This window comes from Myodes glareolus, chromosome 11 (genome assembly GCF_982192425.1).
Source record: "Myodes glareolus chromosome 11, mMyoGla1.1, whole genome shotgun sequence".
Classification (NCBI taxonomy): Eukaryota; Metazoa; Chordata; class Mammalia; order Rodentia; family Cricetidae; genus Myodes; species Myodes glareolus.
Window position 1 is genome coordinate 57,047,512 of NC_142036.1, and position 72,089 is coordinate 57,119,600.

Consider the following 72,089-nt stretch of genomic DNA (forward strand, 5'->3'; position numbering starts at 1 on the left):
CGCTTTCACCAATAGCCCCTCAGAGGCTCTCTTCATGGTGCCAAACCTCAACTCATTTGCATGACCCCTTCACCTTCAATTGCCACTGAGGCTGCACCTTAATCAGTGACCTTTCCTGTCTCCCATAGTGCCACGCCTCAACTGCTCTCCATGACCCCTTTATGCCTTCATAACCAGTACCACCTGGGTGACTCTTAGACATTACCAAATCTGCCTGCCAGCATGAGCTACAACCTTGGAAAGATGCTGTTTTCTTCTTAATCACCACTAATTTCTTAGCTCTAGTCGACCAGTCTCCAGCATCCCAGCAAAGTCTTGCCTTTGTAGTTCTGGTACCTTGTTAATCACAGCTGATTCTTCAGCCCCAGCTAACCAGAACCACAGGATCTTAATTCAAAATAACAAATGGTCCTGCCAGAGTCTTCAAACTCCCCTCTGAAAACTTGCAAGTCAGGCTTCCATCCTCTGATCTTCTCTCAATATCCTGTCTTCCATCTCCCACAAAACATCCCACTGAGGTCTCAACACTCAATGACATTTCTAGCCCAGAGTTTCAAAGTCCTTCCATAATCCTCCAGAAAACAAGATCAGGTCTATCACAGTAATGCCCCAGTGTGTTGGTACCACATACCACGTGGTTCAGAAATCTGCTAGCTTTGTTTGGGGCCTGAAACAGGAGACGGCTCTTCAACAGGCCCAGACTGCCATACAGGCTGCTCTATCACTTGGACCATATGATTCAGCAGACTCTATGGTACTTGAAGTGCCAATGACAGATAAGGATGCTGCCTTTGGCAGGCCCTCATAAGTGAACCACAGAAGAGACCTCTGGATTTCAGAGCAAGGCTCTACCGTCAACTGCAGACAACTATTCCCTCTTTGAAAGACAGCTCTTGGCCTGCTATCGGGCCTTAGTGGAAACTGAATGTTTGACAATGGCCACCAAGTTCCCATGTCACCTGAGTTACACCCATCATGAGCTCCATGTTATCAGATCCACCCTGTCATAAAGTAAGATATGCATAGCAACTGGTTATAATCATATGGAAGTGGTATATATGAGATCAGGCCTGAGTGGGTTCTGAAGGCACTAGCTAGCGACATGAAGAAGTTGCCCAAATGTCTCTGGTTTCCACTCCTGTTACAATGCTGTCTGTTCCCAAGCATGCACCTATAGTCTCATGGGGTGTTCCCTCTGATCTATTGACTGAGAAGAGCAGACTAGGGCTGACTTTACTGATAGTTCTACACGTTATGCAGGTACCACCCAGCAGTGGACAGCTGCAGCATTACAACCCCTTTTGGGGACAACCCTGAAAGATACCAGCGAAGGGAAATCTTCACAGTGGGCAGAACTTCAGGCTGTACACATGGTATTACAATTTGTTCAGAAGGAGAGATGTCCAGATGTGCAATTGTTCACTGATGCATGGGCTGTAGCCAATGGACTGGCTGAATGGTCGGGGGATTCATAAAGGACATAATTGGACAATTTATGAGAAAAACATCTGGAGGAAGAAGTATGTGGATAGATCTTACCAAATGGGCAAAGGATGTGAAGACACTTGTTTCCCATGTAAATGCTCATCATAAGGTGACTTCAGCTGAGGAGGAGTTCAATAATTAAGTAATAAGATGACCTGTCCTGTGGACAGTCCTCATCTTTCCTCATTCATTCTTGTCATTGCCCTATGGGCCCTTGAACAAATGGCCATGGTGGCTGAGATGGGAGTTATGTATGGACTCAGCAGTTTGACTTCCGCTCACCAAGGCTGACCTGGCTACTGCTGTTGCTGAGTCTGCCAATGGCAAAACCAACACTGAGCCCCAGATATGGCACCATTTCCTTGGTTGACCAACTAGTAACTTGGTAACAGGTTGATTACCTTGGATCACTTCTTCCATGGAAAGGACAATGCTTTGTTCTTACTAGAGAAGATACTTATTTTGATTATAGTTTCACCTTTCCTGCATGTGATGCTTCTGCTAAAACCACCAAATGTGGACTTACAGAATGTCTTATCTACTGGCATGGTATTTTACACTGTATTGCTTCTGACCACGGAACTCACTTCACAGCCAGAGAAGTGAGACAGTGGGCCCACGATCATGGAATCCTCTGGTCTTACCATGTTCCCCACCATCCCAAAGCAGCTGACCTGATAGAAAGATGGAATGGGCATTTAAAGACACAGTCATAGTGGCAGTTAGGTGACAACAGCATGGAGGGCTGTGGCAGGGTTCTCCAGAAGCCAGTACAAGCTTTGAATCAGTGTCCAGCATATGGTACTATTTCTCCCATAGCCAGGATCCATGAGTTCTGGAATTAAGGAGTAGAAAGGGAAATAGTTCCACTCACTGTCACCCTAGTGACCCACTAGGAAACTTTTACTTCCTGTTTCCACAGCCGTAAGTTCTGCTGGCCTAGAAAATTTGGTTCCAGAAAGGGGAGTTCTCTTGCCAGGACCCACAACAAACCTTCCACTGAACTGGAAGCTCAGACTTCCCTTGATCACTTTGGACTTTTAATGACCTTAAACCAACAGGTTAAGAAGGGAATAACTCTGTAGACTTAGCTGGCCTTGAACTCAACTGCCACTGCCTCCCAAATTCTGGGATTAAAGGCATGTGCCACCACCACCCAGTTACCCTGATACCCAATCCATACAAAGACATAACTAATAAAGAGAACTACAGACCAATCTACTTTGTGAACATTGATGCAAAAATACTCAATAAAATACTGGCAAACCGAATCCAAGAACACATCAGAAAAAAATCATCCACCATGATCAAGTAGGCTTCATCCTAGAGATGCAGGATGGTTCAACATATGAAAATCAGTCAATGTAACCTACCATATAAATAAACAGAAAGAAAAAAAAACTAGATGCTGAAAAAGCCTTCAACAAAATTCAACACCCCTTTATGATAAAGGTCTTGGAGAGAGAGCAGGGATGCAAGTAATACACTTAAACATAATTAAGGCAATATACAGCAAGCCAACAGCCAACATCAAAGTAAATGGGGAGAAACTCAAAACGAGCCCACTGAAATCAGGAACAAGAAAAGACTGTTCACTCTCTCCATATCTATTCAGTATAGTACTTGAAGTTCTAGCTAGAGCAACAAGACAACAAAAGGAGATCAAGAGGTTACAAATTGGAAAAGAAGTCAAACTTTTGCTATTTGTTGATGATATGATAGTTTGTGTAAGTGACCCCAAAAATTCTACCAGGGAACTCCTACAGTTGTTAACACCTTCAGTAATATGGCAGAATATAAGATTAACTAAAAAAAAAAAAGAAATTAGTAACCCTCCTATATACAAATGAAAAAGGGGCCAAGAAAGAAACCCAGAGAAACATCACCCTTTACAATAGCCAAAAATAACATAAAGTATCTCTGGGTAATTATAACCAAACAAGCGAAGGACCTGTATGACAAGAATTTTAAATCTTTGAAGAAAGAAGCAAAGAAGACACCAGAAAATGGAAAGATCGCCCATGCTCTTGGATAGGTAGGATTAACATGGTAAAAATGGCAATCTTATTAAAAGCAATCTATAGATTCAATGCAATTTTCATCAAATTTCCAGAAAAATTCTTCACAGACCTCAAAAGAATAATATTAAACTTTATATGGAAAAACAAACAAACAAACAAAAACCTAGGCTAGCAAAAACAATTCTGTACAACAAAGGAACGTCTAGAGGCATCACCATACCTTCCTTGAAATTCTACTATAGCTATAGTACTGAAAACAAGTTGGTATTGGCATAAAAACAGAAGGTGGACCAATGGAATCAAATCAAAGACCCAGATATCAATTCACACACTATGAACACCTGATTTTTGACAAAGGAGCAAAAGTTTATAAAATGGAACAAAGAAAGCATCTTCAACAAATGGTGCTGGCATAACTGGATGTTGACATGTAGAAGAATGCAAAAAGATCCATATCTATCACCCACAAAACTCAAGTCCAAATGGATCAAAGACCTCGACATAAAGCCAACCACACTGAACCTTGTAGGAGAGAAAGTGGAAAGTAGCCTTGAATGCATTGGCAGAAGACCACTTCCTAAATAAAACCTCAATAACACAGACACTGAAAGAAACAATTGATAAATGGGACCTCCTGAAACTGAGAAGTTTCTGTGTAGCAAAGGACACAGTCAACAAGACAAAACAACAAACTACAGAATGGAAAAAGATCTTCACTAACTCCACATTGTCAGAGGACTGATCTCTAAAATATACAAAGAACTCAAGAAACTAGACATCAAAAAAACAAATAATCCAATAAAAAAATCAGTTACAGATCTAAATAGAGAATTCTCAACAGAAGAATCTCAAATGACTGAAAGATATTTAAGGAAAAGAACCCCAACATGTGTCTGGGATTTCTTACCTTTCCCCCACCTTAATTTATGGAGGATCTTCTTCTTTTTAATTTTTTCACTTTTATTTTATGTGTATGGTGTTTTTCCTGCATGTATGTGTGTGTACTGCATTTTGGATCCCATGGAACTGGAGTTATAGACCATGTAGCCACCTTCTGAGTGTTGGGACTAGAACCTGGGTCCTCTGGAAGAACATAAAGTGCTTTTAACGGCTGAGCCATCATCTTCCCAGCAACAGTCTTCTCCTACTTTAATGTTTGCTTGTAAGATGAGCAAAATCCCAAATCCCGTGCCACCAGCTCCCTTGAAAAGCCCATGTGAGTGTGTACTTCCAGTCTAAAACAAACTTCTCCAAATTCCTTACTTTGTTTCCTCTCTGATAGGGACAAGAACCTAGAAAAAAATGACACCGTGTCTCAGCTTTCCTATCTCTGGGACTTTCTTCCAAGGTCAGATAAGATGGCGTCTATTGAAATTAGTTTGTAAACTGGTATGTAATAATAAGCTGCTTCTAGAGATCCGTGTCTTCTTCCTCCCATTTGTGTAAGTTTTCCTCTAATTGAGGTAACAACTGCCATTTTTTCCATTGCTAGAAACTGCGTTAGATTATATATATATTCTAACATGTTATATATTCTAGTATAGTATATATTTTAATCCTTAGTGTGATCTTTGAGATAGGCATCATACAGATGAAACTGAGGATCAGCAATTTTGGGTTTTGAGAGGAGGGAGAAGATGAAGGGGAGTCTGGGAGAAAGGCCCTTAGTTGATGCATCCACTAAGAGATTTATTTATGCTGTAGCAGACAATGCAGTGTGTGGGGGGTTCTGAAGGAAGAGGGTTCAGTCCTGCCAGGAAAACTCACGGTTTCTGAAGGTGGGAGAAACAGGAAGTAGACTCAGTTAATATGTGGACTGTGCTACTTGCCTGGCAGTCAGCCAGCCTCAGATTTCCAGGCAGCATGGAGGTGGGGTGTGGAGGAGGATTTGGCTCTTTGTGTGGGAGCTCCTTATAGAGAAAGGCTGCCTGCAGAGCAGTTAGGTATGAACTGCCAGTTCTCAGTAGCAGCACCCAGAGGGTCTGGGCTCTAACATGCAAAGGGTTCTTTTTTTCTTTCTTCTTTTTTTAAAAGCATTAACAATTTACTTATTTTAAAATTTTATTTATTTATTTGTTTATTCCTTTTTACATACCAATCCCAGTTACCCCTCCCCCTTCTCCTCTTGCTTCTTCCCCTTCCCCACCCCATCTCCCATCCACTCCTCAGAGAGGGTAAGGCCTTCCTCGGGAAGTCAACTAAGCCCACTCCTCTCCACTGTGTCTAGTCTGAGCAAGGTATCTTTCCATAGAAAATGTGCTCCACAAAGACAGTTCATGAATTACAGTTAGATGCTGGTCCTCCTGCCATATACTGCCCAAGCCACTCCACTGTCACCTGTATTCAGGAGCCTAGTTTTGTCCTATGCAGGTTCCCCAGTTGTCAGTCCAGAGTCTGTGATCTTCCACTATTTGGGTCAGCTGATTCCGTGGGTTTCCCCATCATGGTCTTGACCCCTTTGTTCATATTATTGCTCCTCTCTCTCTTCTCCTGGAGCTCTGCCTAATGGTTAGTAGTGGATCTTTGCATCTGTTTCCATCTGTTTCTGGAAGAGGGTTCTAGCTTCTCTGGGGTTGTGGGCTGTAGGCTGGTTATCCTTTGTTTTATGCTTGGTATCTATTTATGAGTGAGTACATTCTATTTTTTGTCTTTCTGGGTCTGGGATACCTCATTCAGGATGGCTTCTTTTTTCTGGTTCTGTCCATTTGCCTGCAAACTTAAAGATGTCATTGTTTTTTTACCTCCAAATAGTATTCCATTGTGTAAATGTACTGCATTTATTAATTGTTGCTTTCAGTGTCGGTGCTACTGGGTTATATTTAGGAAGTGGTCTTTTGTGCCAATGCATTTGAGGGTACTTCTCACTGTCTCTTCTACGAGGTTCAGTGTGATTGGCTTTATGTTGAGGTCTTTGATTCATTTGGACTTGAGTTTTGTGCATGGCAATAGATATGGGTCTATTTGCATTCTTTTACATGTCAACATCTAGTTATGCCGGCACCATTTGTTGAAGATGCTTTTTATCCTATTTTATATTTTTAGCTTCTTTGCCAAAAATCAGGTGTTCCTAATAGCTGTGTGTGTTAATGCAAGGTACTTTTTAAAGTCACAACTAGAAAAGGAGCGCTAGTCAGAGAAGATGGCAGCAAATCCATGCAGGTGAGTGAATGAATTGCTGGGAGATCCATGCCTGATAGAAACCATATGGCTTCAAGGTTGATAATTATCTGCCCCAGCTTTTATAAGGATGTCTGCTTTCAGTTAAGTTATTCTTTGCAAAACAGACTGCAAGCCTGCTTTGATGGTGACCTTTTTCCAACAAGACCACACCTCCTAATCCTTCTCAAACAGTTCCACTAACTGGGAACCAAGCATTCAGACACATGAGCCTATGGGAGCCCTTCTCATTCAAACTACCACATCCAGTGATCATCTGAGACTCCATATTGAAGTGTGTCTTTCTCACCAAAACTATAAAAAAATCCCCCAATCAAATGTTTCCTTTTATAAAAGTTGCCTTGGCCATGGTGTCTCTTCACAGCAATAAAACAGTGACTAGGACACCAGAAGAGTATGTGAAATGGCCAGACACGAGGGCCCAGTAGTTGCAACCCTAAATTAGGAGGTCTGAGGAGGATCTCAGAATCTATCTTTTAAAAAAGCTGTCCCAGGAATTCTCAGAGGGAAGACCCATGCTCTGGGATCCTGGGTACAAAATCTCCCCATTTTCAGTTTGAACTTGTCTAGAGTGTGCACGAGGAGTCAGGCAGGACTAAGACTGTGAAGCATCACACGAATCAAACTGATGCTTGCATCCCTCTTACAGGAAACTGATAACTGTTCAATCATACAAGGTTAGGATGTGCTAGAATCTGTGAACTTCAGAGATATGTTTAAAAGCTTGCAGCTGTTTTTAAAAATCTTTAACCTAATGAATCAAAAAGGATATTACAGGAGATATTTGGGGGTTCTCTATTTATGAGCAAAGGACATCAATAGAGACTTCAGAGAAGAAGAAATGCTCATGGATGTAATCAGCCAATAATAAACAGATATACAAATTGAAGCAGCAATATGTTAATTTTTATACAACAAATCAATATTTTTGTCATTTTTTTTGACACAGGATATCTCTATGTAGCCCTGGGTATCTTTGAGCTTGCCACATACACCAGGTTTGTCTTGATCTCACAGATATCTGTCTGTCTCTCCTGAGTGCTGGGATTAAAGATGTGTACCTCCAGGCTCAACTCACAAATCAACATTCTTTTAATGCAGTGAATCAGCAAACATTTGAAAATTGATCATTAATGCTATAGGTACCAAGGACATAGACACATTCAAAACATTTGAATCTATTGATTTTCACAATGTCCTTATTAGATACACACCATTATCCCATCTTTCACAAAAGGAAACTGAGGCACATAGATGGCAGAGTGCCTCTTTAGGTATTTGTGATGGGACAGAGTACTGATGTTATCCTTTCACTGAAATTTGATGACATGTTTAAGAGCTTTGAAAAAACATTTTCCCAGGGCTGGAGTGATGGCTCTGTGGTTAAGAGAACTCCCTGTTCTTCCAGAGGACCCAGGTTCAATTCCCAGCACCCACATGGCAGCCACAACTGTCTGTCACTCCTGTTCCAGGGAACCCGAAACCATCATGTAGATGAAACACTAATGCACATAAATTAAAAATGAAGAAAACACTTTCCCAGCATGGTTCTATATTTCTGCTTCTATGAGTTTATTTATGAAAAATTAGAACGCCACACAGAAATGATTTATAAGATGGCCTGATGGCTAGTAGCATTCTATATAATGTGAAAATGGGAAGCATTTTAACTCTTCGTCAAGAAAGAAATTACTAAATAATGATAGCTCGCCCTTATGAGAGGGCATAAGCATCCATTAAAATCATAGTTTTAAAATTAATTTAAAACAAAGGGAATATATTCACAATAGAATAAATTTACAAAGTGTAAAACCCATGAATGAATTTCTCCACTGTTATAAAAGGCTCACATAAAACATGACTGGCTGTCCCTCTAAGACATTTGCTAGCCATAAGCACTGTTTTGCCTCACATCAAACATGCATACAATCATCACTGCCATTTTCTAAGGACATTAGTTTTTGCTCAATGTTTCCAAGTTAGGAAACATACTATTACGTTAGGAACTGACTAGATCTTTCTTGCTCATCCCTGCTCCTGGTGGAGGCTGGCACTGGGGCATATTGTTCCTCTTTAGATGGTCTGGCTTGTCCTCATCGTAAGATGAAGGCACAGAGACAGGGCTATCTTTTTGTAGCAGTGGAACAAGGTGTGTGCTTGCTCATCTTCAGTTTATGTTGTTAGTGAGGAAGGGTGGGGAAGGTGCAGACTTACATGGTCCTGGGATTATGCCTGCAGAGACTGCCTCCTCTAAAGACAGCTTGGCTCTGAGAATAAACGAAACCAAAGACCAGGGTTGAGGGTGAAGGCCTATCACAGTCTGACACACTTGGGTCTGGTATCAGGTTTAGATCCACACTTTGAAACAAGAGGAAAAAACTCAGTGATCTTTTCTAGGCAGAACACTACTACTTGTCTAGGGAGACACTGGCTCGTGGCATTTGAAGGATGAGGTTCACATTCTTTGGGTGTAAAGGCACGAGAACCTTTTGTCCATGGCTGGCATTCCATGTAAAGCTGCTTTGGACAGAGGTGTCATCTGCGATGATCAAGATATAATGAAGGTGTTGTGGATAGAAAATTCTTATTTGGATATCTTGAAGCCCTGGCCTTCAGCCCCTATTTCTACTTTTACCAGTGGGGTGGACTTGGACCAGCCATTTCCTCTCTCTCCAAAGGTATGTTTCCACTTTGTTAAGATGTGCTTTGTAATGCTTAGCTTAATGTTTATTTTTCTGGAGTTGCTAATAAAACAGCAACCCATCATATAGTGATTCCTATACACAAAGAACTATTTTAAACACTTTATATTAGCTGATTAAATTGCCATTGTGATCTTTGTAGGATCATTACTATTATTGTCCCCATTTATAGATGAGGAAACTGAGGCACAATCGCGTTACTTGTCCATGATCAAGCCTGTAGGAAATAGTAGTGCCTGGAATTGAATTCAACCCAGGCTGTCTGATTCAGAATGACATTCAAATCATGACCTTGTTGCTTGACTCAGGTTAAATACATAGTGTGGATGATCTAGTACTTTCAGCGAGGGTGATATTGCCCTGAAGGATGGGCAAATTGGATACCAGGAGGCGAAAGAGATTTTAGATTTATGGACAAAGTGCAGATGCTCACATGGTGCAAAAGCAGACATATAGGCAATCTCTTGTTCTTACACTTGATGAGGGAGTGGAGTAACTGGAAAAGACATGTCTAAAACGGCTCCTTGTAGAGCAATAATGCAAAAGAACAGACTGAGTCATATTAGCATAGAGCAGAGTGAGCACACTGCGGGGTCTTATGAATACTTTCCTCTGCCTGTGCTAATTGGTGTGAGAGGTGAAAAGCCTGACCGAGGGGCTCAGGCATTCCCTGGCCCTCTGAGAGTTTTGTTCTGAGTTTGCCACGTCTGGGCTGAGAGACAGAGGCTGGATCCAGCGTTGGCCTGGACTGAAACAGGAGGCAAGGCTGGAAGCAAGGAGTTCCTGTCGCCCGGGTTCTACTTCGAGTTGGCGAAGTTACTTGAAAAAAATTATGCAAGATTTCAATGTCACAATCAGTCTGCTATTCAAGAACAGATGAATATTCAAACCTACGAAATACACTGGATAAATAATTCCTGCTCTAAGTGTTGCACATCTCTTGGGTCCCAGGAATAAATGGGAAACAAGTACGGATGGCCTTACTGGGTATGGAAAAATATAACCTAGATAATGCTATGGCTGCTTGGAGAAGAAACTACTCTCTTTATACACAGTGCTTGGCTCTGTTTACCTACATATAAAACCTTATCTGTAAAAGGAAAAACCCCATATTATTGAAGTAGCACAACAATGTAAGTCCAACTTTCCTCTGTTCTAATACGGTTCATTTTCTTTTTAAAGGGTGTTCGTGTGGGTGTGCGCACATGTGTGTGGGGCTGTATGCACACGTGCATGCATGTGAAAGTGGATGTCAGCCGTCTCAGGGATCGTGTTTCACCATGTGATCTCTCCCTGAACCCGGAGCTCATCGGTTTTGGCCAGGCTGGTTGGCCAATGAGTTCCAGGGATCCTTTTGTTTCCGTCCTCACCTCCAGCACTGGGGTTATAGAAGAACACCTCCACACTTGGATTCTACCTACGAGATGAGGACTGATTTCAAGTCATCATGCATGCATGGAAGACATTTTATTGGCTGATCCATTGATGACCCCAGCCCTCTACAAGCACTGATTCATTTTATTCCATAGGTAGAATACTTACTCCAGTTTTGAACGTCCAAACATTGACTCTAAGAATGTTCTATATGATCCTGCTGTAATTTGGGAACGATATAACCCACAGCGACAAACTTCTCCAGGGTGTTTTAAGTGAAATAAAACAGCAGAGATGTTCTTTGTGGGCAGTAGGTCACATATTTTATCCCCCCTTTTCTGATTCTGTTAAGGAACCTCTTGAGCCATACGTAGTTCTTCCCAGGAGCCTGCGAAATCTCATGATGGACCTCAGTGAGGGGGCTGAAAATAATTATTCTCCAGTAAATAGCTTTCTTACAATGTGGTCAGAGGAATCTTGAGCCCCTCCACATTTTTTTTTTCTTTTTCGGTAGAAAACAAGACTTCATTTAGAGTCAAGGGGACACAGAGCCTCTTTCCTTGTCCCTTGAAGGGCTGAGGAGTAGAAGAAACTCAAGAGAGTCAGCTCTTTTCAGAACGTACAATCTCAGCGAAGGTCACTATGATGGATACAATCATTGTCTCCCGCAGTTCTAGACAGATATCTGGAAACATTGCAAGCAGAAAAAAAAAAATAAGAAAAAAAAAGAGAAAAAGAAAAAAAAGGAAAAAAGAAGAAAAAAAGGTTTTCAACTTTCCCAGTTCATCTCTCTAACCCATTTCCGGTACCCTCCAGTCTTCACGACTCTGGCCCCACACCCTCCGAATTGTGCTCTCCTTCTTCGTTTGTTGTTTCTAAAGGAAAGGGGAGGAAAGAGAGACGGGGGGGGGGGGGATTCTTCTCATGACACCTTTGCTGTTTGAGATCACACACTACCCTCTGTGGGAAGCCAAGCCAAGAGCCAGAGACCATCACTAAGGACTGAGGAAGGCTTCTTGGTCTAGTGTGTCCTTCTGGGTTTTGTGGGTATCACAGGCAAGGTCTGATGGCTGTCTGTTGGTCGGTTAATTGATCGTGGGGGGCGGAGCTAAAAAGTTCCATACTGATGCTTTAAGATTGGTTCTAGTGCAATGGGAGACAAAACTTTTTTTTTCTTATGAAAAAAACCCAACCAACTCTTGGCCTCCAGGATTTACTTATAAAGCTATAGGATACATACTTTCCAGCTGCTGAGCCTTGTAACCCAACACATCAATCTGCCAATGCTGAGGATCCTGGAGGCTGCTCCCAAATATAACAAAATGAGGTGGGACACCAAGGCAGGATGTTTTTGGGGAGACACAGGACTTCGCTGATGCCCAGAGACTCCCTGGAGGGCTGTCGAGTGCACAGCTGCCCTACAGTTGAAGTGCCTCCGGCCAGGCTTCTGCCCCTCTTTCACTAGGAGTCAGATCTTCATCAAGAGTGGTACTAGCTGTACCCACAGCTCTCCTCTGTTTGTGGTCTGCCTGATTTGACCATCTAGGGTTCCAGAAAAGAAACACGTTCTCTAAAGGGCTAAGTAAGATGCTGCGAGCAGGAAAGCATGGAGAATAGGATAATATGTCCTTTGCTTCCCAGGCTCTGAGAAGTGGCTCTTTGCTGATGTCTCTCAAGCACAGGCAGTAGGCCAGACTCTGCTTAGTGCTTCACACAGACTGCCTCATCTAACATCCCTGTATCCTGGGGAGTTGGGGATCCGGGAACCTGAAGTTTAAAGAGATTAAGTAGCTTCAGGTTCCCAGGAATATATTATTCTATTCTCTAAGCATCACAGACCTGAGAAATGGCTAAATCAGGATTCAAAACCAGGCTGCCCAATGGCCCAAACTCCCTGCTTCTGCTTCTTGCCAAGAGTGCCGAGCGCCGATGCGCACCACTTCCGGAAACACAACAGATGCAGGCTTCAAAGTTCCTCGAGGATTCTCTCATCTTATCCAGTTGTCTCTTCCTTCCTCTCTACCTATCTCCCTTCTTTCCTCCCCACCTTTTTCTGGTTTGTTTTCTTTTTTATCTTTAGTGTCAAACTTTCCAGACGAAGAGATCCGCGGTCGCCTCCACCCACCATTCGCTTTTCAGGCGTGGTACTCAAGTTGGAACCGTAGCTCCCCTACTTTTGCCAACTGGGCTGCAGGGACTGGTGACCTGGAGAGTGGTTCTGGTTGGGTCCCTCATGCATTGGCAGAGGAAAGAAGGGCACCGGCTTATGGAGTCCTTAGAGAAAAGTGCGGGAGAGCAGGGAGGAAGGCTGACGCTCTCAGGTTGGCTTCAAAGGGGAACAATCAAGCAAACTAAAGAGCTGTCAGCTCAGTGTCTGAGAGTTAAGAGCCAGGGTGAGATTTGCTAACTAGTTGTAGGATGGTCTCTGCCATCCCCAGGCTCAGGCATGTCATTGGACTTTTTAGTCCCTTCCTACACGGTCTCGGATGTTGATCTGTGCTGTTAACGATGAGCCAGGGAGACACAGCATTTGGAATAAGCAAGTGCTAGGAACATTTCCGTGTGTTCCGTCAGTGAAAAACTTAGTCTTGTGCTGCCAGTAAAATTAGGTGACAGCTTTCTTCCAAGAATTTGTTCTTTGCCTGTTTGAAAACGTTGTTGTGTTTCCGGTCTAGTCTCACTTAGCAGGCAACAAGCGGGACAAAAGCCTGAATGTGGCGCAGCGTCAGATTCCAAAGACACCGTGGAAACGGCTCCCTTTGTTATGGGGTGGCAAAGATTTCACAGAATGATGAAAAGAGTGAGGCAGGGAAAACCTGCTTTCCTAAACAAGCTTAGTTATAAGTCTGAATGAAAGTTCTGTTTTCTAAATGGGCCCGTGCGCCCATTAAAGAAAAACACATTAGCAGACGCTATGTGTATATGTGGGGCATGCGCACATATCTTACACAGGACAGCTGTCAAAAAACACATGCTTTTTTTTTTTCCCTAATGGTGAATTTGTGAACTATCTATCACTGTATAACAAACCACCCCCAAGCCCTGTGGCTTAAAAACAGCCTTTATTATCTTTCAGAGTTTCTGCAGGCCGGGAATCGAGGTGAGCTTGTAGTGCTTGGTATTACCTCAGGGACTGCCCTGAGGTCCCACTGGTCAGGACGGCTGCCTTCTGGAGCCATGTTTTTTTTTTTTTGTCTTTTTTTATATTTATTTTATTTATTATGAATACAATATTCTGTCTGTGTGTACGTCTGCAGGCCAGAAGAGGGCACCAGACCTCATTACAGATGGTTGTGAGCCACCATGTGGTTGCTGGGATTTGAACTCAGGACCTTTGGAAGAGCAGGCAGTGCTCTTAACCACTGAGCCATCTCTCCAGCCAGGACGGCTGCCTTCTGAAGGCCCAAATGGAGAAGGAAGATCTACCCACAAGGCATCCCACCCATGTCCAGAAAATTCACACAGCTGGAGGAAGACCATGTCTCTCTCCATCATGAAGACACTGTCTTTAAACAGGTTGCTATCCTTAGAAATGGGCGGCTCCTTCCCCCAGAGAGAGATGGTAGCCGCGGTGGGTGTTCCGACTGCATTTGTAGGTTAAGTCCTGTCCTCTCTGCCACAGGACATCTGTTTACAAGACAGCGCTGTGATGGCTAATCTTCACTGTCACCTTCACGGGGTTTGGAATGACCTAAGGGCACTACTGCTGGGCACACCGTGAGAGAGGTTTAACTGGGAAGAGAAGACCCACCCTAAGAGTGGGCTGCGGGCTCCCACAAACAAGTTGCAGACTAAACGAAGAAGGAATCCAGCTGCATGCTAGCATGCGTCTGTCTCTGCTTCCTGATTGCGAACACAGTGTGACCGGCTGTCTGACGCTCCTGTTGTCACAGCAGGACTTGTACTCTTCAACTTCTGTCACAGCTGAGAGAAAACTAGCTGCCTCAACCTGTCTGACTGTGAGATTGCCTGGACCGGGGTGACAATGGAATGAGGAAAGGACAGCCACACAAACACATGGATAGAAAAGCTGGGATGGTGTGGGCCTCGTGCTCTGAAGGAGACCACCAGCAGCAGCTCCAACATCAGAATCAAGGAAGTGGATTTGCTATTTAGAGCTGAACAAGGGGGCAGGTTTAGCTAGTCTCAGTGTAGGGTTCTCTGTACAGGGGAACAGTCTCAGGCTGTGAATAGGAGGGAGAAGGGAGCTCTGGGGGATACCGTCTGCACATACTGTCAACATCTGTGTGCTGGCCAAGGGAAGGGAAGAAGTTTCTGAGGCATTGGGACCCTTGTCATGTCAATGGCATACGCATTCACTTGGTACGTCAATGGCTACGCACAAGTCACTAAATATAGTTACATACTCAAGGGGGAAAAATCGAGCTGTAATAGAGATAAGCCTATCAGATAATTTGTGAACATATTTGAAAACAAACAACCACGGTGAACCTTAATTGTCTGAAAGAAATAATTTGAAGTGGGTTTTTTACAAAAGCAACTGCTCTCACTTGAGGATGAAGGTAGCTCTGAGACTGACCTAGAAAGAATGCCAGGGTCATAAATCAAATCAATAGGCTGAGAGAATTATCTTTTCATGGAAACAGATTGGAAGAGCAATTTCCTCCCAAAGAATTTGTAAACTTAGCTGACACAGCAATTATCTCTCTTTATAGGCTACAATATAGAGCTTAAATGCATGCATATAAACACAGTTTTCATATCAGGATGATCCGCCTATCACCTACACATTATTTAGATTAGCTGTTTTGAAATAGCCAATTAAAATATTGTCAACCATATAAGACATTTCTAGTTGTGCTTTTCCGTGAAGGAAGGGATGTTAGTCGTAAGGAATATCTTTGGTATGGGCCTTGATGCCAATATGAAGGGTGCTGCTCTTTTGGGATGATTGCCCCAAAGACCTCATGCTGTATTACCACCACATTAGGGGTTATGACTTAAACATATAAAGTTTGGGGATACACAAATGTTCAGACACTGGAATACCATTCTTGGATTCCAGCCCCTACTCATAAATATGTTTCTCTCATGTAAAATATACTCTTCTGTATCCATGGCCTCCATATCCATAGATTTAATCAACTACAGTTTGAAAATTCAATTAGGCCTATCATTGCTTCAGAGGTACAGAACACACTACAGACTTTGTCTCTCATCATTATTTTCTAAAAAACACAATATAACATCAATTTACATACTATATAAATTACATTAGGTATTATAAGTAACCTAGATATGTCTTAAAGTATATAGGAGAATGTGATTATATGCAAATATTATGATGTCATTTTATATAAAAGGCTTGGGTAGTTGCAGACTTTTCTTATCCCTGGAGGTCCCGGAACTGGTGTCTCATGTATACTGACAGCCTGAGCTAATGGGGCAATCAGTTTATAATCTTATGGAGACTTCTGTGTGATTTTCTTTGGGCATTACCAGCTGTGGGAATTGGGCAGGACAAAAATCCCCAACAAGCAGCCCCTCATGCTACAGAATGGTGCCCAATGTGGACAACTGCATCCACATAAAGCCTAAAAGTGCTTGGGAAGTAATTCTAGACAGAAAAGAGTAGAGTAAAGCTTGTCTTCTTGGCAGCAGCAATTTCTCAGGTCTGCTCTGCTTGCTAGAGGCAAGCAAGCACTCTCATCTAAGAGAGGCTTCCTGACTCAGCTTTAGCTATAAAGCCTTGCAGCTCTTTTAAGAGGTCCTGCCAAGAAACACTTAAACAGTGTTAATAAAAAGGTGACCACATGCTTTTCGATTTTTAGCCATAGCAAGAAAAAAAAACTGTGCTGTTTTAAAATGTCAGCTTTCTGGACTGTCCTGCCAAGGCAAATTCTGATTCTTTCAGGCAGGCAGTCCAACTATGAAGCATTTGAGTGTGGTTTGTGAGCACACTGTTGCAGCTTGTTTACTGGCAGGGACCTTGAAATGCCATAGAGTTGTGGCAATAAACATGGCTCTGGCCGGCACCTCTGCCACGAAGCTGGAAAGCTAAGGAATGGGCTGCATTCAGCTGTCAAAGCCATGGCTTTAATCCTCTCCATATTGCTTAGCAAATTAAAGACTCATGTGGTCAGAAAAAGAGAGAGATATACAGTAAAGAGAGATTCAAAGGTGAAGGAAACCTCTAAATGGTTTACATAGTGTTAAAAAATATATACGGGCTAAAGGTTAAAGTCCTTAAAAAAAGAAAGAGAGTAGTTGGGTGTGGTGGTACACACCTTTAATCCCAACAGTTGGGAGGCAGAGGCAGGTGGATCTCTGATAGTTCAAGGACAGCATGGTCTAGAGAGGGAGTTCCAGGACAGTCAAACATATACAGAAGAACCTGTCTAAAAAAGTAAAAGTAAAAATAAAAGAAATAGAGCTTAAAGTAAAGTCATATAAAGATGGAAAATACACAGAGAATTTGGATACTGTTTGTTATTATGCTCTCTTTGAATTGTTTGAATGCTGAGGAAGGAGCAACAGCAGCTAAAAGATATTTGTTTATAAATGCTGCTGAATTAATCCAAGATAGGTATTTTGAAAATACCTTGACTTCAAAATTGAAGTCAAAAGGTATGTTACTTTGGAGAAGAGATTTTGCTTTTGTTTCCACAGGAAATGAGAGGCCATGGATTCATTCTGAGTTAAGAAAAATAATGTTTGATCAAGGAAGACCTCCTGAGAAATCTCCCGTAGAAACAGATGGCCCGGATGTCTGAGTTCTACATCCAGAACAGATTCAAGATTGCTGCCTGAGATGATCAAACCTCACAGGATACTCCAATCAGGACTTGATCATAATTCAAAAATTTCTTTAGGTCTCCATAAGATTATCAGTGCCTCCAAGCAGCTGGAATTAGCCTGGAATACTATGCCCACATTCCCAAAATGTACTATGGATATTTTCCTTTTTTTTTAAAAAAAAGGGGGGGGAGTGGTGCAGTAGAACAATCCCAAGTCCTGACCAGATCATGGAAGAAGCAAGATGTGACTTGCCCCATTGAAAAAGGTACTGAGCCATGTGGCTAACATAGATAAGAATAATGGGTTAATATAAGTTATAAGAGCTAATATGAAGTCTGAGCTAATGGGCCAATCAGTTTTATAATTAATATAGACCTCTGTGTAATTTCTTTGTGGGTTACTGGCTGTAGGAACTGGGCAGGACAGAAACCCCAACAAGCAGGCCCTCATGTTACAAACATGATTGAAGATGAGATGTGGTAGATGGGTGACAGATGGCTGGTAGACTCTACCCTATTTCCTGAAATGCCAAACTTGGTTTAGATCCAGGACTAATTCTGAACTTTGGGACTGGGAGAGCTTTCTTTCAGTTTCATAGGACACTGTTTTCAGCTCGAAAACAGAGCTCTGCAGTGCTTAGGTTTAGGACATTTGGCAGCCTGGGCAACAATTGCTAGCATATTTCATGGCTGAGCAGCAGGCAGCAATGGTTATGTTTATTTATTCGTGCATGTAAGTGTGCGGACACCAGTGCTACCGTGCAGGTGAGAGGACAATCTCTAAGAGTCAGGTCTTGCCGGGCGGTGAGGGCACACGCCTTTAATCCCAGCGCGTGGAAGGCATTGGCAGGTGGATCTCTGTAAGTCTGAGGCCAGCCTGGTCTACAGAGTGACCAGGACAGCCAGGACTACATAGAGAAATCCTGTCTGGAAAAATAAAAAAGAAGCAAACCAAAACCATAACCAAAACCAAACCAAAACAAAAAAAAAATCAGTTCTCTCCTTCTACATCTTGAGAACCCCAGAGGTTTATTTGATTTTCTTTTTTTATTCATCATGGCAGTGGGCTCCTGCCGGAAGGTTGAGAGTAAATGAATCAGCTTATATGAAAGCATGTGCAACTGAAGGGCGGTTACCACTGCAAAACCCTTCTTAGCTGGCAGACTTTTCAGCAAGCAGACTCCACTGATAGAATTGGAAAGAAGAGAATTCCCCTCAAATAGGAAGATGGTGGTCATCCTGCATCTGTCTTAGGTTTCTTTTCTCATTTTAGGCGAAAACAGGCTCAGCTGTATGGGAGTCTCTTGCATCTTCTGACTGGCTGATGTGTCTCTGATTGAGCTCTACGTCAGAGAATTAGTAACCGGCCCTATAGTCACCTGACTGGCCATGCTTTTCCTATGGGCATTTCCACTGGCTCCTGGAGCATTCATGTCTTGCCCTACCATGGATTTTCCCTGTGAGGAGAATTTTATTGACGTTGGTTATGGAGCTCCACATTGTCTCTATGAGCTGATGAATCATTTGCAGCGGTCCTGAATATGTACAAATCTATCGAAAAGTTAGTTTTCACATCTCCAAAAAGCAGAGAGAAAGAGCAAGCACGGACACCATGGTGGAAAACCCCATGCCAGCAGGAATCTCCTCACGGGGTTTCTTCTGCTGTGTGTCACCAGGAAACGGAGTAACTATCCCATGTATCATTATACTCTTAGATTTGCCCGCTCTCGGACGAATGCCTCGCAGGCTTGCCTGCGATGTGACCCATAGAACAGCCTAATGATGTGTGTGGGGACAGAGCGCAGAGCTAAATGCAAGGTTGGTCTTAGATTTTAAGTAGATTCCCCCATTGCATAATTAGTCTAATCAAGAGAGAGATTTAGGAGGCTTACCCAGAACTTGAAAGAACAGCTGTTCAACGATAAAACAGAGTCTAGGCAGTTTTAATGCGCGGGAACCTGAGGTTTCCTTTATAATTTTTTTTCTAAAGCGAAGCACCTGTGAACTTGAATGGATGGGGGATTTGAGAGTTTTTATGTTTATGGTAATGCTTGCCTCTCTGATCTGTAGGCAGAGCTGGAGTCTTTTTCTTCCAGCCACCTTTCTTGCTCTAATCTCTGTTCTGTGCTCGGTTCTTGTTGATTTGCATGTATGAATAGTAACACCTACTGACGGGCAGGACTCAGGAGACGCAATTTGGTTGACGGCTTCTCCTACCGCCGCGCCCTGTCAGCAGCTTGCATTGATTTGGAGTGTAATCAATGCTCCTCGTTACTGCTGGGCCTGCTCCTCCTGGGCTCTGACTGGCCTCCTCCAGCTCTGTTCTCTGGTATTGGCATTGCTGTAGACTGCTTGGAAAAGCTCGATTTCCCCCTGCCTGGATACCAGAGGGATCGGTTGGGGGGCTATTAATATGTTCCAGAGGGAAATAACTCACACTGTCTTTTTTAATCGAATAATTTCTTGCCTGCTTTATAATTTATCATATCCTTTGTTTGAAATATTATAGTTCTCCAGCTAGGAATTACAGTACCCTTTGAAAACCCCAGCTTGATATTAGGAGAGCCATGATATGAGTTTCTAATCAAAATTCACCACATGGGCTCTGTCTTTTCAATAGGGGATATTTAAAAACCTGGGAGAGCGGGGCCAGTGGTACGTATCCTCGGAACTGGCAAATCTCAGATAATATGCAGAGTCCATGGGAGGAATACTTTTTCCCTTGAGAAAGCAGTCCCTTTTCCAATGCAAGACACCCCTCACCCCAGACCCTGTCGCTTTTAATGGCAGGAGATCCTTACTTTCTGGTTTAACTTTCATTTAAGCAATGACTGACTATCTCTCTGTGAAGACTTGGGCATCTGCCTCCGAGATGTTTTCTTCCTCTTTGTCCCTTCCAACTGCCTAGAGGAATGCTTTGCCAGGAGGTTCTCCACAGTCCCAGGCAAACTTCCTGGGAACTTTAAGTAGTTTTCCACCTTTGGTCACAGGGGGGACTATTGTTGGGTCACGACAACTCGGTGAGAGACTGGGGAAATGGCGGAGAGACACTTTTTACCCATTATGACAGCTTTTCATCTTTTACTCACTCCGTATTTTGCTTCTCACATAATGTTTTCAAAATAGTAATAGCTGGAGGAACATTGTTTGAAGTTGCAACAGCCACAGGATAATTCACACAGAGTCCCTCTCCCCGGCTCAGATGTTCAAGGTTGTGTTTATGTATTTTTAAACCTGTCCACAGTTATTTCGCATGAATGGCTGTGCCTATTAGCTCCCCCTCCCACACCTTTGGTTGGTTCTGTGTATATGAGAACCCTTTTAAAGACATAAAAGGCCTCTGTGAGGGCTTTCGGCTGTGAAGTCTTTTGTGCAGGCTTGGGGTCCCTTTGTTGAAGGAACACCGAAAGCTTAATATTCCCCTAAAATAGGCCTTGGACTTAAAAAAGGCTAGTTTGTCAATCTATTGATTGCCCCAGGCTAAGAACGCTAATTCCTCGGCACTACCACTGCATGTATTGAACAGGTTGATCCTTCTAGGTCAAACAACTGACACCGCTAAAATAATATTAAGGCTTGTGGCTGCTCGAACCAAATGGCCATGAAAATCCATCATTGCTATCTGATGTCTCTACCTTTTCATTTCTATTATTATAGAAAAACGGAGGAAGGAGCAATGCAAAGTACAGGGAAATGTATTCGAAATGATCTACCATGTTCTTAATCAAAATGCCCTTCTTTTACGAGCACCCGGATAGGCTTATAAATAGAACCAGCAACGGGCGTTTCAATCAGACCTTTATAACTTTTCCTTTTCCAAGACTGACTTCCTGACCAAGTTCAATTCTGGTCTAGAGTTTTGAAACCATCTGCTCATGTGATGCTGCCGGGTGCTGGTGAGGCAGGGCTTCCAGCATTAGCGCATTTTCCCAGTTTGCTTACTGGACTGGGCTGTCTTCAGACATATCGTAGTCTTTCTGCTTAGAATGTAGAATGCAGCACACAACCAGGCAGAGTCTTGGAGACACCTGGAACTTGGGTCAATAAGAGACGGAAGGTAGGAATCTGAAAACGAGGCACAATATTGATGTGTAAAATGTGCTGTTTTCCCCTCAAAGCACTGTGTGCTTATGAGGAGATGGAGGAGGATGGGTAGAAAATGCCCCTGGGGAGATTTGAAGATGTCATTAACGTCCGTGCCTGGCACTAGTGACTTAGTCAGGTGTCTAGGAAGGGGCCGTGACAAGAGCAGGAGAGACATGGAGAAAGGGAGGAAAATAACAAAGAAGAGTAAGAATTCGACATGACTGTGAGTGTCGGGGGCGAGCAGTTCAGGCTGGTTTCTGATGAGTCGCTTTCTTCTCTTTCTTTCCTAATGTAACAGAGACCTCAGTTTGAGAAACCGAGCTGTGTTTATCCCTGGATTTATTGGCTCTGTCTGGGCCGGGTAATTGGGTGACATTGCCACTCCTTAAGGACTGAAGCTAATCTTTGACTTCAGAGTCTACCCTGGAGTAAGATGTCACAACAACAAAGACACAGTTTTTAATATGTTGCAAAGGTGTCTATCATACACCAGAAAATATCGTGCACCAGACAAAAATGGCACAAATCCTGACAGCCACCCGAAACATTTTCCTAGGCAGAGTGAGATGTGCCAATACCTGCATCTACATAGACTTTCCAATACATCATTTATTTTGTTAAGATTTATTGATTATTTGTGTGTGTATGTGTGTGTGTGTGTGTGTGTGTGTGTGTGTGTGTGTGTGTGTGTGCATGTTTAGAGGCCAGAAGATAATCAGGTGTCATTCCCCAGAAGATGCCTTTCTTGTTTTGCAAGACAATAGCTCTCACTGGCCTGAAGTCTGTCTACCAAGTAGTCTAGGTTAAGTGAACAGCAAACTCCAGGAATCTGCTTCCTCAGTGCCGGGATTACAATTGTGCAGCACCAAGCCTGACTCTGGGGACTGAATGCAGGCTCTCATGCCTGCAAGGCAAGAACTTTGCCCCGAGTTATCTCTACAGCCCAGTTTTTCTTACTTGGTTTTCCTCTTTGAGCTGATGGGAATGTAACATGATGGGGGCTGCCTTGTTGGGGTATCTGTCCTGCCCAGCCCCTCAGCTGTTTAGTCCCAGAGAAAATCACACACAGGACTCCTTAAGTTATAAAGCTGATTGGCCCATTAGGTCTAGCCTCTTACTGGCTAACTCTCACATCTTGATTAACCCATTTTTTCTGATCTATTTTAGCCATATGGCTCAGTACCTTTTTCAGAGGGACAGATCACAGCTTGCTGCTTGCTGCTTTGGTGATCTGGGCAGGAGTGGGAGGAATCAACTTCCTCCTCCCTAGAATTCCTCCTGCTCTCCTCCTTGCATCATTTCCACTTCCTGTCTTCTGGTTTTCCTGCCTACACCTCCTGCATGGCCAATCAGCGTTTATTTAAAACATGATTGACAGAATACAGACAATTCTCCCGCACCATGGGAACCCCAAATGAATACGAAGGTCAAGGGTTGAACCTCTGCCACTTGCCTCTGCAAATAAAGGGATGGGAAGCCAATGCTATGTTTGGACAGAATTCATAGCTAGTATTGAAAAATTGATGGGTGTTACATGATAGGTGAGGGCTCTCTTTAAACAAACTTCCTACATCATGACAGTAATAAGTCCATGGTGGGGGGGACTATACCTGTTCTTTCCCAAAGTTAGTCAAGAATTCTGATGCCCCGACTGTGTTTATATCTCAATTCTGGCAACTAATAATGTCGAGTTGAGCAAAGTTGCCATTCATTGACTCTAAGCCTCAGCTCTCTGCGTGGAAAGTGGGTACTAAGTTTATCTGCCTCGTAAGGTTTTGGTTAGGATTGGCGATAATGTGCTTGAACCGCCTGCCTCATCTGGTGGCTGTCATTATCTCTTTTGTTTAGGACTCCTCTCGGAGGAGACAGGGACTATAATTTTGAAGTGTTCATCCATCCTTTCATTATTTATTGAGTGCATACCATGAGTTGAGCACCAGGCCAGGCTCTGGGGATTTAAGAAGGCAGTGAGCTGGAAAGTAGGTAAGGCAGAAGGAAAGCTATTTCATGGAAGATGTGGTATCAGAATACTAGGACTGGATTGGGTTGTGACTGTGATTTGGGATAAAAAATTGCCGCTATAAAATTGGACCTTAGTGTTCGAGTGAATATTACAGTTGAGCAGGATTCAGCTACATTAAACCTTCTGTCATAAAGACAGAGGTAATGGCTTTCTGTGGGCAGAGCAGTGGAGATGCTTCAATTGTTAAGTATTTATATAACCCTTATATTTGCAACGTATGCACTTTATCATTTCCCAGAAGCTTATGCCGAGGATGCTCCTTACAGGTTCTGGGCTGTGTCTAGCACTCTTGGCAAATGTTAAAGTCCACTCAAGAAGTCTGCTCTACGGAAGTGGGCAAACCAGGGGGAAAGCAGTGTGAGGAGAGCCGACTCACTCTCTGCGATTGCTTGAGCTATGTCTCTCCAGGTTCCTGTCTGGGGTGCTCTGGAGGGTCCCAGAGGACGATGCAGGTGCAGTCCCCATCTCTTGGGACGGTGGACCAAGCAAGCTTGTTCTTGGGGCGTACTTGGCTCTATTTTGTTCCTTGCGTTCCCTCTCTACTCTCTCCCAGGGCTCTCCCCATGGCAAGGTCATGGTATGGCCCATCGGTCAAGTAGTGAGTCACGGGCAGAATGAAGATACCGCTGCTTACGCTTCTATGCGAGGATGCAGAGACTAAACACAGAGACTGGTTATTTTTCCTAGGTGAAGCTTCCGTTTAACGGATGCAACTGCTATCTATTTAGCTGAGAGGAGACTGGTTACGTTCCCTTTAGTCATGCATTCGAATGGGGAGGTCTCCCCTGGAATATGGTTTTTCTGTCTAGAAGTCACTTCTTTCTGCTTGATTACATGCACATTATAATTATTACCGGCACATCTCTGCTTTCCAGTATGTACTTGATTGTGACCAGTTTAATCCTCACCACCAAGCAAAGGTATAGGAGTTCTGGGAGAGTTCTGGGCTGTGAGATAAAAGAACAAAGTATGTCATCTGAAAAAAAAAATGAATGGCAAACATTGTAGATTAGATTAATAATTAAGATAGAAATACAATTTATTTATTTGTATGTATATTATGCATGTGTGTGTGTGTATGCACACACAGGTATGCTCAGTCAAGTGAATGTGTATGTGGAGGTCAAAGGTCAATTTCAGGTGTCTTTCTCTATCACTTTCTTTATTATTATTATTATTATTATTATTATTATTATTATTTAATATGGGGTGTCTCTCAGCAAACCCAGAACTTTCTGTTTTGGCTACACAGGCTGGCCAGAAACCCCTAGAATCTTCCTGATCTACCCAATCCCCAGATCTGGGGTTTGACAAATGTGCCATCTGGTCTTGTTTGTACATAAGCAATGGGATCTGAACTCAAGTCCTCATGCCTGCACAGCAAGGACTGTATCAATTGTGTTACCTCCCTAGCCCACAATTTTATTTCCATTTTTCAGGATTTATTGAGTAGCTGTCACACTGTAAGCATAGACCTGTAACATGAAGGCCTGCTTGTTGGGGTTTCTGTTCTGCCCGGTTTGTTAGGTTCCAAAGAATCACACAGAAGGTCACCATAAGTTATAAACTGATTAGCCCATTAGCTCAGGCTTCGTATTAGCTCTTATAACTTATATTAACCCATTATTCTTATCTATGTTAGCCACATGACTTGGTACTTTTCTCGGTGGGGCAGGTCACATCCTGCTTCTTTGGTGTCTGGACAGGACTGGGGAGGAATGGACTTCCTCCTTCCCAGAATTCTCCTGTTCTCCTTGCCCCACCTCTACTTCCTGTCTGGTTGCCTGCCTATACTTCCTGCCTGGCTACTGGCCAATCAGCATTTATTTAAAACATAATTGACAAAATACAGACCATTGTCCCGCACCATAGACCTACCTATTTTATATTTTATACTTATTTTCTAATTTTAACCTCAAAACACCACAACTGGGACAGTAGGACACTGAGGCATCAAGGACTTGCTTATATAGGCAGATCATGTGTCCTGGAAATGTAGGAGCCCTTTCTTTCTCCCTCACTCCCTTTCTTCTTTCCTTCCCCCCAGGAAGGTCTCACTAGATAGACCATGCCACTTTTATATTCAGGATCCTCTTGGTTAGGCTTCTCAAGTACTGGATTTATAAGTGTGTAACACTACACCTGACTTTGGAGAAAGGTTTTAAACTTAAGAATAACTCTCATGTATCTTTTTGACTACTACATAATGATCTACAGTGTAATGGAGTTTCAGGACAAATCTCTCAGTGTGTATACACACACACACACACACATATACACATATACACACAGACAGACACAGACACACAGATAGACACACACACATACACACACATATATACACATAGACAGACACACACACACATAGACACACACACAGACAGACAGAAATACACATACACAAATACACATACACACATATACACACAGACAGACACACACATATACACACAGACAGACACACACAGACAGAAACACACACACAAATACACATACACACATATACACACAGACAGACACACACACATATACACACACACAGACAGACAGAAACACACACAAATACACATACACACATATACACACAGACAGACACACACACATATACACACACACAGACACAGACAGACAGAAACACACATACACAAATATACATACACACAAACATACACACGTAGAGCTGTGTTCTTCCAAATCACCATGGAGGGTTCCATGTTTTAGCTGCTCAAGATAATCTTGGAGTTTTCTCCCTCTTCTCCTGGATCCTATTTGTCTATCCCGACTGTAGATAGACTGACCACAAGGACACACAATCCTTCACCTCAGCCATCTTTGTGCTGGGATCACAGGCAAGCACTACCATGTCCAGTCTGGGAATTTGAGGTTAGATTTGGTCTTTGGCAATGTCTAAAGTCATTTGTAGTCAAGTCTGATGAACAAGGTAGGTCGTCAAATTGGAGAGTTCTAACTTGTATGGCATGATTTTGAAGGAATGCATGAACTCGATGTCTCCATGTGACTGACAGGCTCTGCTAGCAGCTCAGGGACATTTTGCACAATGGAAGAATGACTGACCGTGTGCACCCTTCTGATGTGATTATATGGAAGAGGAAGTCCACAGAAGGTCTAATTTCTGGTACTCACATGTTCCACACATGCGGATAGAGCTGATGAGTACATTTAAACCATCTCTAATCGTGTTTAAATGTTCTTCTTTAAAAATCATCTTAGCTGACTACGGTGTTGCAGGCCTGTAATCTGAGCACTCAGGAGGCAGAGGTGGGAGCATCAGGAGTTCAAGGCCATCATCAGCTACATTCAAATGCAAGGCCAGCCTGGGCTACATGAAACCTTGTCTCAAATAACAAAACAAGACACAACCATTTTAAGAACAATCTGTTCTTCCAACAGTTACTCAAAGCAGTCTCTTTGCAAGATACCCATCTATCACAACAATCTGGATTGTTGTGTATTGAATTCCCTTTCGACTTTTTGTTCACATCACTTCTGAGTTTTTCATTATTTAAATATAGAAAAATGGTCTCGTTCATGCTTCCTGCTCTCCTTCCATTTCACATTTACGAGACAGAGGAAAAGTTGGAAAAGAAGTGCTGAGCGAGTGAACGTTAATAGACTCACATATCAACCTATGCAAGAAATAGATTTTTATGAAAATTGAGGTTATATGCTTTGAAGCACATTGCATTGAGGATAATGAAGCTTAAAGCAAAGTTTGAGTTCCGAAATATATGAAATAAGAACACAATACTACACAGTAGTACAAAAGTGAAAGGCATAGTATATCAACACCTAGGAGAGTTTGACTTTTTCCTTAAGGCAAACCTTTGTGTCATAGCACCTTGGGGAAGGGCTGTGGTTGTCATGCAGAGGTGTTCTGGAGTCTGGTCATACAGAAACTTTGTGAGCAGGTTGATATCAGTTGGGTTGGAAGAGAAGCCTATCACAGGAGCTTTAATGACATGGAAACCAACAAATCTGCAGAAATATTGGCAAATTTCTCCAGATATGGTTGTTAAGCATCACTGGGACACTTGTAGTCGCCTGTCTGCTTTGGCTTGCTTGCCTTTCCCCTCTGCTTGGAGCAGTTTTAGTTGCCTGCCATTACGATATGCATAATTTTCAGAATTATGCTCCATCATTCCACTTAGAACCTCGGAACATTCAATGAGAGCTAAGGGTTTGCTGAGGTCAGTGAAGGGGCAAACTGATTGCCTCTCGAGTCGTCCCAGATGTCACCCTGTGTTCTGTGCAGTTGTGTCCAAAGTTCTGAGAGTTGATAGCATTTTTGTGCCCAGTGGAGGAGAAATACAATTATTCCCTTCTGTCTAGGGAAGTTGCATGGATTCATAAGATGAAAGAGAAAAGACTGGCACTCAAGTAATGATGCTGGTTGGCATACTTGGGTAGCAAGAAGCCCCATTATTTTGTCTTTGTACCTCATATAGTGAAACTATGAAATTATGCTGTAAATAAGAATTATTTAATTAGGGCTGGAGAGATGGTTTTGAGATTAAGGGCACTTTCTACTCTTTCAGAAGACCTGAGTTTAGTTCCCAGGACCCATGTCTGGTGACCCACAATCACCTGTCACGCCAGCTCTAGAAGGCCTTCCTCTGTCTTCCGTGAGCACCCCCACACAGGTGACACTCATACACATGGACACACATATAAATAAAAACAATTATTTAATAAAGATTAGATTTATTTATTTATTATTTATTTATTTTGAGAGATGTCTCAGCATGTATCCTTGGCTGACATGTAACTTGTTATGTAGACCAGGCTGGTCCCAAGCTCATGGTAACTCACCTCTGTCTCCCCCGTGCTGGGTCTGAAGCTGTATACCACCACACCCGACTGATGACAAGGGTTTACTAAGTGGATTCTATGTTGGGAGGAAGTTGTTAAAGATCTTACCTTGCCTGGAGGTGTTCTTCAGTTGTACCCCTGCTGTATTGAACAACGCCACTGCTGCTGAAAATATGTCTGGACAAACCTTGGGAGCTGACTTCAGAATCATTTAAAAATCAAGCAAGGAAACTCATCTAACGGCTTTGGAGTCCCAGCTCGTCTGGAACTCATCTTGAACACAGTGTTGCCTAGCGACACCATTACTTTCATTCATCAGACTTAGCTTTAGATGATTTGGGGGCATTTTAAAGAAACTAAACCGTTCTTAAAAGATAGAAATTTTCTGTTGCCAAAGATGACTTTGGGGTTGGGTTGGAGAGATAGTTGAGTTGGTGAGTTCTCTCCTTATAAATATGGGGACCTGTGTTTGATACCTAGAATCCACGTTAAAAATGGCTGGCGACGCCGGGGCTTGCTTGTCATTATTCCACTGGTGATGTGAAGACAAGAAGATCCCCATTTGGGTCTCAATGGGAAATGATTGGATTGAACACACTACTCAGGCTGCTGCCACATTTAAGATACCACTTGGGAGCACACTCCCCTGGAGTCTACGAAAAGTTGCTGGTGCACTCTGTGCTTTTATCTTATTGGTCAGAAACCACCCATATGACCAGCAGGGAAGTATGCTATTTATGTGGGGTTGCCGTATACCCAGCCAAAACTCTTATACTCTGTCTGCAGTGAAAGTGGAGGGGAGGATGGGTACTTTTTCTGTAACCATCACCCAGTCCTGCAGATCACAGCTCTAGGTTGAATGCTGGAAAAAGGGAGGGGACGCCATCTTCATTTGGGTCTCAATGGGATACGACTGGATTTGAGTAAACTTGAATCAATTCTTCTGTTTTAAAAATCTGTGTTTCTAAGATTTTGGAGAGATGCTGTTTTTGCTGAAATATGCAAAGCCATTGGAAAAATAAGAAAACAAAATCTCGTCATTATTGTTAAATCATTGAGCATGAATCCCCACATGAATTTCCTGATAGGTGGAATGAGAGTGATCCCATAGAACTCTTGAGATGAGCATTCAAGTTTGAGAGTTAGCTAGGTTATAATTTTATATGATTCAAACAATTTGGTGTTCTTTGGAGACCAGTGGAACCCATCAGAGTCTCCAACATTGTAAGGGGAAGGGTAACCTAGATTTGGCTATTTGTGAGTCAGCTTTCAGTTGCTGTGATAAAATGCCCAAGACAAATATCGTAAAAAGAGTGGATGCTTATTTTGGTTCATGGGTATAGAAGTTTTAGTCAGTGGTGGCTTGGCTAACTTCTCTCCCCTGGACCCTACCATAAAAATCCCATTACCCCTCAACGGTGCCATCAACTGGGAATTATGCCCTCAACACATGAGCATTTGGGGGACATCTCAGATCTAAAACATCACAAACTCCAGTGGGCAAGCACCTTGACCTGGAAGGACTTCCTTTCTTAATTATCATCTCCCAGAATGCGGTACATAACCAGGTGGCACTCAGTGTCATTGAAAGTCAAAGATGCTTTGTGAACGTCCTGTGTCTCTTGAGTTCCATTTCTTTGTTCTCTTTCCTCCTGAAGAAAACAAATGCCTGCTGGTCTGGCATGGAAGTGCATGCCTGTAATTCTAGCATGTCTAAAGTAAAGTTGTGAGGATTTTAAGGTTGGGGATAGCCTGGGCAACATGGTGAGACTTTGTCTCAAGAAAAAAAATGGTTGCTAGATAACCTTGGTATTTCCAATGATTTCTTAATAGTCTAATCATAACGTTGTGGACTTTTCAGACGTGAAAGCTCATGCGAGCTGAGAAACAGAGGGGGTGGTGACTTCAGGAGGATATTGGGGTGCTGGGAGACTGAGATTTCTGCTGCTGGCATCTGATTTGAGTCGTCTGTCATGAGACAGGTACGGATATATCAAAGACAGACTTAGAAGGCGTCTTTAAAGTAGGGAGTCTCCTGTCAGAAGGAATTGAGAATGAATGTTTAATTTCCCTTAAATTTAGTGGCACTCTACTGGTTTTTGATTGGTTTCAAGTAGCTATTGGATATTTTTGCAAATCTAACAGAGGACCTCAAATATTCCTGAGAAAATAATTAAGAGGTGAAGTCAATGCAGCTAATATTTTAATGTGTTATCCCTTTAAGAGGAGCCCTTCAAGTAGTATTATAAGAGTTAGACTGTACCTCTTACTCTTCGTCTTGTAGAAACACACGACATAGGTTTAACAAATCGATCTATACTTTTATTACTTCTCCTGAAGCTCGAGGTTCAAAAGTATTCACATCCCATCTCATATCCCAAAGGAGCTTACCTGACTCATGTTTGCTTTATATCTTAATTCTTCTCAAAGATTCAGGAAAATGCTGGAATTCAAGAGTTACTGCTAAGGACAACTCAAGCCTCTGGGCTTCCCCTCCATTACTGTCCGTCTGCCTGCTGTTATGTTCCCATCTGCGACTGGGGATGAGGTCTTTTGGATCTTTTCACAGAAAAAGATCCCTTTCTTCTCATTGTACTTCCCATTTCCTGAGCCAGAGTGCTTAGACAATTTGCTTGCATCTCCTGTCACCTGGTTTCTCCTTCCAGGGGCCTCGCTGTGATAATTGGGTCACCTAGTTGGGACAAATGAATTGTTCTTTGGGGTGAAAGCTTTGCAGTCGCTACTCTTTAAGTCTCTGTCTGTCTTTGTGTAGCACAGGGCTGGGATTTAAGAAGCAGAGTACGGAGCGTAATTGAACTCTCTAGGCAAGGCTGACCTTGCACGGTACCTCCAATTAGCTCCAGCAAGGGTACAGACGGGCTGCAAATGACCAGCATGAAGGTTAATTTAAATACAAGAGCAGTTTAAAAATGGAACAGTTTGTCTTTTTGCCGAGATAAGACATGTTAGGATTCATAAATGATTCTAAAATGAGAGGTGTGCCAAGAAGGATGGCATCTGCAAAAGCAGCCTTCACTCCATGTCACCAGGGGCTTGCATCCCCCAGGACGGGTTTGTCCCTGTCTGGATGCGCAGGGTCCTTCACCAACATTTTGATTTCTGCAAACAATCTCCAAGTATACCCACTGAGAAGACTTGATCACTCATTTCTCTCTTCCAAGCTACTTGAATCTGGCTTGTTGTCTGCCTCCCAGTGTGAAAAAGTCACCCAATGGGCAACCAGACTAGGATCCCACCCATTCTCATTCTCACCTCTGACTTCATGGTATCAAAAACCATTTAAAATTTTGGAAATGTGTTGTATTTTGGCTGCATGGCTATGAAGAATGTATTTTTATAGATTTTGCCATAGAAAAGTCTTGCCTTATTTTTCCCTTTGAGACAGGAGGCAAATTCGTGTAAAAATTTTAATAGGCACTCACAATCATTTTCTGTTCAGTGCACAACCGCAGGTGCACAGCACCACTAATGGACCTCTTAGAACTGTCTTGAAACATATCTAACTAATTCACTAGCATGATAATTCACATCTATGTGGCATTAGAAGATTTTAAGAGGGCCAAAGTTCTGATTTGTTAAAAAAAAAAAACTAACAACAAAGTTCTGGGCCATTTTTCTCCATAGGAGGTAAAGGGGCCAGAATTTGAGTCACTTGAATTATTTCAAGAATCTCTTTCCAAAGGGAAGGCAGAGGAGGTTTCACACTCAACACTCAGAGTCTTGTACTTTTCTGTTCACCCTGGAGATCCCTCTTAAACCTGCCTTCCTCTTTGTCTGCACTGCCTTCCTCCTTACGAGCTCCCTTACCCAAAGGGCCATGAAAAATGCTTTGGCTGTCTTTCTTACTGTCACCCGCCACTCTCCACTCTGTCCAGCACATTTCTGTCACATTCATGGCTTCCACCCCATTCATCACATCAGAGATGATGGCTTCCCGCAGAAGATTAGGAGTGTTCGTCTGGGAAGAATCGGGAGAGGGATTGGCTTCTCTCTCTAGCCTTGGAGTCACGTGCCTGTGGCTGAGGTGAGCTTAGTTTCTTGTAGCCTGAAGCTGGGAAACCCAGGAACTGGGAAGGAACTTTAATAAAGCAAGAGACCTTGAAGTGTTGAGTTAGTGATCTTTTCTTAACATCTATTTTCTTTTTCTCTTTGCATGTGGTGTGTGTGAATGCAGGTGTATGTGTATGAACGTCCGTGCATGTGTGCAATGACATGCACCGTGACATATAGAGGACAACTTTTGAAAGTCAGCTCTCTCCTTTCACCTTGTTTTTGGAAGCAGGGTCTCTCTTCTTTCTGCCACTGCACTGAGTACTCAAGACCAGTTACCCTCATAGCTTAGGGTTGTTTTCTCCGTCTTCACCTCCTGTCTCTCTCTGCAGGAGCGCTGAGAGATTATAGGTGTGTTTCTGCATCTAACTTTTTACATGTGTTCCAGGCTCAGTTGTCAGGTTGGCAAGGACTTCCACATGCTGAGCCATTTCCCTGTCTTCACATCTATGAGACTTCTGGCATTACCTCTGTAACAGAGCATAGACATTGAGATTTGCCTTGATCGTATGACTTGTTTTGGCCAACAGAATGTGAACAAATGTGACGTACACTCTGTTCTTAAAGAGGTCATGAGCTTCTGTTGGCTCATTCTCTTATTCTTTTCATAACAAGAATCTTTTTGTTGCAGACAGGGGCTGCTGCTTTTGCTTGAGTCATAGGCAAAAAAAACCAAAAACAAAAACAACACACTTTACTGCAATGGTTGACCCGTGACATGAGTCCAAAGTAGACGTTTGTTGTGAGTCCATCAGGAATTGTGGAAGTCATTTCGTCTGAGGTTTGATTAGTAAAGTCCTTCCTTTAGGGTTTTTTCAATTTTATTTCCTTCATTATTATTGCTAGCATGTATATGTGTGATGTATATATGAGTTTAGGCATCTGAGTGTCACAGTATACTTGTGGGGGTCAGAAAACAAGTTTTAGTAGTTGCTTCTCTCCTTTTACCGTGGGTTCTGGGGATTGAACTCAGATCATTAGGCCTCTGTGAAAAGACCTTTTACCTAATGAGCCATATTGACAGTCCAGCTTCCTTTAGTTTGTAGATTCAGGTGTTCAAGAAGGATTTGGAGGCAGGCAGTGGTAGAGCACGCCTCTAATCCCAGCACTCAGGAGGCAGAGGTAGGCAGATCTCTGTGAGTTCAAGGCCAGCCTGGTCTACAAGAGCTAGTTCTAGGACAGGCTCCAAAGTTAACTGGAGAAAATAGGTCACAGTGTGTGTTGGCTAGTTTTATGTCACCTTGACACAGGCTATAGTTATCAGAATGATACTCGATTGAGAAAATGCCTCTATAATATCTGACCGTAAGCATTTTCTTCATTAGTGATTGATGGAGGAAGCGACAATCCATCAGGTGATGCCATCCCTGGGCTGATGGACCTGGGTTCTACAAAAAAGAAGAATGAGCAAGCCATGGAGAGCAAGCCTTTCCATACCTTTCCATGGCCTCTGCACCACATCCTGCTTCCAGGTCCCTGCCCTGTTTGAATTCCTGCCCTGACATCTTTCATTGATGGCCTGTGATGTGGAAGTATAAGTCAAACAAACAAACCCTTTCCTCCTCTATTTACTTTTGGTAATGGGGTTTTATTTTTGTTATAGCAATGGTAACTCTAACTAAGACGCTAGGGAAGGAGGTGTCCTGAAAGGGTCTAACTTGTCCTCCCCTGCCTTGCCCACTGATAGCCATAAGGGAAATAGCTTTCTTCTGTCAAGTCCTTCTGTGTCTGCTCTACCTCAACACTGACCGAACAGCAGTGAAGTCAGCTGGACATGGACTTAGACCTTTGCAACAATGAACCAAATAATTCAGGTGTTCATCATAGCGATGGATAGCGACTGGCAGCCCCAAGTCTGTACTGTGGCTATCAGAGCAGCTGACAGCCTCGGGACAGTGCCAGTACTCAGTGGCTAGCATCTCTTTCAGCATGCCCCTTCCAACTTTGGATCTCTGTGGTCATGCTCTTCAGCAGGGCTGCTGTGATCCAGAAGTTTCCACAACAACTTCTTTCTCTTCTTGGAAGCAAAACCCATGTCTCTGTGTATGAGACATATAGGCTCCTCTTGCCAATGTCCCTAATTTGGGAATACACTTTTTCTTGGGGAATCCCTTCCCAGTTCAAGTTTCTACAAGAAATTCAATCTTTGATCTCAATTTCTCTTCCAAAAAAATACACAAAGACTCATACATTTCTGTTTTTCTGTTTTACACTTGGTTTACCCTGGGGCAAGGAACAGAGTGGATTGTTTTTACTTAATTGCAGTGGACAGGAGAGGGAAAAAAATCAGAGCACAGAAAAATAAGTTAGTATTTCAGATTGCCACTTAATCACATCTCTATTTTAAGGTGGTATTTTCCCACCTCGGCAGTATCGACTTTGGAGCTGGGTAAATCTTTGTTGCGGGCAGCTGTCCTTGTTGTACAGGTTGCTTAGCAGCAGCCCTGGCTTCTACTTGCCTGGTGTCAGTAGCACTTTTCCCCCTCTCTGTGACAATAGAAATGTGTCCAAATGTTGCTGAAAGTCTGTAGGAAAAGGAGTGGAATCACACTCAGTTGAGAGGGACTGATTAAAAGAATACCCTTGGCTCTAATCTTTGTTTTCTCCAGGGTTTAGCAGAGCATTTAACATAGGGTGGATACCTAGTAAGTTTCCTGATTGAAGGAGTTCAATTAGTGGACTCTATTTATATTTCACCTGGAGCCGCTGCTCATCTTGAAAGGGGAAAGAAAGAAAACACACATGCTTTTCTTGAACATGTTATCTACCCTTCTGTAGGTGCACAGCGCATAAGGGTGAGTGTTCAAGCTAGTTACGGCGACGGAGGAATTCCAATAAAATTCTGATAGCAGTCACTCAACTTTGTGGAGCTTAACACAAATTAGCTGACACAGAACGTTTATGAAAAGAGCCAACAACCCAATAAATGATTTATATGCTAGAAACTAAATCCTGGGAGGTCATGAGTCAACTATAGTGCTTCTCCCTAGTCACACTTCTTGAGTTCAGTGCTTGAGTTATTAGCATGAATGGAAAAGGATGAAGAGGTAGTTGAAATACCCCGATGATTACAAAGCCACAGATGCAGCCACGCACCTAGTGCCTCAGAAGACCTTTCTATAATGAAAAAGGCTTTTCCTATGAAAGATAAGGTCTTCTTTACAACCTGCTTTAGCAGGGGTGAAGATTCCACATTAGGCAAGGAAAGAGATTTTATATATGTGTGTGTGTGTGTGTGTGTGACTGCTGTATGTGTGCATGCTAGAATTAGGGAAGGAATTTCTAGCCATATTACTATTTATGTCTTACAGGAAGCTAATCCTACCTCTTGGACACAATGGCAGCCCAATTATAACGCAGAGAGGCTAGAAGGGGATTAGCACTGCTACTGCTCCATGCTGTTCATTGTCTGGTTAAAGTGAAGGGAGAGGCTTTTATCTTTAGGCACACAACAGATAGCCTGTCATCTCAGGCTTTTAGAAATTTAAATATGCAAGCACTTGGCAGAACAGGTATCTCTGCAACCTTTCTTAATAACAACAGGCCGCTGTTCCGTGCCTGGGGTACAATTTAGCAGGTACATCTCATTTTGGCATATGTGTGAAAAGGAAAACCCTATGTAGTAGGATTACTTTACCAATATGATGTTTCAGAAATAGCTGAGATTTAAATTGCCATGGGGCTGTATTATTAAAGTCTGAGATTTATGCAGTGTACACTACAAATCCCTGGAGAGATAAATGTGCTTATATTATAGGTAAAAATCAGAAAGGTAAATAGCAAGTCTGGATACCATTTTCTTTTAAGTGGTATTTTAGTTGTGTGAGGATTTCTTAAGGGCAAAACCAGACAGAGCAATGTTTAATCAGAATGTGAAAAATTAGACTCAGAGGGAACCAAGAATTTTAGAAGCTTATTTTTTTTCAGACAATAAGTTATGACCGCTGACCCTTGAATAGACAACTTTTTTACCTAAGAAAGGTTTTTTTCCTCCTTAAGGGCTCTGCCTAGGAGTGCTGTGCTAACACTTCCATGACCTACTGCTTCCCTTCCTTGTGGTCATTATCACTCTCAGTGGGAATCCCACCCCAGGAATCCTTAGTTCCCAAAGGTCCTAGTGGAAATAACATGTCCTGTATGAGTCCCCTTTTCAATTCTCACTGTCAACATGCAGACATTCTGGAATTCCCAAGTCTCTCTACACTGACATCACTTCCTGTTTTCTTTCTCTGTTTCCTGCACTGCTTTCAAGAGAGTGAGCTCCAGGTTTCCTTTGTTCACGAATTCCTCGTCCCCTGAACCCTAATCACCCTGCTGATGAGTATCTTATGGGTGTCTCCACTTAACTTCAGAATTTGCTTCTAAAATGTGGTTACATTGGTAGACTTCAGTGTGTTTCAGTTGTGTAGTGCGGCTCTCTGGGATTAGTTGACATCTCAGAGAAGCTCTTGTTCAAATGTTTAGAACTCCTGTGTAGAAGGTAAGCATGGTGGCACATGCCTGGAATCCTACCACTGGACAAGCTAAGGCACGAGGATAATGAGTTTGAGACTAGTCTGGGTTTCAGAGCGAGTTCATGGTTAGCCCAAGGTACACTATAGGACTCTACTGTTGGGCCTCTACTGCCACCAAAAGACAAAAAAATCTCAAACTTGGCCCCACCTTTAACCTGTCACTGCCCCCTCCTCCTCTCAGTGGTGTGGAGGATCTCAAAGACGGGACGGTAACTTGACATGCCCTTATGTGGTCGTGTGACATCTATTGACATCTCACCAACTTGGAGAAGGTCAAGGTGAACTTTATATGTAGACGATGCCAGCTGTGCAAAGTCTGGAAGTGAAGAGGATCTCCTGTTTAGAGGTGGAGAATCTAAGTGCTAGTGAGAAGTCAGTAAGGTATCATGTCCGTGAATCACCAGCCACTGGAGATCAAGACCACAATAGGCAGCAAGGCTGACTAAGTTCCAAGGCGGAGCCGAGTCTGCTGCTCATACATACATAGGGCAATGGTTCCAGGGAGTATGGGCTGGAAAGTACTGTGTGGAATTTTTACAAAACCAAGAAAAGAGGTATGGAAGTAGGTAAACTTATTCATAACTTCCATGAACACATATTGTTCTTTTACTATATAATGAAGACAGAGTTTACAGAATGAGGTCGCCCAACAGCGTCTTGCCAGTGAGCTCAAGTTCAGAACCTGGTATGCTCAGGGCATTTGTGCAAACCTTAGAAGGGTACATGGGGGTGACCTGCCAGAACGGTATCGCTCAGAAGCAGCCTGGGGTTTCTTCTCTCGAGCCAAGAACATCCTCTACAGCTTGCAAACCCAATTGCTTAGCAGAGAATGAGGTGTTGACGTAATGCCTGGCATCTCAGCGAGAGCACAAACGGCAAGATATGGCCAAGGGCTGCCATTGCTGGCCATGCCATGATAGAAAGTAGCAAGGCCTTCTTCTGGATGACCTTTTAGGTTGTAAGAGCACAGAGCCCCATGTAGGCCTCATTCTGCACCTATCTCGTACCTACAACCATTTCCCCCCTTTACCACATGGAACTAACTCTCAGTCCCATTCTTTTATTTTTAATCACTCCTCAAAGACAGGCATATTGAAGTATTTTAGGATAAAAAAAAGACAATTTGAGCTCTCTGGAACAGTTCCCTATTCTTCCTGCCAAGTATGTCCTAAGTCCTCAGCAGGAAGTTCAATTAGCAAATCCATGAATCAGGGTTTTAATTATACATTTATCTGAAAGGAAAACGCTGGCTTCACTTCTGTCCTCCACCTTGTTTTCAGGAACCTCAGCATGACTTTGACTGAGCCTGGGTCCCTGCGGTGGAGTGTGAGAAGGCAAAGTGCAAACATGTTAGTGGAAATTCATTTGCATCTGTCCAGGGGCATTTCTGTATTTAGCAAGCAGCAAGAACTCTTGGTTGTACAGGGGGAAAAAATCAAAATTGATTCTAGAAGGTTAAGGAAGTACCCTAATTAAGAGGTTAGCTAATTGTTATTCCCTGCTGTGTCTATAGATTGTATCTGATTTCTAAGTCATGACTAAGCATTTGAACATTATGCTTTTTTTTGAACATGTTTCCTACTGTTCTCTTGCTTCCCCTGTTGGATGCTCTGCTCTTTGAGGTTGGGATTTTTCCCCCTTTTCCTTCTCTTCCATTCTTTTTCTTTTTTTCCTTGCCTTCTTTCAGTATCTTAGGGAGAACTTGGCTTTCACCAGCTCTCTGATTTGATGTATGGAGCATAGAGTAGAAGGCTTGGAAATAGGACTGGATGTGAGGGCTTAGGCCCATGTTGTAAGCTGGGTGAGTCCAGAGAGGCAGCGTTTGTCAGGCAGAATATCGGGAGATTTTGTTGAACATGAAAGCTCAAACAGCTCTCAGAGGCTGGGAGCGGTTCAGAGGATTACAGGTTTCCTGACATATAATTTTCCCAGGTCCTTTCTAACCACTGATAAGCTAATTCTTGAGCAATTGTCAATATTGTTGTGACAACATAGATCCATAGTGACCTTGATCTTTGGTTCTGTAAGTTTTAATATTGTGAGCAGTCCCAGACCATGACTAGACTTCTTCAATCCCATTGCCTATGTAGCAGGTGGGGGCAGGCAATGAATATTACTTTTCAGTTGCCCCTCCTCCTTACTGAGAAAGGAACATAACTGGCCTGAGGGTTTCTGCTTACCTCAGCCATTCTTCATTGTGTTTCAGCAGAGTTGGGGGCTCTGGATTTATGATTAATTTGATCTTATAATATACCTCCACGTTGGCTACGATCTAAGGTAGAAAAGGACATACGGGCCACTGAGGAATTAGAATTACCACTTTAAAATGTGAGTCTGAGATATTTAAAAGTAGGATTAAAAAAGACAGGCGTATTCCCCTTACTCCGCATCCTCTCCAATATAAGCTGTCCTCAGTGTTTTTGATCTTAGCCATTTTGACAGGTGTAAGATGGTATCTCAGAGTTGTTTTGATTTGCATTTTCCTGTGGATGACAGGTGTGTAGCTTGGTCTGTTTGAGGGGCCCCGGGCAGTGGGACTAGTGTCTATCCCTGGTGCATGAACCCTGTGGTGGGATGTCTTGCTCAGCCTTGATATAGGGAAGGAGCTTGGTCCTGCCTCTCCTGACATGCTTTGTTGACTTCCCATGGAAAGCCTTACCCTTTCAGAGGAGTGGATGGGGGAGTGGGTTGGGGGGGGGACAAAAGGAGGGGTGGGAGGAGGAACTTTGGTTAGTATATAAAATGAATAAAAAAGTTAAAATAAAGACATAGGAATCATAAGGTAATTCTAGATGCAGCATGGGGACAAGATTTAATCAAGACATTAAACTTTCAGGCTATTTCTATTAAAGACATTCAATATAGGCTCACGGGATTATACTGAAAAGGAAGAAAAGCGTTGGAATTGGCTCGGAGATGCCTTCAAGTATTTTCCTCTTGCATTTCAAAAACATTAAAAGTATTCCTTCTTATATTTAAAATTATGAAAACATTTTCATGTGTGTCGTATTTGTACATGCTTGTGAGGGCATATACCTGTGTGTGTTCATGTAGAGGCCAGAGATTGATAATTGGTATCTTCCTCAAATGTTCTTCCCCTTTCTTTTTGAGACAGCTCTGTCACTGTCCTTGACTGCTGAGCTCCAGTGATCTCCTGGTCTCTGTCCTCCACACCCTGGCACTGGGGTTACAGCTGTGTGGCACAGCATCCCACACTACATGGATGCTGAGTATCTGCACTCAGGTGTTCATCTTTGCATGGTAGGTACTTCAATGAGGGCACCGCTGTGCTCCTAGCCCTAACTTCCAAACATTAAACCATAGACTTAAATAAATTCAATAACATGTATGTTGGTCAGTTTGGGCTGCTGTAACAAAATGCTGTGCATTGGCTGGGTGGTTTAAACAAGTGACATCAGGTTTAGAGTTTATCAAGTTCAAGGTCAAGGTACTGAAGAATTTGTAAATTTAATTACTTCCCAAAGGCTCATCTTTAAAAGAGTCAAGGGCACAGACTTTCATTCTAGAGTATTATTACTTACAACACGTATAAGTATGAAAATTCTGAAATTAAACTATTACATTCCCATTTTCAAATTATTTTATTACATCTTCTTTAAGCATACCTAGTATATTTAAGAGTCTAAATGTCACTGTAACTTACACTGAAGCTCAGTTTTCTTAACATATTTTTCTTATTAGAAATCTATATAGATTATCATTGCAGATTGAACCAATTTATTAGGTATTAAAACCAGAATTGGCTGGAAAATTTTTGCCTTGCCTCTCCAGATGAATATATATTATTACCTATTCGTAGTGTTACTACACACGTTGCTTCACAGTGCTGTGGATTGAAACCAGGGTTTCACACACGCTCCACAAACACTGTGCCACGAAGTCTCATGCCTGCTCTGGAATCACAGTGCCTGGCCTCTTGTCCTTATGGTTTTTATATGTGCAAAACCCCTGTCCCCAACTGAGTCAGTTGTTACCTGAAGTCAGACACCCACAGGTCACCCAGCAATCCTTCATCAGAGCAGGAACAAAGAGTTGCCCTCTCTTTCTCTCTTTTGTTTGTTTGTTTTCCTAAAGTGGATCGACTCTGTTTTTCCTCAACTGGAATAAAGCAATGAACTGGAAACTCTGACTTAGAGATGCTATGTGACTGGTCAAACGCTTTCTCAGCAGCCGCGTTTGAAGCATCCCCTGTTGCCCGGAGGTTTCTGCCTTGCTCAGCAGTGCAGGATGTGAGACACAGCAGGGCTGAGAGCTGCCTTTCTTTCTGTCAGCTAGAGGACTGGTGTGAATGGGGGGGGGGTGGACAGAGACCCAGCACACTGGCCCAAGTGCATTTGTTCTCAGGGGGATCATTTTATGAAGGAGAAGAGATGACATCTGAGGACCCAGAAATCGAGTCTCCTAGGACTGTCAAGGAGCTGAGGATGAAGTCTTCATACATATCCTACTTAGAAAACCATTCATTTAGAACAGGTTGAGTGATGTGATTACACTGTAAGAATCAGGGTCTTTGAATAAAATCTTAAGGTTTTCCAGTTCTTTGTGAGAAAAGAGAAAGAACAGCACAAGTAAAGATAGGGTGGTGATTAATCACTCCATTCTGTTGACAAGATAATAAGAATCAGGGTAATGAATTTGGGACAGAATCCTAAAATGTTCATTGAGAGGTACCATCAGGCCCTTTCTTTTACGGGGACGGTAGGGAAAATTGTTAGCTGGATTTATGATAAAAATATTTAAACTTTGAGAAAATGGTAATAATATGCTTTCTTTGATCAAGGTTAGGCTAGGAAAAAAGACAAATAAGATGAAAATAAGATGATATCTTATTTTCAATAGATATTTCTCTTCATTTGACTATATGGAAAAACACTTCCTTGCTGGTGGTAGCCACACAATGGGCTCTGTTTTCAGATAAGTTTTTCCATGTTTCGCTACTGGTTGAGCAACCCTAGGAGACTTTGGTTCTTTACACATATAAAATGAAGGTGCATATTCATTGCTCCAAAGGTGAGAGTTACTCGCCAAAGACTGACCAGAATTTTAGTATAAGAGCCTCTGTGACTGAGTTTATATGAAAGTCATGTTGGCCTTTGACAGCCTCTGAACTTCCTCATTTTCGTCAACTATCAACTACCTGGTGCTCTTTCTACATACGGGAGTGGAAGTCATGGATACAGGGCTGAAATACACAGTAAAGATGCAGCGACACTCAAAACCTCCGAAATAGGGCTAAGGATGTTTCATGGCAGAGAGAATGAAGCCTCATTGAGAATCTGACTCTATCTTTTGATACTGTCATGAACCAGAAATGGGTCAGTTGCATGAACCAGAAATGGGTCAGATGAAGACCATTGGTCTCTTTGAGCTCCAGTGCCATTTGCTAAGAAATGAAGTTTTTGGTCAAACCCAACTGAGTGCAAGAGGCATCAAGTTAGTGTAGAGGAGTGAGGTTGCAGGATTGGGTGGTCGGTGCCGAGGGCAGAGCCTTCAGAAAGCTTGTGCATGGGCATTCATGCAGGCCAAACACCTGTACACATAAAATAAATGCTTTGACAAGAACATGACTCCTGAAGTACACTCTTTCAGGTAACCAACAAGCCAGTGTGAAAAAGAAAACAACATAAATATAAAAATAATGGGGTGTGTCAGTGTGGTGATTTGAAAAAGAATGGCCCCCATAGACTCATAGATTTGGATGCTTGGTCTCCAGGAATGGCATTATTAGGAGGTGTGGTCTTCTTGGAGTAGGTGTGACCTACTTGTTGGAGGAAGTGTGTCACTTTGAGGTTTTAGATGCTCACGTCAGGGCCAGTGTCCCTCTCTTCTCCTGTTGGCCTGCGGATCCAGACATAGAACCCTCGGCTCCTTCTCCAGCATCATGTCCCCCTGCACGTTGGCATGCTTCCTGCCATGATGACAATGTGTCGTGATCCCCACGTTGAGGGCCATCTGTCGGGGTCTAACCTTGATGGGTTTGTATGTTCGAGGGTAGGGGTGTGAGAATTAAAAATGTTAGGCAGAAAAATCAGAGACCCCCAAATGGACAGAGACACAGAGTAGAGTTGGGAGGGCAACCCAGTGAACACTGAATCCGCCTGTGTTTATTTTTCATATGCTTCATATACCCCAATTCAAAAGAGGGGAAGAAGGCAAAAGACTGTTCTACCATGATGCAAAGAACAAGCAGACCAATTACTTCTTCAAAACCTGAAACATCAAGAATCTATATCCTGAGTTAAGTATTCTGCTTTTTAGGCAGGACATGCAGCAATCATACCTTAGGCCAAGCATTTTGTAGGCAACCACACCGTGGGTCAAACCTCCAGTCATAACCTGGAAGGAGCAAGAATAGGCCTGAATTCTCTGACCTTTGGTCAAGGTGGAATGAATTCACATTCATGGGTCCCATCAATAATGGATTAAGCCTCTGAACTGTAAACCAACCACAATAAATCGTTTTTCTTTACAAGAGTTGCCCTGGTCATGGTGTCTCTTCATAGCAATAGAAACTCTAACTAAGACACTCAGGAAAAGAATTAAAATTATGTTGACTGTGCTCTTTTTTCATTTAGGGGAGGTGAATCTTTCAAAACCAAAACCAAAACAAAAGGGTGACATGAAGTCAACATTCAGAAAAACCGAGGCAGGTAGAAGAAGTTTGTTGTGTGGCCAGCAGCCGGGGAGGTGCCCAGGGGTAGGAGATGTGTCTAGCATGTCCTAAGCTGGGTTCCATACCCAGGAGAACAAATGTGAACCCTTGGTCCATAGATCTGTGTTTGTCAAAGAAGCACTCCCACAAAGATTCCAGAGCACTCTGGGCCCACTGTCCCTGTTGCCTTTTATAGATTACACACCTGAGCCAGAGCAGGAACCGCTAATTAGCACAGACACTGGTCTCCACTGTGTAACCCTCTCTGTTAAATCTTTGGAAGAATAAGCTCAAGCCTGGGAAGTCTACAGAATAACGTACCTGTCTGTTTTTCTTCAGTAAAAGAAATACAAAGTGACTTAGGCTGTCTTTCTGTTTCCCGGGAAATCCAAAGTCAAGGTCTCCGGTAGCTACCTTCCTTTTGAACTGAGCGCTGAGTAAGAGCGGAAGGTCAGCTGCTTCCAGCATGGTCTGTGGTATAATGTGGAACACTGTAAAACCACCATGGCTCATCTAATACCACATTAGAAATCTGCAGTTTCCCTCGCGAGGGCAAAAGAGGCAGCGATGTGCCCATTATCGCTACACATGGCTCCTGACAATTAGCCATATTCCAGAGGCAGAATAAACCTGGGAAACTGGGGGTTCCAAGTGCCTTATTAGCCAGGATTAAATTATTTGCCATCAAATGGGAATCCAGTCAGGACTTCCAATTATAATTCAAAAATGTTTTCTGTTTGACACGGCAATAAAAAGAACGCACTGTGGTGAGCGAATCAGATAAAGCAGTTTCAGGAGATGCAGGGGTGGGGATGGGGGGGGGACAATTACCAAGGAGCGAGAAGAAAGCTTTAAGTGGACGGCTGACACCTGACCGGAATAAGCATCGCCTTCCTCTCCATAAATTGCTGGGGAAATGGTCCTTATGAAAGTGGTGACACCTTTAGCCTTGTAAGTCGTGAGCATTCCAGGAATGGCCTGGTTTTTATGAGATTCGTTTAATTGTGAATAGGGTGAGAGAGGACGTTAAATCCTCACTTAATTTACAGTAGTAAAGGAAGTAAACTCTTAACTGATGTTAATGGAATGAAAATATTTCTTTAGGGCTTAAGTTTACATAATAAAAACCGGTGCCTCAGGGTTTAGCAAGAGGAATACAAAATTACACATGCCTTGAGCTCCGTGTTCCTTAAAAGTAGCCAGGGACATGGGAGAACTCCTGATTACAGAGTAATAAAAGCACAGTAGTAGAGAAAGTAAAGTTGATGTAGCCAACACATCTGAAATGTCTCCCATGTGCCTGCCCAGGGGTAAAATGCTCTGAGTGTGTATAGACTCATGCAGCCAGTGGCTTAGGGTGTCGCCTTTGGAAACTGACTACCTGGATCTAGCACTGACCACATGAGGCTTTGTGAAGTTATGTGTCCTTTCTGTGAAGACTGCTTAGTGTAAGTGAAAGCTGTGTGACAAAAACGTAGCATAAGTTACATATATAATTACATATATGCACACATATGTCAAATTTCTATAGCCACATTAACAAAAACAAGCAAAATCTCATCTATCTATCTATCTATCTATCTATCTATCTATCTATCTATCTATCTATCTATCTATCATTTTCTTATGTATTCCAGTCTGACCTCAAACTCACTATGTAGCTAAGGATGACCTTGAACTTCTGATCCTCCTGTTCCCACCTCCTAGTGCTGGAATTACCAATGTGTTTCATCATGCCCAATCTACACAATGCTTAGGATTGAACTCAGGACTTTGTGTACAGCAGACAAGCACTCTTCCAACTGAGTTACAACCTCAGCCCCATAAAGTTGACAGTATGTTTTATTTAATCAAATCTATCAAGAATGCTATCAACATCCAATCAATAAAGTCATTAATGAGATGCCCTATATTGGTTGCATCATCTTCCAAATCAGGTTTGTGGTTTACACATGGACTTCTGTGTGTAATAGCCATGCTTTGCTCATGGCCACTATGCCTGCCAGCACAGATCCCCACCCCAGACTGCTGAGGTCACGAGCTGCCGGTGTGGTCTGTTTGCTGCACCCACTCAGTTGTTTGCTGGGGTATGGTGAACGATCAAGGTTTGCTTATCCATGAGAGGCTTGTGGATTTTCTAGGGGCTCAAGTTTCCAGCAAACAACTTCACCCCCTTTTAGGAGATTTGTGTGAGGAAATTAATTCAGTTTTTGAGTTTTGAATCCAGTGTATGCGTAGTTGTTGGTTCTCTTTGTGGGCTTTGGGTTTCTTCCAGGGAATTGCGTGGCTGTCACCCTTATCTAGGCTCAGCCTTTAGTGAAAAGAAGATGATTGTGTCCCCTCCCCAGCCCACTTCACATCTCTGACACGTCCAGGACTCATCATTTTTCCCTTTAGGAACTCGGTGTGTTTTTAAAGCGACACAAGGAGGCTTTAGAAGATTCGTCTTGGATCTGATGAACTCAACACACTCTTACTAAGTTAGGCTCAATCCCTGCACTTAAGGGAGGTGCTCATAGCCTGCTGGTGGCAGAGAAAACAAAGCATGAAGGTGATCTCCAGTAGGTATGTGGGAGACCAGCCCAGGGACGGAGGGAATAGCAAGGAGGAACTAGTACCAAGTAGAGCAAGAACTTCGCTGTTCAGGGAGATCCTTAGAAAGTGATTCTCCAGTGAGACCTAGACAATGCACAGCAGAAGAGGGTGTGTCCCTGCAAAGTAGATTATACTTCAGTGGATGCAGAGATAAATTCATTAAACTTCGGAGATTTCAGTTAAAGCCTGCTAATGATTGTGGCTCATAATGAAGTGGGCCCTTACCTAATTAGTGAAAACATTAACGACTCTTTGCTTCACTCAGGTTATCTATTTATTTACTTTTGTTTTTTTTTTTTTGAGGCAAAGTCTACAGCTCAGGCTGGCCTGGGACTGACTGTGTAGCCCAGAATTGCTTTGAGCTCTCCTTAATCTCCCCTCCCCAGCTTCCTCGGTGTTGGGATTACGGGTGCGAATCACCACACCCCAGTGCTGAGGTTTTGTTAATGATGGAGATGCTCACCTGTAGCACAAAAATCTTTCCTTGCTGGGAGATGGTAGGGAAGCCGTGACAATTCTATCTCACAGGGGACCGAAATGTTGTTTAGATCTTCAGTGGTGTATACACATAATTACATCCCAGTGTACTTATTGTAATTTATGAACCTGGATACTGACGTAGTGCTACCTGAGAAGACCATGCAGGCAAGGACATGACCAGTCATCTATTTTCCAGTTCAGGGATGGCAGATGCTCTTTAGATACATGAGCCTACCACATGCTTAGAACATTACTATACATTCCTACACACTAGCTCATTTATGAAGATGGAAGCTTAAAAGAAATCCCACACTTGCTCAGAATTGAGAATAATAGAGGGTTATTTATTTAGGGGTAGACTCACAGATCAATATCCCTCTACTGGAACAGAGAACAGCAACTGAATCCCACAGCTGGAAAAGAGGCCTGATGCATGCTTTACATTGGCCATAAATAGTATAAGAGGCTACGCCCAAGTGGGCAGGTAACTTAAAGGCTACTACTGGCTGTAGGAATTCCTACAGCACATTTAATTCTCATATTATCCCCCAAGGGGGTTAATGCTCTATTGCTGCCACAAAAAGTAATCATGGGCATGGGTTCAACAAACGGGCACTATCCATTCATGGAGATCAGATGTCCTCCAAGTGGGTCTTGCTAAAAGTCAAGGAGGTTTTTTTGTTCATGATCATACTGAGCTCATCTGGGTGATTCAGGATAATCTCCTATTTTAAAGTCAGTCAGTTAGAAACATTAGTTCCACTTGTACCCTTGCTTTACCTTCACCATGTGGAATATTACAGTTACAGGGCTAAGGGATTAGGATGTAGATACGTATCTGGGGGTGTTAGCCTACACAATAATAAACAGTATGATTTCTGTGTGGTGCAGGCGATAGAACTCAGAGATGCTAAGTGATTTGCATGAAGTCATATAGCTGTGAAAGACTAGGCTAGCATTTTAGCCTGGCATTAGAGTCATTTTTTTTTATGGAGTTTGTGACCCCTGGGAAAAGGCCATAGACTTACTCCAATTATAATTAAAAGATTTATTGATTACTGCTAGCAGGACAACCATCTCTGAGCCAGATGAGACTGTTGTGTGGAGTGGGTTGAGGGAAGGACTTTAAAGGTGAAAACTGCATTACCCAAGCCCATCTACCCGACCCTCCAAGATACTAGCCCCACCCCACCCCACCCCCAAACTCTCCTATCCTCCTGCAACCTCAGTGAAACTCTGAAACATAGCTTGCTCCAGTACTGAGGGGACTTAAGAGGTGAGTGAACAGCCACATGGCGGGACACTCCACTCTCTAGGACCTCCACAGTGGGGCAAAACCCCAGGCCCCTACTCTAACTCCCTTGGCTTCTCTAGCCAGCCAGCAGGAGGGTTTCCTGCAAGTAGGCTCCCCCATTACCCAACCCCATCCACCCAACCCTCCAAGGTACTAGATCCACCCACCCCCAACCTTGCCTATCCTCCCTGCAGCCTCGGTGGAACTCTGAAACAAAGCTTGCTCCAATTCTGAGGGGACCAAGAGCTTGCTCCAATTCTGAGGGGACCAAGAGCTTGCTGCAACACTGAGGGGACTAAGAGAGGACCAAGAGAGCAGGCTTAGAGAGACCTCAAAGGCTTCTTGGGACACAGACATTGACAGTACGTAGTAGATCAAGAAAAATTCCCAAACATTCAGACAGCCACTGTAAGGATTGGACCAAGATGCAAAGACACTGCTGACCTTATTTGAAGGAAGAGATGGGTAGGTGCCAATGCAAGAATTCATCCAATAACCTAAAAAGCAACATGGTAGCACCAGAACCCAGTGATCACACAACAGGAAGACTTGATCATCCTAACCCAGAAGGAGCAGAAGAAAACAACTTTAAACATAACTTTATGAAAATTATGGAGACCTTTAAAAATGAAATGAAAAACTCCCTTAAAGAAATGGAGAAAAAGACAAACAAAAATGAGAAGAAATTAATAAATTCCTCAAAGAAACCCAAGAAAACCAAGAAAAAAAACAATCAAACAGGTGAAGCAAACAGTTTAAGACTTGAAGACTGAAATAGAGGCAATAAAGAAAACATAAACTGGGGGAATTCTGGATATGAAAAATCTGGGTAAACAAACAGGAACTACAGAGACAAGTATAACTAATGGAATACAAGAGATAGCAGAAAGAATCTCAGGTTTTGAAGATACTGTAGAGAAAATAGACTCATTGATCAAAGAAAACATTAAATCCAACAAATTCTTAACACAAAACATCCAACCAATCTGGAATACCATGAAAAGACCAAACCTAGTATAATAGGGGTAGAAGAAGGAGAAGAACTCCAACTCAAAAGCACAGAAAATATATTCAACAAAATCATAGATGAAAACTTTCCCAACATAAAGAAGGATATCCCTATGAAGGTACAAGAAGTTTCTTACAGAACTCCAAATAGACTGGATAAAAAAAAAGTCCCTTTGACATATAATAATCAAAATGCAAAATATACAGAATAAAGACTAATAATAACTGCAAAGAAAAATGGTCAAGTAACATATAAAGGTAGACCTATCAGAATTATACCTGTCTTCTCAATGGAAACTATGAAAGCCAGAAGGTCCTGGATAGATGTGCTGCAGACACTAAGAGACCATGGAGACAAGGCCAGATACTATACCCAGCAAAGATTTCAATCACCATCAATGGAGAAAACAAGATATACCCTGACAAAACCAGGTTTAAACAATATGTATCCACAAACCCACCCCTACTGAAGTACTAAAAGTAAAACACCAACCCAAGGAACCTAACTGCACCCACAAAAACACAGGCAACAGGTAACCCCCACAACAGCAAAACCCAAAGAAAGGTTATACACACAAACATATACTACCAAAAAATAACAGGAATTAACAACCACTGGTCATTAATATCTCTTAATATCAATGAACTCAATTCACTTATAAAAAGCCATTGGATAAGAGAATGGATACGAAATCAGGATCCAGCCTTCTGCTGTATACAAGAAACACACCTCAACCTCAAAGACAGACACTACTTCAGAGTAAAGGGTTGGGAAAAGGTTTTCCAATCAAATGGAGCTAAAAAATAAGTGGGTATAGCTATCCTAATATCTAATGAAATAGATTTCACACTAAAGTCAATCAGAAGAGATCGAGGACACTTTATACTCATAGCAAAAACAATCCATCAAGATGAACTATCAATCCTGAACATCTATGTCCCTAATCCAAGAGCACCCACATATGTAAAAGAAACATTACTAAAACTTAAATCGTACATCAAACCCCACACACTAATAGTAGAAGACTTCAATACTTCTCTCTCTCCAATGGACAGGTCAACCAGACAGAAACTTGACAGAGAAATAAGAGAACTAACAGATGTCATGAATCAAATAGACTTAATAGACAGCTATAGAACATTCCACCCAAACACAAAAGTATATACCTTCTTCTCAGCACCTCATGAAATCTTCTCAAAAACTGATCACATATTTGGTAACAAAGCAAACCTCCACAGATACAGAAAAATTGGAATAACCCCCTGTGTCTTATCAGATCACCATGGATTATAGTTAGAATTTAACAACAATACTACTCTCAGAAAGTCTACAAACTCATGGAAATTGAGTAGTGAACTACTGAACCACCTTTGGGTCAAAAAAGAAATAGAGAAAGAAGTTAAAGACTTCCTAGAATTCAATGAAAATGAAAGCACAACATATCCAAACCTATGGGACACTATGAAAGCAGTGCTAAGAGGAAAGTTTATAGCACTAAGGGCCCACATAAAGAAAATAGAGAAAGCTCATATTAGTGACTTAACAGCACACCTGAAAGCTCTAGAACAAGAAGAAGCAGACTCACCCAGGAGGAGTAGAAGACAGGAAATAATCAAATTGAGGGCTGAAATCAACAAAACAGAAACAAAGGAAATAATGCAAAGAATCAATGAAGTAAAGAGCTGGTTCTTTGAGAAAATCAACAAGACAGACAAACCCTTATCCAAACTAATCAAAAGGCAGAGAGAGAACATCCAAATCAACAAAATCAGAAATGAAAAGGGAGACATAACAACAAACACTAAGGAAATTCAGAGAATCATTAGGTCATACTACAAAAACCTGTACTCCACAAAATTGGAAAACGTAAAAGAAATTGTCATTTTTTTTCTAAATAGATACCATATACCAAAATTAAATCAAGACCAGGTGATCAATTTAAACAGACCTATAAACTGCAAGAAAATAGAAGCTATCATAAAAAAAAAACCTCCCAACCAAAGAAAGCCCAGGGTTGGATGCTTTTAGTACAGAATTCTAGCAGAACTTCTAAGAAGAGTTAATGCCTATACTCCTCATAGTGTTCCACCTAATAGAAACAGAAGGAACATTGCCAAACTCTTTTTATGAGGCTACAGTTACCCTGATACCAAAACCACACAAAGACTCAACCAAGAAAGAGAATTATAGACCAATCTCATTTATGAACATGGATGCAAAAGTACTCAACAAAATACTGGCAAACCGAATCCAAGAGCACATCAAAAAATAATCCACCATGATCAAGTCAGTTTCATCCCAGAGAAGCAGGGCTGGTACAACATATGAAAATCTATCAATATAATCCATCATATAAATAAACTGAAAGAAAAAAAATATGATTATTTCATTGGATGCTGAAATAGCATTCAACAAAATCCAACACCCTTCATGATAAAGGTTTTAGAGAGATCAGGGATACAAGGAACATATCTAACTATAATAAAAGCAATATACAACAAGCCGACAGCCAACATCAAATTAAATGGAGAAAAACTCAAAGCGATTTCCCTAAAATCAAGAACAAGACAAGGCTGTCCACTCTCTTCATATCTCTTCAACATAGTTCTTGAAGTTTTAGCAGTAGCAATAAGACAAAAAAAAAAAAAGGAGATCAAGGGAATTCAAATTGGAAAGGAAGAAGTCAAACTTTTGTTATGTGCAGATGATATGTTAGTATATATAAACGATCCCAAAAACTCTACCAGAGAACTCCTACAGCTGATAAATACCTTCAGTGATGTGGCAGGATACAAGATCAACTCAGAAAAATCAGTAGCTCTCCTATATACAAGTGATAAAGAAGCTGAGAGAGAAATCAGAGAAACATCACCTTTCACAATAGCTACAAATAACATAAAATATCTTGGGGTAACACTAACAAAAGACGTGAAAGACCTATTCGACAAGAACTTTTAAGTCTTTGAAGAAAGAAATTGAAGAAGATACCAGAAAATAGAAAGATCTCTCACGCTCTTGGATACGCAGGAACAACATACTAAAAATGGCAATCCTACCAAAAGCAATCTATAGGTTCAATGCGAACCCCATCAAAATCTCAACAATTCTTTACAGAACTTGAAAGAACAATAATCAACTTCATATGGAAAACAACAACAACAAAAACCCAGGATAGCCAAAACAATTCTGTACAATAAAGGAACTTCCAGAGGCATCACCATCCCTGATATCAAGCTCTTTTACAGAGCTACAGTAATGAAACAGTTTGGTACTGGCATAAAAACAGAGATGATGACCAATGGAATCGAATCGAAGACCCCGATATTAATCCACACACCTATGAACACCTGATTTTTGACAAAGAAGCTAAAATTATACAATGGAAAAAAGAACGTATCTTTAACAAATGGTGCTGGCATAACTGGATGTCAACCTATAGAAGAATGCAAATATATATCCCCATGCACAAAACTCAAGTCCAAATGGATTAAAAATCTCAATATAAGTCTGACCATACTGAACCTGATAGAGAAGAAAGTGGGAAACAGTCTTCAATGCATGGGCACAGGAGACCACTTCCTAAATATAGCCCCAGTAGCACAGACACTGAGATCAATAAAGAAGTGGGACCTCCTGAAACTGAGAAGCTTCTGTAAAGCAAAGGACACAGTCAACAAGACAAAATAGCAGCCTACAGAATGGGAAAAAATCTTTACCAACCCCACATCAGACAAAGGACTGATCTCCAAAATATATAAAGAACTTAAGAAATTAGACATCAAAATTCTAAATAACCCAGTTAAAAATAGGGTACAGAACTAAACAAAGAATTCTCAACAGAAGAATCTCAAATGGCCAAAAGATACTTAAGGAAATGTTCAACATCCTTAGCCATCAGAGAAATGCAAATTTAAACAACTCTGAGATAACATCTTACACCTGTCAGAATGGCTAAGACCAAAAGCACCAATGATAGCTTATGCTGGAGAGGATGTGGAGTAGGTAGAACACTCATGCGTTGATGGTGGGAATACAAACTTGTACAACCACTTTGGAAATCAGTATGGCAGTTTCTCAGAAAATTGGGAATCAACCTACCTCAGGATCCAGCAATACCACTCTTGGTAATATACCCAAAAGATGCTCAATTATACTACAAAAGCATTTGTTCAACTATGTTCATAGCAGCATTTTAATGGCATTTGTAATAGCCAGAACCTGGAAACAGTCTAGATGCCCCTTAACTGAAGAATGAATAAAGAAAATGTGGCACATTTACACATTAGAGTACTACTCAGCTGTAAAAAACAATGACATCTTAAATTTTGCATGTGAATGGATGGAATTAAAAGACACTATCCTGAGTGAGGTAACCCAGACCCCAAAAGATGAATATGGTGTGTATTCACTCATAAGTGGATACTAGTTATAAACAAAGAATATTGAGTCTGTAGTTCATGATCCTAGAGAAGCTAAGTAGTAAGGTGAACCCTAAGAAAAACATGTATAGATCCACCTGGAAAGTGGAAACAGACAAGATCTCCTGACAAAATTGGGAGCATGGGGGTGGGGAAGAAAGGAGGGTAAAAGGGGAAGTGGAGGGGAGAAAGGGAGGAATAAGGAGAACTTGAGGGAATGGGATAGTAGAGAAGGAGGAAGGACAGAGATGAGAGCAAGGAAAGAGATATCTTGATTGAGGGAGCCATTATGGGGTTAGCAAGAAACCTGGCTGTAGAGAAATTCCCAGGAATCCACAAGGATGACCCCAACTAAGACCCTAAGCAATAGAGGAGAGGGGGCCCGATCTTGACTTGCCCTGTAGTCAGACTGATGAATATCTTAAATATCACCACAGAACTTTCTTCCAGCAACGGATGGAGGCAGAGGCAGGGGCAGAGAACCACATCAGAGCACTAGACTGAGCTCCCAAAGTTCAGTTGAAGAGTGGGAGGAGTGAGAATATGAGCATAGAGGTCAAGACTATGATGAGTTCACCCACTGAAACAGTCTATCTGAGCTAATGGGAGCTCACCCACTCCAGTGGGACTGGGAAGGAACAAGCATAGGACCAAACTAGTCCCTCTGAATGTGGTTGACAGTTGTATGGCTGGGGCAGACTGAGGGGCCACTGGCAGTGGCACCCAGATTTATCCCTACTACTTGTACTGGCTTTTTAGGAACCTATTCTTTTTGGATGGATACCTTGCTCAGCCTGGATATAGTAGGGAGGACCTTGGACCTTCCCCAAACCAATGTGCCTTACTCTCTCTGCGGATTGGATGGGGGTGGGGCAGGAGGGTTTGTGGAGGGAATGGGAGGAGGGGAGGGAGTGGGAACTTAGATTTGTATGTATAATGGAAAAAAAATAGTTTCTTTTCTTTTTTTAAATAAATAAAAAGAAATAAAAAGGTGAAAACCATCAGAAGGTCTCCAATATCTACACAAGCACGCTGAGGCTGTTCTGTCTGCCAAGGTTAGGTAGCCAAGGGGAGCTTGAACGCCTGTCTAAACGGTTTACAGAAACCAAGAAGTGGTTAGTCATATCTTAACAAGGAGATGGTCACGGCTGTGCATTTTTTAGGTGGGGTTCACTGAGTCAGGGTTACTGGGAACTTATCTACCAGGATCTGGAGTTAGAGAAAAATGGCTAGTGTGTATCAAGATGGATACCTAGAATAAAATGGAGTTTATTTATTTATTTTTTAGATTTCAAATTTAACCTCTAGATTATCCTATCTCTTTTCTCTGGCCACACTTGGCTCTACAGGGTATGCACAGCATTTTTCATGCAATGTATAATGCACTTTGCTATATTTCTCTCCATATTCTGTCCCCTCCCCTTAGTGCCCCACTGCTATTATTATCCTCCCCCTAGACATCTGAGTTTCTACTTGCATGTTACATGTATTTATATGATCTTATGTATCTGTATCTAAAGTATCCCAGACCTGGACATGAGAGAAAACGTGCTGTGTTTCTGAGACTAATTTAATTTGCTTATTCTGATTATCTCGAAGTCTGTCCATGTACTTGTATATGATGTAACTTTATTCTTCCTTGTGGCTGATAAAAACCTGATTACATCTATCCCACCTCCTTTGTTGTTGCAGTAGTCAGTACTGGCTCTTTCACACTTGATCTCAGCCAGAAGGCCAAGAAGAGATTTTCCCGGCTCTTCCAAGTTCAGTGGTTAGTGACATTCTCTTTTACACACACTCCACATTCTTGTCTAGGTTCTCTGACACTGGAGAGGTGACAGGGTGATTCCAGCTCCTGCAGGATTGCACCTACCTGCCTTGCATAGAATTTCCAGGATAGCACCTGCCTGTCTTGTGCACAGCCTCCAGCCTCCAGGTTACGCTGCATCTTTCCTACCTCATTTAGCAAACGCATACTGGGAACTTAACAGACACTATGCTTGCTCTGAGGAATCCCGGGCTAGCGAACCATCACAGCTGCATTCAGATGGGTCACAGCTGCACCAGAAAGAGGCAAAGGACCAGAACTGGCAACTGCTGTCACAAAATTCCATGTCGTGATGCTGTCTCTAACTCTGTCTCTACAGCATCTTGATGGTTCATCACCACAGCTGTCCTGTAGCCCAGGCTGCCATTTCCTTCTTTGTGTGGACACCAGTTTCTAAGTTTTCTCCCCAGCTTCCTATTTGGATCCATGCACTAGTCTCCAAGGATACGATAGAATACATTTTAAAAAGCATGCAGACCAATTATTACTACCTTCCTGCTTTAAACGGCCCTACCTGCTGATGAATGGGATAACTCAGCCTTTAGGAATCATTTCAAGGGATGGGGGCAGGGAGGAAGAAGGACGACAAGAAGCCTTCTTCTAACTCGTTGTCTGATTGTCATTTGGTGGGTATTTTTTTAGGATATTTTCTATGGACTATAAAATTCTCTTCCTAATAAAAGCATGAAGGAGCCTCTACTACATTACCACTTAAGATGCTTGCAAACCTCTAGCAAGCTCAGGCATCTCTGGGCATTGTTTAAATCTATGCAAACTGACCTCCTGTTCCCTGACTTCTTTCCCATCAGTCCTCTCCTTTATTACTGCTGTGTGCACTGTGTACACGAGTGTGTGAGGTGCATGTACCCTGGTGCACGCACAGAGACCAGAAGATAGCTTTGTAGAGTTGGTTCTCTCCTTCCACCTTTATGTGGGTCCTGGGAACGGAGCTCAGGTCGCCAGGCTTGGGTGGCAGATGCATTACCTGCTGGGTCATCTCACCAGTAATTGAGTTTCTCTCTCCCTCGCTATTTTCTACCTCAGCCCTCTGTTTCATTTGCTTCGCATGACTGTTATTCTTTGTAAGTTTCTGGAGGGTGGTGGCCACACCTAGAGACCAGCACAGTGCATGGCCCGCCGCAAGTACACATATCTTAAAGAAGTTAAGAAGAACAGGGCTGCATGATCAATTGATGAGAGAAGCTCAGCTCTTCCTTCCACAGTTGTGTAGACTTAAGGAGAGGGTTCACAGCATTGTGCAAGGGTGGGTGTGTGGGTTGGTGGGTGGGGGGTAGCACCATCTATGACTATTTTTCAATCTCTTTTTGTGTTTAAATGTAAACTTCCACAGTCTTTCGCTTTTGTTTTAAGCCGCAGAAGAAACTGGTGATGCTGTATCTACTTCTGCTCCCCGACTGCCCTTCTCCCCCTTACTGGGAGGGCCAGTTTCACTCTTGCTCACTTTCCCAGGAGGTCGTCTACCATAATTGGACACAGACCACTGCTTCCTTGCCTTTTACAACCCTTCTGCTTGTTAATAAACAGAATTAATCTTGATTAAGTCAATTTATTTAAATATCATCCTATCTCCTTTGGGTCTGTTTCGCTAGGCCTATATACAACTGTTTTAAATTCCCTTTCCCCTCCCCTTCTCTCAGAGGGCTTCTGATTCTTGCCACACTCCCACAGCACGCATTTTAAGGACTTAAAGAGGTTATGGGTGGAAATGAATGAGGCAGAATCTTCTGGATTTACTCTCTAGCTGCCTCCTTTTCCCTCCTGGTTTGACTAAGAGATACGGTAACTGCAAAGCCTGTTTCCTTGGCTGGAAGGTGGCATGTCCTTCACAAAAGACTTGGTTGTTCTGTCTTTACTGTGGCATGACCCTGGCTCACTAGCCTAGAGTCAAAGAGAGGCTTGTAAGCCAAAGCCTCCATGAAGGGAGCAGTGGGGATCAATTTTCCAGGTCTAGAATCATCACCTACAAATCTCTGAAGGTACTTTTTAGAAAAAGAACAAAACCAAAAAGCAAAACTCTCTGGCACAATTCAATCAGCTTCTTCCATAATTTATCACCTGCCTTCAGCTTGAAGACACTCTTGCTGATCCTCTGAGTAGCTTTGGCTCCTTTCTGTCTGCAGAATGTTCTCTGGAGATGGCTCTCACCATGAAGGGAAGGAAGGATTAATCTGTCTGTACTCTGTTCCCTTGTACCATTCAAAAATACAAATGGGTTTTAGCCCACATCTCAGGCTTTTGTCCCGGTTGCTGTGGTAAAACATTCTGACAAGAGCAATTTCAGGGAGGCCAAGGTAATTTTGGTCCATAGTTCCAGATCATAGTCCATCATGGCAGAGAAATTGCAGGGGCAGGGACTCGAGAGAACTGGCCACTTGACGTCCAAAGAGTAGAGAGCAAAGGATTAATGCACATATGGTAGCTGACAGCTTGGTCTCCATTTTACACAGTTCACAATGCTCTGCCTAGGGGATGGGACCACCCACGTGAAGGATCATCTCACCCCATTTAAGGCATGCAAGATAACACCACAGAAGTACCCGCAGATGAACGAGCTCTAGAGACTGCATCACGGAGGCTCCTTTGCTCAGGTGATTCTAGACTGTGTCAAGCTGATAACTGAAATCATCACAACAGGCACATGGCAAAACCCATCTTTCCCCCAGAAGGATTAAATGAGTAAATGTTTTTGAAAGCATTTCATGAAGTGCAAAGCCATTTACTATTACGTTTCGGGCAATTTCAGTTCTAGGGATCGGGTAGTTGGTTTGGATGGATCTATGTAAACACAGGCTTCAAGTCCAGACTGATGCACCCAATTCAAGCCATCAGGAAAGCTGGAACTGAAGGAGAGGAGAGGGACACAGGAAAGCAAAAACAGGCTTCCTGGAGATGGGCGACATCTTGTTCCCAAAGGTACCGTGAAGAGGAACAGCAGGAAGGTACAAAACAGGACCAGAAGGAGAAGGGAGGACCCAGGGACCCTATAAAACACCCAAGCCAGAGTCCATTTAGTGGACTCCCATCTTGGAGGGAACAAGCTTTGTTTTTTTCTGTGTTTTCTAATGGTCTTAGGTGACCCCTGTGAAGACTGTCTCGACCCACAGATTGAGAACCTCTGCACTAGCCCTTACTGTTCTACTTTTGAACTTGTTCCACAAAAATTCAAATATACAACACTGGAATGATTTGTTACCATAATCTTAAGGAAACCAGGACACAAAGAACTAAGTATGTCCTCAGCTAAATTTCTGTGTGTGGTGTGTGTTTGTGAATCACCATGGATCAGAGCAGATTAATCAGTCATAGATTGATTGGAAGGAACTTAGTGGCAAGAAGAACAACTATCAAGTGTATCTTTAAAAAACTATATACTACCATTGAAAATGGTTTCAATAGTAGCAACAGTAGTTATCATAGCTTAAAATTGTTGATCACAACTACTACTAGCAAATATTATAGACATGTTCTTATTTAATCCCTGCAACAGCCCCATCAAATGTTCTTATAGGTACCATATTTTTTTCTCTCACATTACAGCAAGGACATTGAGGCTTATCAAACCTAAGTGGCTGGAAAGTCGCTTGCCCAAGGTGGCACAAGTAGTGATTGACATAGCCACGAATTGACACTGGAGTGGATATTCTCATGCAGTGTTCCTAGCTTATCTACAACAGATACTGATGAGTCACTTCCCAGCAGAATGACCTGGACAACTGGGGTGACAAGGCCAAACAAACAAAATTTAACTGAATATCGTTTAAATATATTTAGGAGTTATACGGTCTTATCTGATAGGAAGACTATGAAGAAATGCAAGAGTCTGTTATTTTTACAGATATTTAAAGGAAGACAAAAGGACAACTTGTGTGTCTGTGTGCGGGCACGTGTATGTGTGCATGTGTGTGCATGTACCCGTCAAGCCCAGAGATCAACCTCAGGCACTGTTCCTCAGGTGCTGTCCTTGTTTTTCTGAGACAGAAGCTCCAACTTGGATCTGAGGTTCACAAATTAGGATAGGCTGGCTAGCCAGTGAACCCCAGGATCTACCTGTGTCTGCCTCTCTACTCCCAGGGTTAAAAGAGTATGCAGCCAAGCCTAACTTTTAACATGGGCATTGGGGATTGAACTCAGGCCCTCCTGTGTGGGTGGCAAGCATTTAACAGCTGAACCATCTCTTCTGTCTCCAAATGGGCATTTACAGCCTCTAAAGCCAAAAGATTAAAACCCTCAAAGATAATCTAGCAGCCCGAGGAGGCGATGAGGGACTGAAGAGTCACCACTTGTTCACAGCAGAGGTGACACACAGGTGTTTGATGTGGGGAACTTCAAACATACAGGAGCAGGTGGCACAGAGTGAGGCATCCACACTATCACAGTTTGGTTGAAGGAGAACACAATGTCTATGAAAGTAAAATGTCTATGAAAGTAAAATGTCATGCTGTAGAGCTAAGTACTCAAGAGCTAAGTAACTTGAGTACTTTTGGCAAGAAGGAAGACCACTTGGATTTGTATCAGGACCCTGTATGGTCATTTTAAAACTAGTCTGAGCAGCTGCGTCTTTTGTGTTTGAGTTATTGGTGGGAAGGGAGAGGTTTTTTTCTGTGTTGTCCCTTTATTTCTTCTATTAGACTTAACACAACAGCAGTAGCAGCAACAACAACCACAGTGGCAGTGACCAAATCATGAACGTCAGTGACACTCAGTCTCCAACCTCTTTATGGATGTTTGCACGTTGTCAGTCTAGTTCCCATCCCTCCCCCTTTCTTTCTTTTTCCTTCCCTCACCTCTTTTCCCCTTTTCTCTCTCTCCTCTCCTCTTCTTTTCTTTCATTTGGCAGTGGAGAGCAGACACCGGTTGAGTAGACTTCCATACATGTCCTGGTCCAAAGCAGGAAAGGTGAGATTCAAAGGAATGGAAGATTTTACCTAGAAACTTACAGATTTGATATCAAACACAAGGCTATAAAAAAAAATCTCCTTAGAGAAAACCTGAATTTGCGCCAAATCATATTTTCAAAGAAAAAAATTATAAAGAGAAACTTGAAATGTTATTTGCTGTTATAACTTCTGTGGAGTGTTAGTGGCAATGTTTAATTTAGCACATTGGTTTTTCTTCTGCACATGGAGAGGTACGTGCACATGTGGTTGTGAGCACGCGGAGGCCAGAGGTCAGCCTTGGGTGTTATTCCTCAAGAGCTGTCTAATTTATCATTTATTTATTTATTTATTTATTTATTTATTTATTTATTTTTGAGGTAGCCTCTCCCTCACCAAGTAGGCTAGACTGACTGGAAGCAAGTTCTAGGGCTCACCCGTTCCTTACTCCCTTCCCAATGCTGGGGTTACAGAAGCATGCAACCTTGACCAGCTTTCTATGTGGGTCCTGGGAGTTGGAACTCAGGCCTTCTTGCTTGAGCAGCAAGAACTTTCCTGAGTGAACAATCTCAAGCTTCCTTGTTTTGCCCTTTCCTATTTACTTCCCTCCCAAGATGTCTTTTTTCCATTATGCACGTAACACAAAATTTATCCTCCTTACATTTAGTTAATGATACTCAGCCGTTATTACCACATATCTCCATAGTTTCTCACCTCGGAAATCTGAAATGCTATACCTCTCTCACCTGCTAGCAGCTACTGTTTTGCGTGTTTTCTCTAGGAAGCGATTCTGGGGCTCCGACCCTGTATCTCAGGCATACTCGGCAAGCACTCTTACAGGGCGACACCCCAGTCAAGCCTTTCTCTTTCTGCTGTGTCATCGATGTGCAAAGTGCAGTGCCTGCCTTTTTGTGGCTGGTTTATTTCACCTCCCACAATGCCCTCAAGTTTCATCTGTGTGGTAGCATATGTCATAATTTCCCTCTCAAAGTGGAGCAATCCCCTCTTGCATACAGATGCCACATTTTGCTTGCATAAGGATTTTACTTTATTGCAGCACAAATTCTAATTGTTCTTAATAATAAAACCTTGGCTTCATCTATCGGGGTGAAAGCTGAAGGATCAGAGAAGCAGAGCAGCCAGCCAGGAGAGAGTTCTTACGTCTACCAGTGCTCAGATTGTCTCTACGAATCCTCAGATTGACTGTTGTTTCTATGAAACCTCAGACTGCGTGCTCAGACTGAATCCTCAGACTGCATCTGAGCTCCTGTCCCCTCCCACCTTGTATTCCTCTTTCTGCCCAGCCATATCACTTCTGTCTCCACCTCCCTACTGCCAGGATTAAAGGTGTGGGATCCCAAGTGCTGGGATCACCTTTGTGTGAGCTCTGATTCTCTTTTAGGCAGATTCAGTATCGTGTTGCCCAGGGTGGCCTTGAACTCACAGAGATCTGTCTGTCTCTGTCTCCCGAGTTCTGGGATTAAACGTGTGTGCCACCTCTTTCTGGCCTCTATGGCTAACTAGTGGCCTGGCTCTGCACTCTGATCTTCAGGCAACCTTTATTTGTTAGATCACAAACAAAATTATCACTACACTTAATTTTGTTGTGGTACTGGGGGTCAAATCCAAAACCTTGCATAGATGCTAGGCACCCGTCTACCGCTGAGCCAATCTCCAGCCTCTAGTGATTTGGTTTTTAAGGTCTGCTCTTTATACCATTAATACTGGTGAGCAGTACTGAGGGTGTTTGACGTTTCTAATTTGAAGACAGAGTGGACGTGTTGGTGATGTACTCTCTATGCTTTCGAATAGCCCGATAGGCTGGCTTCCCGGAGCGTTAGGACCCAAAGGAACATTTAAATGATTAAGGATAAGAAATGGAGTTTGTTATCTGTTGTCTAAGGCCACAACAAGATTGCTGTATACAGAATTTATGCTAGGCGTCAGGAAGAAGCTTCAGGTAGTGTTAAAACACTGGATTAGAAGATTTAAGAATAGATTAGATACGGTTCACCTGCAATGTCGATGAAATAAAAGCGGTGTCTCTCAGTGTCAAAGGCCTCAATTTTATTTTAGGAAGATTAAAATTTTCCTCCCTCCGAGGCCTTCAGGGACAGATGAACCTGTTTGACTGAATACTTATTTTATGGGCAGAGTGACAGGGCTTTGGTCTGCGATCTTCCACAATGGAGCTGTTGGCAGGGCCAGCCTCCAATGGTCGGAGCTGCTGTGTGAGGCTGGCAGGTTTCCTAGCGAGGCTGGGTTTCCTATTTTAGCTGGGAGTGTGAGTGTTCGTGTTACACTGGTCATTTAATTACCGAAAAGCAGACCACACTAATGTCTTTGAAGGTCATGCACTGAATAAGTCACGCCGAAAAATAAATTATGTATGCACTTCCTCTCATACTCACTATGGAAAATATGCTGTTTTATTAAATATTTGATGTCTTCTATTTTTATTACTCAGGAGTAAACACAATGCAAACTGTGAAAAAAATAGTAAGCAAATGCTGTCTTTTGCAGAATCAGTTCAGTCTGTTAGTGTTTAGATTGGGTTTCCCAAAAGCAGAGCTCCAGATTGGGTCTGGGCAAATAAAATGATTTATTGGGAGGGGAGGGCTTTCTCATGAGAAGGGGTCTGGAGAAAGGAAAAAGGCAGGGAAACCAGGTAGGTAAGGATGTGTGCAAATTGTGCCTACAGTTGATCCCATCTTGAAGCCCATTCAACTCAGTGATTGGTTAGATACTGATGGTGGTGGGTGTGGCTTTCTAGAAAAAGCAGCTCCCAACTGGGCCAAGGCTATTTCCCTTCAAAGAAGGCCACTAAGTTGTCTTCAGCCAGTGCTGCTAGGAAGGGATGGTAACATTGAAGAGGAAGAGTACTGGCAGCCAGCAAGGCACTGGTGTTGTGATTGAATTTTCTTGCTTCCTATATTGAAATCACTTCATTTAGACCCTCATTCAGAATTCCCAGGGTCACAGTGTCTGGGGAAATTTAGAAAGGTTAGAATGATAAAGCACAATTCCTTTCTATTGTGATTTGTTCTAATATAAATGATTGTGGTCACATTCCTTCTCTTTTATCCTCCATGACACACACACACACACACACACACACACACACACACACACACACACACACACACACAGAGTCCTCTATTTGCTGGAGACATTTTTGGTGGTCTAGAGGGTGATTTAACCTAGCCAAACTTTCTTCACGGTCCTGAGCCTTGGAAGCTTCCTCGCAATAGTTCGTACTTGCTTTGACCTGTCTGTTCAGGAGTGACACTCGGCTAGGTCAGTTGGGTCACTTCATGCCATGCACCTTTCTTCATGCCCCAGCATGTTACTGTAGCAACTATGTGTTGATGAGATTTTGAAGGCAATTTCCCTTCAGTTATGTTAGGTATGTGTTTTGCTATTGGCCTATTTTTGTAAGGGTCCCAAAGTGACCAGACAACAGAGGCAGCGTTAGTGGTACTTTGATCTTTCCTCTGCTGGAAAGGTCCTGATTCTAGAAACCAAGACCCTTCATTCACAAGCTTAAGGTTGTGCGACAGAGGAGCAAATTTTTAAGTTGGTCAGGAGGAGCGTCTACAGATAGGGACTATTTATCACGTTGCTTCATTCCTAACCTATGTGTTCTGACTATTGAGACACAACAGTGTCTGCTGGCCATTGCTTTAAGGTCTCTATATCTTGAATGCTCCATTCTCTCCCGGGTTTTGTCTCTAGGTGAGCCATCCCCTGTACCTTAAAACCTATTGCATCATATGGGGAGGTTTACCATTTCTGAGTGGCACGACACACACTAGGCCAGCGAATGCTGTGAGTGTTTGCCTGTTTCACCCAACCTCTGCAGCTTAGTCTGAGATGACGGCGTGTGCTGAGACGACCACGTGTGCTGAGATGACGGTGTGTGCTGGGACGACCGTGTGTGCTAAGATGATGGCGTGTGCTGTGATGACGGCGTGTGCTGAGATGATGGCGTGTACAAGTGTATATGTATACGTAGGAAAATGACATGGACTGAGAGTGGTACTGAGATACTGTGGGTACGAAAAGATGTATCTGCGATGTGACATAATAAGAAATACATACTTGTTTTCTGTTTTGGTTCTTGCTACACAAATCACCTAACTCCTAGGATCTTCAGAGTGCTAAGATTTTGTTTGTTTGTTTGTTTTTGTATGCTAACGCTGTGACTGCTGGCTGATGGTGCTTAGATAGCTGCAGGATTGGTGCTGGTTACCAGAAAACCAAGAAACCAAGGGAGAACTAGAGGGCTGGACACCAGGCTTTACCGCTAACCTCTAGGGAATGGCTGATGCTTCACTCAGCCGACACTCAAAGATCTCCCTCAGACTTTCATCCTCTTCCATGACTCCCTGAGTTCCATGACTCCTTACCAGGCTGCTACATGCCTGTCTTCATTCTGGTGTTAGGCTTTTTCTAACTCAAACGAAGTAGGTGACTGTGTGTTCTGCCTATTAGGAGAACCCTTCATTTCTATCTTCCTGATCAGTGGCCTGCAGCCGTCCTCATCTGTTCACATCCTCCCACCGAGCTGACCCACCCGGAATTCGAGGTTGGATGCCTTCATTGTCTTTTAGGTGAGAGGTGAGAAGAAGGCGTCAGAGCAACAATAGCAAGGGACACGGGACTTCGGGGGCACTGGTTGGTAACGGGTATTATTTTGAATGTGCTGCCTCCTTTCTTGATGATTATTGCTGAGTCCACTGAGCCTTATGGTAGGTCGGCTAGCGTGATGATGCAGAAAGTTGGACTATCTAGGAGGAAAGAACTGTAGTTCTGTCAGAAAAAGAGTGGAGATAGTGTAACAGTCTGGAAGATGGTAAGTTAGGGAAAAGAATACATGTAAGTAGAAACTGTAATAGTCAGACTTTTATGGAGTCACAGAACTTATAGAATGAATCTCTCTCTCTGTCTCTCTTTCTCTCTTGGAATGACTTACAGGCTGCTGTTCAATAATGGCTAGCTAGCTATGAATGGAAACTTCAAGAATCTAGTAGTTGCTCAGTTCTGCAGGGCTGAGTATCTCAGCCGGTCTTCTGCATACGCTAGAATCGGGAAGAAGTAGGTTCCAGTGTCCGGGAAGGAATGGACAGGCTGACAAAGCAAGGGCAAGCGGGCCAAGCACAAACACACCCCTCCCTTCTTCCATTGTCCTTACCCAGGCTCCCAGCAGATGTGGCCCAGATGAAAGGCATGCCTTTCCCCAGAGAAACACTTAAAGAAATGTTCAACATTCTTAGCCACCAGAGAAATGCAAATCAAAATGACTCTGAGATTCCATCTGACATCTGTCAAAATGGCTAAGATCAAAAACCGAACAATGGATAAAGCAAATGTGGTACATTTACACAATGGAGTATCACTCAGCTGTTAAAAGCAATAACATCAGGAAATTTAAAGACGAATGGATGGAGCTAGAAAAAAAAATTATCCTGAGTTGAGGTAATCCACGTTCAGGAAGATGAAGATGGTATGTACTCACTCATAAATGGATATCAGCTGTAAAGTAAAGAGTAAAAAGTAAAGAATAACCATGCTGTAATCCACAGGCCCAGAGAGGTTATGTCACAAGGAAGGCCCAAGGGGAGACATATGGAAGGGGAAATCATATTAAATCCTAAGAAATACAGATTTGAAACAGTGAAAGTGGAGCAAATTGAAGTTGTGCGGTTGAAAGTGTAGACACGTGGGTTTTGGGTTGAAGTTTGGCTGAGACTAACAGTAAACAACAAGTTACATTGGCTCACACTGGAAAGGATTTTACTTTTTTTATGTTAGTATCTAAAGGAAAGTGATGAGGGCTGGGGCACCTTTGTTTAAGGCACTCAGACTTCTATCTGTTTCTCTGCTAAGTACGAGGCCTCCCTTTGTAAGATCATCTCTGCTAAGATGCTGCTTCTGTCCAAGCCGTCCCACTTACCCTCCAGCAGTAGAAATCAGGGGGAAGCTGGAAGGGTGTGCTTCCTTTCATTAAACACATCTCTAGGAAGCTTCATTTAATGTCTTTCTTTACACGTCATTATCTAAAATTTAAGTCCTGTTGGTACACATGGCCAGGGTACAGTGCCTCTATTCTGAGTACCACGAGCCAATTAAAATAGGGGTTCCATGACTGTGAGAGAAGTGGGAAAACCAGGCAAGGCCGTGCACATGAACAGTCTCAGCCCTTTGGAGTGTAAAGGAGGAATGGGAGTTTGAGGTCATCCTGGGATACGTGATGAGAACTTCAGAAAGTAAAACAGACAGACAGACAAGATGGAGAGGGGCTGCACTTTGAAGCTCAGCTAGCCGCCCTTGCCACTCTGCATGTGCTTGTTCATCATTAGAGCAGTTTCCTGATTGTTTTATGCAAAGAGTTTTGCGTGCTTTGGAAATTCTATGATTGCTCTGTGACTTAAGAAATAAATGCTGAGAAGAACATTGAATTTCCCCTGTATTCCCTACAGTGTTTCTTTCCTACATTTCCTGGCTTGTGATCTTATTTTACAGTTTCTTCTTTTCAAACCTTACATTTGGTAATATACATTGTAGCTGTGATATCTGTCAAGATATAGTTGAAGCATTTTTAATCTTAGAAATTAACATCGTATGATATTCCTCCTTGTGTTTTCAAGGTTAGGAAAGCTAATCAGGATAGCCTGCACTGCCCCATGCCAAATTTTTAATTATAAAAATCACATTACTACCTCTGTATTATAAACCACAAGCTTGCTATGTTTCCTCCACCTCATTCTTGTTATTAAAATAAGAATGAAAATAACTTCGTTTAATTGTATTTCTCCTCAATTTGTCTTTATTGTAGCAAGTTAACTATGGTTTCTAACTGCATTTTCTAATCATTGAGAAAATTTAAAGAGTCTGAAGTAATTATAGCATGCCCATGCAAGGAGTAATGAGTAATGTCTCAGTTGCTGAGAGCAACTTCGACTTTTCATAACGGCAATTTAAGGCAGACAGTAATTCCCAACTCATGAGACCTGATTCCCCCAGGAATGGAGAATGGAATTTGTGAAAGTATGCATGCCAGGATGTGGCTCCAGTGTGTCTGTAGAGAAAGCATGGGTTACTGAATGAAAATCTAAGTGCCAGCATGGGATACCTCTTTGTGAATTGTGAGGCTCCCCCCAAAACACAGGTCATTGCTATTGTTCTAGGTTGCTCATCATAGCAAGATGAGAAGAGCCTACAGCTGGAGACATTGCTCATATTGGGAGTAGGTCATTCAGAAATCAACCCCAACTTTCCAGACACTCTGTCCTTGGAGACTATCTTACATGGATAGTGCTGGAAAGCACTGTGAAGGCTGTGGGGAAAGAGAAGACGCCAACAGTCTCACCCTCCAGGAAACCTTGCTTGCTACAATACTGACTTGTTTGGCAGGATGTGCTACTGGTGTAGTAGAGGTAACACAGTTATGGGAACAACCACATGCTTTCTTATTTGTGAAGCCTGATCCCCACCTGATACTATGGGCCCAATCATAAGCCCGTGACTAAGGATGTCATAGGTGCTAGAGCGAGCCTACTATTATTGTTTTGCTAAGTGGTCACTGTCCTGGTTAGCTGTCAACTTAACACAAGCTGGAGAAGATAACTAGATTAAGTAATAAAATGAATAGCTAATCATCATGTCATTAAAACACAAAGAAGACCAGTAGAATTTTGCTCATTTACAAAATGCGTCTGTAAAAATAAGTTCTCTGAGGTGAGGAATTAAAATAAAAAAAATGAGGGGGAGAAGGGAGGAAGGAAGGGGAGTGGGAAAATATATAGCTCAATAAAAACAATAAAAAAGTAAAAGTAAGAAAATTGTTGTTGTTGTTGTTGTTAACTTTTGTGCTACTCAGAGCTGCTAGTCTCAGTCACACGTGCACGAGGCCAGAAAGGCTGAGGATTGGGAGTTGCTTCCTCTGAAGGAATGAACGCTATACACACTGAAGAAGAGGTCAGAAATGTAGCGTTGGATATGTGAGGACTCACACTAGAAATAGAGACCATCATTAGCAGTACTGCTTCCAAACAGTGAAGAAGTTCAGCTGCTGAAGATGTGACAGATTCACGCTTGTGTCAGGGCCTCATTTCTCACTGAGTGTGAGTTCAGTGGCTAACTGCAGTCACAAGCCTTGTCTCGTGACTAAGGCACCACACCCTTGTGAGGTTACGCCACTCACATATTTCCTAAGATACGGTAAAATAAGCATGTGGTTATCTAAAACTACTTGGTGGTGTAGCTTGTTAGTCATGGGATTTCATCTTATCAATACTCCCCTGGGAGAAGGTGTCCAGACCCATCTGGCCTGCTGGATAAAAGCAATGACCTGAGAAGCTATTAACCAATTTTCATCAGTAACAGAGAAGAATGTGAATTTTTGCAGGTGAGAAAATTTGATGAGCAGCGTGTTGTTGGGGAATATCATTTTAAGGTGTATGACTTTTGTTTATGCTGCAGTTGTGTAACTCTATGAAGCTGTGATTCTTTGCCTGTCTAAAATGCCTGCTGGTCCTAATAAAGAGCTGACTGGCCAACAGCGAGGCAGGAGCAAGAGTAGGCGGGGATGGCAGGCAGAGAGGATAAAGAGAAGAAGGAGCAACAAGAGAGTAAGCAGAAGAGGACAACAGGGGCAGCCACCCAGCTGCACAGCAAGTCACGGAGAAAGAAGTAAAGAAAGGTATACAGAAATAGAGAAAGATAAAAACCCAGAGGCAAAAGGTAGTTAGGATAATTTAAGTCAAGAAAAGCTGGCAAGAAACAAGCCAAGCTATGTCTGGGCATAACTAAGTTCATAATTACAAATAAACCTCTGTGTGTGATTTATTTGGGAGCAGGGTGGCGGGACCCTCAAAAAGCAAAAGAGCAAAACATCACCCAATAGTGTGTGTTTCATAAAAAAATAAAATTCTAGACTACATTTCCAAACTGCATTTATTCTAGATGAAAAAGCAGATGTTGCGCTGATATTTGGCAAATCTTGATGTGTCTGAAATAGTCTGTCACTGGACATCATTTCTATCTAAATAGGCCACTTCGATTCCATAATTAGGGATCTAGTAGGTTTCCTGGACTGATAACAGTCCTTCTGGGCCATCAACAGCCTTCTAAACTTTCCTGTTCACAGCTCTCTTTTCTCTAGGCAGGAAGCAGGGGCTTTGCGGCTACTGTGAAAGTTAGCGATGAGAAGCCTGCTTTGAATTCTCCTAAGATCTTGTAAGAAACCACTTGCTAGCTTTAGCCGTTTTTTTTTTTATCAATAAATGATTTTTTTCAGTCTGCATGATTTAAACACAGAATCAAAATGTAAAAGCTAGAAGGCATTGGCTTAATAGATATCCTGCTTGGAAATATTTTAGTTTGGAAAGAACTTTATTTTTTTTTTTAAACCAATAAATGTCCATTGGGTCCAGCCTGTGAAATTCCTTTGGTTTGACGGTTCTTGTTCCATTAGGATTTGGAGATCCAAGCTGTTTCCACTGCTACTTTCCCCAGTGGAGAAGGGGCCAGAAATGATTAAAGATGTTTATCTTTAATTTACTGGTTTGGAATTTATAACCGTGTTCTCAAATAAATTCAATAGTCACTTCCTGAGGTTACGTATACTGGTGTCACTAGGTCTTTGCCCCAGGCATGTCCACTGTCCAGTGTGGTAGATGGTCACTTAGATAACACAGGCCAATTTGTGATAAAGTGATTCATAAAAGTGGGAGGGTATAAGAAATGAGAGAGGGTGATTTGTTTTTCACGGGAGAGCAATCTTACAGAAGTAACTTTAACAACATTCGCTAAAACATGATATTTTCCTGATGGAGAGTAAGAGGGCGTGTTAGGCACAAGCGAGGTGGTTTTGTCTGGAATAGATTTACCCTGTGGGTTCAGAGGTGCTGTTAGAAGTGATGGAAGAATCCAGAGATTCTCTTTGGGTTCACTTTGGAAGGTGCTTGGAGTCTATACTGGAGGGTTTGGATATTATTCTGTAGAAGGTGATGAGCTATGGAATAGTGGAATGATAGCACTTAGTTTTCTTTCTTTTTTTTTTTTAATTAAAGAGAACTGGAGTAGGGAGTTGGAGAGGTGGCTCAGCAGTTAAGAGCACTGGCTACTCTTGCAGAGGACCTGGGATTGGTTCCTAGTTACAACCACCTGTAACTCAGGTTCCAAAGGATTCAGTGCCCACTTCTGGCCTCTGGGGACACCAGGCATGCATGCAGTATACTTCCATACATATAGGCAAAACAATCATGCATATAAAAATTAAAAATTAAATCATATAAAAAAGATGTTTGGGAACAATTTGGAGGGGTCAGGAAAACTAATAGTTTTTGCAGTTACGTGGGTGAGACAAGATGATGAATTAGGGTGTCGGCGGAGGAGGGAGACAGATTAACTACAGAACCATTAAGGTCAGTTACTGATGTAGGTAAGTAGTCATAATGTGATGTCAATTCTAGGATAAGGGCACATATAGGAAAAGGCTAGTGAGGGCATCCTTGGGAGGAGACATTAAAGGAAAGGATCCATCAAAATTTTGAGAGCCAAGAAAACCACATGGTGTTGTTGACCTGGCAACCATCTTCCAGTGGTTCTTGTATGGATTTTGATTTAGACTCACTTGGGAAATGAAGCACCCCCTTCCCGCCGAGAATCAGATTTAGGTGTTGAGCCTCACAATAGCTGCTGTTATCAGACTTTCCAGATGATTTTAATGTATAGCTAGGGTTCAAGTTCACTACCAAAACAGTTGCTTGTGGTTCAAGGGCAGTATGTGAAGTGTGATTTGGAGGATGCTGGAGTCTAGCCTGGAGATGCTACATTATTTTCTAGATGAGGTATGCAGTAAACTATCCTTCTGAACCATGTTCAACGTATCTCCATCTTGGAGCAAGCCTCATTTGGCTGTTCTGTACACCAGACTTCAACAACAACAATCCATCTTTCCATGGCTGAATGGTGCTTTCATAACCTAAAAAATCCCCGATGATAAGGTCAGAGGACACCTTAACATGCCCAGAATATGTCTTGACTTGTGCCTTCTGTTTTCTGAGTCTATAGTTGTCTCCGGTGCTATGGTACTACATAGTATCCGAGCCTAGTTACTTGCTGCTCACTTAGAACCAAATCAGATGGGAACTTGGTAGGTGGGGGTGTGGTGGGAGGGTAGAGACTCAAGCAAATGCAATTGTCTGTTGTCCACGACCATAAGTAACCCCTAGTAAACTCATTGTTTGCTCCTCATGATGGACTTGTATGAGTCACTTTTTGAGTTCCTGGTGCTGTTCCAGATTGGAGGCAAACGCTAATTTTACATCTTCCCGGTATAGCCATTCAACACTATGATTTTTTTCTTGAGTGGAAGGAAGCTATTAAAAACAACGTGACAACAGATGTAAACCAAGATTGTCTCTGGGAACAGATGCGTGGTCACTTCATCATAGGGGAAGAATATGATCTTTCTTTGTAAGAGCAGTAAGTGCTCTAACTACTGAGCAGTCTCAAGGTGGGAGGGCTCCTAACAACCAAGGTGAGAGGGAAAATGGAAAGAATTTGTATTCACTAATTGGTTTTATTCAAAAGAAAAGCAAATTTCTCTAATCTTTGTCTCAACACGTGGTTTTCTAATGTAAGAAGATAGTAGCTGAAGTTAGGGTCTTACTCACTGACAGAGCTTGGTAGATTAGATACATTTTCTTCTTTGTATTTGAATCTCAAAAAGAGGGTTCCTGGGTTGAGAAATAAAGATTTACATACATCTCAGAGGGATGTAAAGAATTGACATTGTCTTCATTGTCTTTAAAGCGAACATTTCTGAGAGGAGAAGCTGTCTGCTGT